The 72,089-nt window shown below is 42.3% G+C and overlaps 1 protein-coding gene across 1 annotated transcript; it reads left to right on the top strand.

Annotated features, from left to right (window-relative positions):
- Positions 1 to 13,426: 13,426 nt before the first annotated feature.
- LOC127578577 (keratocan-like) lies at positions 13,427 to 44,287 on the top strand. Its single transcript, XM_052030726.1, has 3 exons — positions 13,427 to 13,569; positions 34,810 to 35,678; positions 44,029 to 44,287. The coding sequence occupies exons 1-3, from the start codon at positions 13,427 to 13,429 to the stop codon at positions 44,199 to 44,201; spliced, it is 1,185 nt and encodes a 394-aa protein (XP_051886686.1). The 3' UTR covers positions 44,202 to 44,287.
- Positions 44,288 to 72,089: the final 27,802 nt, after the last annotated feature.

The raw sequence follows: 72,089 nt of genomic DNA, 5'->3' as shown, positions 1-72,089 counted from the left end.
GTACAGATAAAAACAATAACAGTACAGAGTGAAGTGTCACAGCTACAGAGAAAGTGCAGTGCAGGTAGACAATAAGGTGCAAGGTCACAACAAGGTAGATCGTGAGGTCAGAGTCCATCTCATCGTATAAGGGAACCCTTCAATAGTCTTATCACAGTGGGATAGAAGCTGTCCTTGAGCCTGGTAGTTTGTGCCCTCAGGGTCCTGTATCTTCTGCCTGATGGGAGGGGAGAGAAGAGAGAATGACCTGGGTGGGTGAAGTCTTTGATCATGTTGGCTGCTTCACCAAGGCAGCGAGAGGTAAAGACAAAGTCCAAGGAGGGGAGGCTGATGTCCGTGACACGCTGGGCTATGTCCACGACTGTCTGCAGTTTCTTGCGGTCCTGGGCAGAGCAGTTGCTGTACCAAGCCATGATGCATCCAGATAGGATGCTTTCCATGGTGCATCGATAAAAGTTGGTGAGTGTCAGAGGGGACATACCGAATTTCTATAGCCTCCTGAGGAAGTAGAGGTGCTGGTGAGCTTTCTTGGCTGTGGGATCCACGTGATTTGACTGCAAGTAAACAAAATTGCACTTTGATCCATTTGCCCACCTCTCAATAAGAAAAACAATAAAAGTCAGTGGTTATCAGTGTATCTTCCAACAACCCATTACGCCTTCTGTGAAGCTGCTGCTTCCTGAAGCTGCTGTTTATCCACTTACAGTGATACATGAGCTGGAACTCTTAACACAGCGCTGAGGGAGGGCTACACTGTGAGAGGAGCCACCTTTTGAGTGAGTGGTTAAACTGTCCACTCCGATGAACATAAAGGAACTCAGGAAGAGCAGGGCAGGTCTGCCCGGTGTCCTTAGCAACCTTAGTGAAACAGTCTGTCTAGTCTTTCTCATTCTGCAGTATATTGAGGGCAAATTGACTGCCACCTTTCTGACACTCTGACAGTGAATACATGATATGCTATATACTATAGAAAGTAGAGACACGAGAGACTGTAGATGCTGGAATCTGGAGCAACACAAAAGGTGCTGGAGGAACTCAATGGGTCAGGCTGCATCTATGGACAGTCAATGTTTCGGGAAAGTACTATAGAAAGTATCCTGATGGGTTGTATTTAAACCTAGTATGTCAATGGCTCTACTTTGGACCATCAGAACCTGTAGAGAGTGGTAAACACTACCCAGTCCGTCACAGGCTCATCACTTCCTTCCATCCTGTCCATCTTCACCGTGTGTTGCTTCAGGAAGGCCAACGGTATCGGCAAGGATGCCCTGCCACCCTGGCTGTTCCCCCTTCTCTCTTCTACATTCTCTCTGGGAGCAGATACAGGAGCTTGAAGAGAACCAGACTCAAGAACAGCTTCTTTCCCACTGCTGTCAGACTTCTGAATCAGTCACCTCTTTCACATTCCCTTCCCGGTGGTACTGCCGTGTTCTCAGACTCTTAATTCTACCTCTTCTGTTGTTGTGATTTTAATCATGTCTTTTTGCACTACCTCAGTTTGCACCACGATACTTTGCACCATTCCTTTGTTTTGCACTTGTCACTGTATTGATTGCTGTATTTATTATTACCATGTATACTGTTTACTCTGTGAGCTTCATGCGAGCAAGGAATGTCATTGCACCCTGGTGTATGTGACAATAAACTAATCTGAATCTGGATTTCAAAAATCTTCACTGGCTGTAAAACACTTTGGGACATTCAGAAAGTATGAAAGGCACTTTATTAAAGCAAACTATTTCTGATTCCATGTCCTGCATTCCTAGTTTAACTTGAAACAGGACTCACATTAATTGTTCTTAATTCATGTTGGTTTCATAACACTTCAGTTTTGAACAAGAAAGTTTATAAAAAGTAATAGGCACCACAATTCTTGAAGAAGAACATGGTTTTAATTGCCTTTATTACAATATATAAACATATACTTAGGCCATACACTAGTTCTCCCAAAATAAACTGTGGCCAAAATCATAACTTAGTTTTTCCCAAGAAATAATCTAAAGATTAGAACATAGAACACTACAGCACAGTACAGGCCCTTCAGCCCTCAATGTTGTGCCGACATTTTATCCTGCTCTAAGATCTATCTAACCCTTCCCTCCCACATAGCCCTCCATTTCTCTAACATTCATGTGTCTATCTAAGTCTCTTAAATGTCCCTAATGTATCTGCCCCCACAACCTCTGCAGGCAGTGCGTTCCATGCACCCACCACTCTCTGTGTAAAAGACTTATCCCTGATATCCCCCTTATATCTTCCTCCAATCACCTTAAAATTATGCCTCCTCATGTGAACCATTGTCGCCCTGGGAAAAAGTCTCTGACTATCCACTCGATCTATGCCTCTTATCATCTTGTACATTAGGAATAGCAAGAACTTGAACCAAAGTTGGAATTATACTACTGTAAAGATACGCTCATCTCAATGCCTCCCATTCTGTTTTTCTCTGTATTTTTCATTTGGTTAGTTGAGCATCTTCCAACCAAGCCTTGTCAATGTAGCACTACAGCAATAAAAGACTGAATATTGCACAAAGTAACCATTGTCTACCATGCCATCTGCCAGAAATTACAATATTATACTTATGAATATATGCATATATGCATAGTTCGACTAAACCTGAACCACATGTGGAGAAATCCCGAGCAAAAATGCTCAAGGCAAGAATCTGAAGTGACGTGGGGAAAACTTCACCAAGCACTGCTAAAAAGTAAGGGCCAAACACATCTGTCAAATTAACCAGGAATGCCTTGGACTAAATACAAACTCCATTCCTTTGTTAGCCAGTCCCAACTGTCTGAATCTGACTCACACCTTTTACTTCCTTGGTGTTCTGTTTGACCTGAGATGAGACTCCAGCAACATAGTTATTCCATCATCAAAAGTGCTCATTTCTATCTCCAGAAGCTGCAGAGAGTAGTGGACCCTGCCCAATACGTCACGGGCACATCCCTCCCCACCATCGGTAGTATCTACAGAAGGCGCTGCCTCAAGAAGGCAACTTCCATCATCAAAGATCCCCACCATCCGGGCCATGCCATCTTCTCACAGCTGCCATTGGGCAGGAGGTACAGAAGCCTTGAAGTCCCACACCACCAGGTTCAAGAACAGCTACTTCCCTTCGACCATTCGGTTCTTGAGCCAACCAGAAAAACCCTAATCACTACAGTTCAGCAACACTATGACCATTTTAATCACTTTGCACTAAAATGGACTTTGTTTTTTTGAGGTCTAATTGTGTTCTTTCTTGTAAAAACTGTGTTTAATTTATATTTATGTTTTTCTTGTGAATGCTGCTTATCTGATGCTCCGTGCCTGTGATGCTGCTGCAAGTAAGTTTTTCATTGCACCTGTGCACACATGTACTTGTGCATCTGACAATAAATTCGACTTGAAAACATCAGCCAGCTCAGTTCTGACTTTGGCTCATCTGTTGATGAAATCTTCATCATGCCTTTGTTTCTCCTGGACAGGAGAAATGTGATACTCCCAAGGCATCCATACCCTCCATAAACTTGCTCATCCAGAACACTATTATCACTTATTTGTAAATGAAAATCAAAAAAAAATCTGCCTGAGCTGAAAATCTGAAATAAAAACAGAAAATGTTTGAAAACTCGGCAGCTAGATATCATCAGTGGGAAGAGAAACGATCAACGTTTTGGGTCTGAGTTCTGACGAAGGGTGTCAGATGTTGACGTCGGAAGCGTGGCGACACTTGCGGGCTGCCCCCAGAACACTCTACGCAAAAAGATGCATTTCACTGTGTGTTTCGATGTTCATTTGACTAATAAAGATATACAGTATCATCATTATCATCAACAGTTTCTCTTTCCACAGATGCTGCCTGACCTGCCGAGTTTTTCCAGTATCTTGATACTTACTATCATCTATTAACTTGCACCAATTCTCATTCCCCTAGCACCCCAAAGTTACTTGACTTACACTGGCTCCCGATCTAAAAAAATGTTGGTTTAATGCCCTTTGTTCTCTAATCCCTCCACTCTCCCACCCCTTCCTAACACTACATCTTCCAGATGCCTCCAAGTCGTCATGATCTCTGAGCTCCACCAGTCTTGGCGTTATGCAAGCCAGAAAGTGCATCAAAAAATGATCCAAAATAAGTCCTCTGATTTAAAATTTGCTTTGCTCTCAAGCCACCTGAATATAATTCAAACCTAAAATGAAACTGAACTTATTGATTTTGTATGGATATCACTATCCTATTTTCCCCAGGGTAGAAATATCAAACACCACAGGACGTGATTTTAAGGTTGGGGGGGTAGTTTAAAAGTGATGTTAGGGGCAAGTTTTTTACGCAGAGAATGGTGGGTGCCTGGAATGGGTTCCCAGGGGCAGTAGTGGAGGCAGGCAGTTTGGTGAAGTTTAAGAGGCTTTTAGATAGACACGTGAATATGAAGGGAGACGGATGATACACAGGAGGAGGACATTTAGTATAAATTGGCATCAAGATCGGCACAACATCGTAGGCCGAATGGCCTGTCCAGTGTTGTACTGTTCTATGTTCTATCTCAGTTTGCATGGGCATCCATTACTATCCTTTACAACAGCAGTGTTATTTTAATTCAGATCAAACAATATAATATCCTAAAGCAGCCTCTTGATGTCTGTGGTGCACCTTGGTATAACATTGTAAATATGCTGCTGGTTATGTTTAAAGTTCTGGTTCCAGTGAACCACATTAAACCCCTGGACAAACTACACTGTTTACAAATGCTGTGCAATCATAAATGATAGAACGCCAATCAACTTGCACATTGAGTGATGACCGTAATAATATCAATAATGTGCATTTATATAGCACCATTAATGTCGTAAAATGTCTGAATTTGACCATCCCACCATTAGTGGGCCATATCTGCAGCTGCCTTGGTCTTTCCAGCTCATTTGATTCCCCTCCCTCTTGGTTGGTAAGCCTAAGGCTCCACAGCCAATAAAGAAAAGAATGTTGGAAACCTTTGAGATCAACCAGATCTAATACAGTATCAGCAAAACACAACATATTGACTGCACCAAGTGAGAATTGAATGTTATGTACCAGAATCATTGTATCAGCTGCGAAGCTCTGAAACTTCTCCACCTCCACCATCTAATTGCTCTCTTTCTATCCCGTCTTCCACCAAAGACAGCTATGCCTTCATCTTCCTAGAGTGTAGGGCAGGCACAGTAGTGTAAGGGCAGACACGGTAGTGTAGTGGTTAGCGTAACGCTATTACAGCGCCAGGGACCAGGGTTCAATTCCGGCCACTGTCTGTAAGGAGTTTGTACGTTCTCCCCGTGTCTGCATGAGTTTCCTCCAGGTGCTCCGGTTTCCTCCCACATTCCAAAGACGTACGGGTTAGGAAGTTGTGGGCACACTATGTTGGCGCCGGAAGTGTGGCAACACTTGTGGGCTTCCCCCAGAACACTCTACGCAAAAGATGCATTTCACTGTGTGTTTCGATATACATGTGACTAATAAAATATATCTTACCTTATATATCTTATCTTACGCTCTGGAACTCCCAACCCAAACCTTTCAATCTTTCAAGGTCACCTTTCTCTTATTTTTAATCAAACTTCTAGGTACCTGTCTCAATATGTATCAGTTTTGAAGTTCGTTTGATATTGTTGTTGAAAAAAGCCTGTGACAATTTTAATACGTTAAAGCTGCTGAAAGGTCTTGGACCTGAAACGTTAACTCTGTTTCTCCTTCCACAGATGCTGCCTGACCTGCTGGGCATTTCCAGCATATTCTGTTTCTGTTCTACTTCAATTCAGACTGCTACTGTTTATAACATCACCAATTGGCACTCCAACATTTAAGGACTTGCAAAAAACGTCGGCTGTTCAGAATGTAATTTATTGGATGCAGACCTTTAAGTACAGTAAGCATTATATTTATAGCATTTTCCAAAGTGCGCTATAGACATCAAGTGGTTGCTATAGGATATTATGTGGTGCAAATCAAAATCATACTGCCATTGAAACAATGACAATGGATGTCTAGAGGGACTAAGAGGGGTTTCTGATGTTTAATTATGATCAATAGGCTTTATTATTTTATATCCATTTTCACAATGGATTGTGTTGTGTTTGAGTGGCTTGTAAGGAGAATAAATTTCAGGGCGGATATGACATTTTTGGATCAATTTTGACATGCTTTCCAAAAGTATGCATAAGTATGATGTTAAAAGCCTATACACAGTTGGAAAGCAACTGAACTCTCTAGTTATTGTACCACTGGAACTCTGCTGGCATTTTGCAATAATATTTTTCTTTAAATAAAAGAAACTCTGTTTCAAGGGCAAACATTTCAATATTTGCCTATATCTTCATTAAACCACAGGAGGTAGAAAAGTAACACTGCTGCACCACATGGTCACAGCTTAATTGCATTTGGAAATCAATGTGCAAATCTACATTAAACAGAACACAGCAGAATCAGCTGTGGCTGTGTTTTAGGTACCTCTGCATCTGAGTCAGAGCGTCTGGCTGCTGGCCAGAGACTTGAGCACGTAATCCGCCCCTGTCCCATACCGGGAGAGTGATGCACTGTCAGTGGTGTCATCCTTTGGATTCAACATTAAAAGTCAAAGTCGAGTTTATTGTCATCTGCACAAGTACATGTATGCACAGGTGCAATGAAAAACTTACTCGCAGCAGCATCACAGGCACACAGCGTCACATAAGCAGCATTCACAAGAAAAACATAAATTAAATATAAATTAAACACAATTTTTACAAGAAAGAACACAATTAAAACAAGAAAAAAACAAAGTCCATTTTAGTGCAAAGTGATCAAATTAGTCATAGTGCTGTTAAACTGTAGTGATTAGGGTTGTGTCGGTTGGTTCAAGAACCGAATGGTTGGAGGGAAGTCGCTGTTCCTGAACCTGGTGGTGTGGGACTTCAGGCTTCTGTACCTCTCCCTCTTCAGCCCCCTTTCCCTCTCAAGTGGATATAAACATTTGACAGCATTATTTCAATGGGCCAAATGGCCTTTCTGTGGTTATATGCAAGTCTGGATACTACAAATGTACAAACAGGGCAAACTGTGCGTAAGGACATTGATTTTAAGCACTTAAGTCCTGTACCACAGGGCTCGGGTCGTCAATTCTCTTGCAACGTTTCATCTCTTGAATATTGCTCTGTCTACTCACAGAAAAAATATCAGGAGGGTAATTTTTGTTTCAAATCTCCTTTCAACATTTTCATAGATTAGACTTTAAAAAGTTTCAGGGAAAAGGTCTTTTAAATTATGGTGATGGGTGGTGGTGTTTGTGGGCAGGGAGTGGGGATAGCTGGGAGCTGGGATTATGTGATGACACATCAAGAACTCTGGAATCACAGAGTAGTTTCAGCACAAATGAAGCCATTCTGTCTGTAGTGTCCAAAGCCTCCCCAATGCTCTGCAGATTCTTTCCTTTCAAATACTTATTCTCATCTCTTTAGAAAGCAACAAATGATTCTGCCTTCTTCCCTCTACCAGTGAATTCCACACCAAACTACTCAAATTCTTTTCCTATGTTGCTTTAGGTTCTTTTGCCAATTACCTCATTCTAAGTACAAGAAACAAAATGCTGGGGGAACTCAACGGGTCGGGCAGCATCTGTGGAGGGAAAAGCAAGGTTGATGTTTCGGGTCGAGTCCCTGCATCTGGACTGATGACTGTTGACTGTCCATTTCCCTCCAAAGATGCTGCCTGACCTGCTGAGTTCCTGCAGATTCCAACGCCTGCAGTCTCTGGTGTCTCCACCTTCATTCTAAGTTCCTGGTTCTTGAATTATTCACCAACGGGAATATTTTTCTCCATTTATTCTGTCTGTAACCTTTATCATTTTAAATACCTCTGTCAGATCCCTTTGCAACTTCCCTTGTTCCAAATAGAATAACCCCGGCTTCAACATAACTGAGGTCTTTCATATCTGGAAGCCTTTACATTTTTCCAAATGTGTGGCATCCAGAACTCCAGTTGCAGGCAAAGCAGTGATCTATAAACGTCCATCATGACTTTCTTGGTCTTGCAGTTCATGCCTCCATTTATAAAACTCAGAATCCTATACGTTTTTCTAACCTCTTTCTCAAGCCCTACCACTTTCCATGAACCATACACATGTTCTCCCAGGTCTTTCTGTTCTTGTACCACTTTTAGAATTGTGCCCTCTAGTTCATATTGTCTCTTCTCATTCTTCCAACATTTGCCCTTTAAACTTCATCTGCCACCTACCTGCCCATCCCACCAGACTATCAATACTTCCCTGAAGACTTTTACTATTCTCATCACAGTGACAGGGATAAAATTAAAACATCTTTACCTTGCAGGTGACAACACAGGTTAATAAGCTGGTGAAGAAGGCATATAGCATGCCTGCCTTCATAGAATATAAAGATTAGGTCAATTTGTTGCAACTTTACAAAACATTGGTCACAAAACACTTGGAGTACTGTGTGCAGTTCTGGTCGCCACACTATAAGAAGGATGTGCTTGCACTGGAGGGAGTGCAGAGGAGGTTCACGAGGATGTTGCCTGGATTGGAGGGCTCAAGTTATGTGGAGAGATTGGACAGGCTGGGCTTGTCTTACCTGGAGTGAAGGAGACTGAGTAGTGAGTGGTCACTACAGTTTAGCAGCACGATGACCACTTGAGACTTTTTTTTTGCTCTGTGTTCTTTCTTGTAAAAATTGTGCACAAATTGTGTTCATTTTAGGTTTTTCTTGTGAATGCTGCTTATCTGATGCTATGTGCCTGTGATGCTGCTGCAAGTTTTTCATTGCAACTGTGCATACATGTACTTGTGCATATAACAATAAACTCGGCTTTGACTTTGACCCAATACTACCATATAAGAAAATCATCAAAATCGTTTTTCCTATGATAGGGGTTTCAAAAACAAGCAGGCATAGGTTTAAAGTGAGAGGAAGAAGTTTTAAAGGGGATTTGAGGAGTAAGTTCTATGGTGCAACTTTTATCGATTCACCATAGACAGCATCCTATCTGGATGCATCACGGCTTGGTATGGCAACTGCTGTGCCCAGGACTGCAAGAAACTGCAGACAGTTGTAGACACAGCCCAGTGCGTCATGGAAACCAGCCTCCTCTCCTTGCACTCTGTCTATACCTCTTGCTGCCTTGGTGAAGCAGCCAGCATAATCAAAGACCTCACCCACCCGGGTCATTCTCTCTTCTCTCCTCTTCCATCAGATAGAAGATACAGGAGCCTGAGGGCACGTACCACCAGGCTCAAGGACAGCTTCTACCCCACTGTGATAAGACTATTGAATGGTTCCCTTATACAATGAGATGGACTATGACCTCACGATCTACCTTGTTGTGACCTTGCACCTTATTGTACTGCACTTTCTCTGTAGCTGTGACACTTTACTCTGTACTGTTATTGTTTTTACCTGTATTACCTCAATGCACTCCGGACTAACTCAATGTAACTGCACTGTGTAATGAGTTGACCTGTACAATCGGTTTGCAAGACAAGTTTTTCACTGTACCTCAGTACAAGTGACAATAATAAACCAATACCGATACCAAGTTTTTACACAGATAGTGGTTGATATCTGGAACGTGCTGCTGGAGGAGGTGATGAAATCACATACAATTACTACATTAAAGAAACATTTAGACAGGCTGTTAAATAGACAAGCTTTACAAGGGCACCATCCTAATGCAGGCAATTGGGATTGGTGTAGATGGGCAAAAAGGTCAGCATTGACGTGATGGGCTGAAGGGCCTGTTTCTGTGCTGTACAATGAGTCTATGAATCGAACTTAAGCAGATTGGAAAAAGAAATGAAGATGAGAGGGGCAAATGCAGTTAGTGAGTGAATGAGATCCGGAATACCCTGGCAGAAATGATGGTAAAAACACACTCAACTGCGGTTTCTATTAAAAAAACTAGAAAAGTCCTTGAGGGGGAAAGAGTTTGCAGGGATACAGGAAAAGAGTCAGAGATTATTTTTATTAAAAAAAGCAGCATTGGGTTGACGGACTGAGTAACCTCCTTCTGTGTGGTGAGTACTTTATGATCCCACAGCTTAGAAATCCATCCCAGCTTAAAACCATGTGTTGAAATGACAGTGGATGGGGCATCCGTGCCTGTTTGTTATGGTGGGTGCCAGGGAATAATTTCTGTACGCACGTGATGTTTGGGCAAGATTTGCAAACTTTTCCATGACATTGCACAAGAACTGCACATGACTTCAGGAGTGTGGTGTACTGTGGCTTGTCAGAGCACAAGCTCTCGAAGCCATGCTTCACAACTGGAAGCTTCTGTTGGAAATAGTGGTGTGGCTTGGGGTGAACTGTGTGAGGAGTGATGGACATGGAACTAGCCACTCTGCTTTCCTGTGTTCCCATGGTGCATTAATGATAGTGTCAGTCTGCATTATGCACTATAAGGTTCTGTGATTGACTTTGCACCTCAATGTGCTGTCATGACACAGAATAAACGCACTATGGGATTGAATTTTTTCAGTCTACAAGTCTAAACCTGTGAATACATAGATAAGCCTCTGTGCAGTGAACAGACAGGTTTGGTATTTCAAGCTATGGTCAGGAGTTGAACCTGACACAACTAACTGGTCTTCCTGTGGGTTTCTCTCTCTTTCTGCTGCTGCTTTTGTTTGCCAGCTTTTTGCCTTTTAACATGAAAACGAAGGTCTGTTTAGTTATTCAACACACAAAACGCTGGAAGAACTCAGTGGGCCAGGCAGCATCTATGGAGGGAAATGGACAGTCAATGAACCCACACCACCGGGTTCAAGAGCAGCTACTTCCCTTCAACCATTTGGTTCTTGACTAACCAATACAACCCTAATCACTACAGTTTAGCAATACCATGACCACTTTGATCTCATTGCACTAAAATTGACTTTTTTTTGTTCTGTGTTCTTTCTTGTAAAGATTGGTTATAACTTATGTTTTTCTTGCAAATGCTGCTTATTTTAGCGGTTAGCATAATGCTATTACAGCGCCAGCGACCCAAGTTCAATTCCCGCCGTTGTCCATAAGGAGTTTGTACATTCTCCCCGTGTCTGCGTGGGTTTCCTCCGGGTGCTCCGGTTTCCTCCAACATTCCAAAGACATACGGGTTAGGAAGTTGTGGGCATGCTATGTTGGCACCGAAAGCGTGGTGACACTTGCAGGCTGCCCCCAGAACACTCTACGCAAAAGATGCATTTCAATGTGTGTTTCGATGTGCATGTGACTAATAAAGATAGCTTATCTTCCTTTTTTTATGTTGCAATGTGCCTGTGATACTGTTGCAAGCAAGTTTTTCATTGCACCTGTGCGCACATGTACTTGTGTATGTGACAATAAACTCGATTTTGACATTTCGGGTCGAGGCCTTTCACCAGTCCAGATGAAGGGTCTCGACCCGAAACGTCAACTGTCCACTTCCCTCCACAGATGCTGCCTGACCCGCTGAGTTCCTCCAGCATTTTGTGTGTTGTTCCAGATTCCAGCATCTGCAGTCTCGTGTGCTTCTGCTTAGTTATTGTACAGGTCACTTACTTTCACAGACTTTGTTTTGAACCTTAGACCTTGAGCTCTGGAACATTCATCCTTAATTCTCAACATTTCTACCTCTTTTCTTTCAAGACTTTCCTTAAAACCTACTTCTTTGATTGAGCCCTCCCACATAGGATCAGAGTCAAATCTGCTTGATCACACATGTGAAGCATATTGGGACGTTTTCCTATATTAAAGGTGCTATATAAATGACAGCTGTTGTTGAAAATGTACGTTAGACAACAGTGGAAAAAAACAGTCACATGGAAATCTTGATGATGTGCAACAATTAACCTCTGGTATGGACTTCCAGTGTTTTTCCAGCTGGAAGTCGGACAACAATATGAGAAATAAGGGAATAGATTGGGATTAGTGAAAGCAGGAGGTGGTTTAAATGGAGCATAAATGCCGGTGTGGTATCCTTGGGTCAAATAGCTAGTTTCTGTGCTGTATAATCCTATAAACTATTTTCAAGGACAGCAAGGAAGTTTAACATTTTCATGTTAATATGTTCTTGCATTTGTTTTTAATATCTGGATGCAAATATCAAAATTGATGGAGGTAAACTCACTCTGATGGATGATTTCATTCACACTCTGGTATTGTACCTGGAGACAGAAGAGCCTGCAGATGCTTTATTCTGGCGCTAAAAGCAATCTCATGGAGGAACTCAGTGGGGTCAAGCAGCATCTTGACTGAGTCTTGACCTGAAATATCGACTGTCCATTTCTCTCCACAGATGCTGCCTGCCCTGCCGAGTTCCTCCAGTAGCTCGTTTTTTGTTGGTATTGTACTTCTTTCCTTTTAGTCTTATTTCCTTTTGTGAGTGTGGCATCTGTTAATCTATCCTTGCGTCAATGCACTTGCATCGTTAAGGCTCAGAACATTTTAATTGGTAAATTACTGGTAAATTGGTTTATTATTGTACAGAGGTACAGTGAAGAATTTTGTTTTGTGTGCCATCCATACAGATCATTTCATCACAACAGTGCATTGAGGTAGTACAAGGGAAAACAATAACAGAATACAGAATAAAGTGTTACAGTTACAGAGAAAGTGCAGTGCAGGCAGACAATAAGGCTCATGGCCATAACGAGGTAGATTGTGAGGTCAAGATTCCGTCTTGACATACAAGGGGACCATTCAATAGTCTTATAACAGTGGGATAGAAGTTGTCCTTGAGCCTGGTGGTACGTGCTTTCAGGTGTTTGTATCTTCTGCCTGATGGGAAAGGGGAGAAGAGAGAATGTCCACAGTGGGTGGGGTCTTTGACTATGGTGGTTGCTTTACTGAGGCAGCGAGATGTATAGACAGAGTCCTCGGAGGGGAGGCTGGTTTCCATGATGTGCTGAGCTGTGTCCACAACTATCTGCAGTTTCTTGCAGTCTCAGGCAGAGCAGTTGCCATACCAAGCCGTGATGCATCTGGATAGGATGCTTTCTATGGTGCATTGATAAAAATTGGTGAGGGTCAAAGGGCCAAGTTTATTTTAAATGAAGAAGAAAGACAAGAATTACATTTACAAAGAACATTTCATAACCTTGGAACATCCCAGTAAAATGCTTTTGAAGTACAGTCACTATTATAATAGAGGGAATTTGAGCACAGCAAGATCCCACAAATATTGGTGCAATCTGGTCATTGTTTCCTGTTGATTGGTGAAGAATAAATGCTGGGCAGGCCACATCACTCACAAGCCCAACACCAGACTCCTGAAGCGTTCTATTCCTAGTTCTACTGTGGAAGGAGATTATGGGGACTCAGTGGAAAAGACTCAAGGATGTGCTCAAAGCCAGAAATGAAGAAGTGCAGCATCCCCACTGAATCCTGAGAACCTGTAACGCATGACCCCTCAAAGTGGAGAAGGAGCATTTGGGATGGTATTGAGAAGCTCAAGACCATGCATCAGGAGCACACCGAAGCTCTGCGTAAGCAGTGGAAGGAGCGCACCACCCCACAGACCACAACCCGCCAATCAACCCCTGCGGAAGAGATGGTTCTCATGGTGGCCTCATCAGCCACCGCAGAGCCCACAAAACCAGAGTGGAGCCAAGTCATCCTTGATGCTGAGGGACCAATATGAAGAGGAGAGGAAATGTTGGCCATGTTGGCCCTCTTTATCCAATTTAGATAGAGCTTTGATTTAGCATCTGATCCAACGATCCTGTGCCATAAGTAGGGGTTACAAGATGAATACACTGGGGTTGTGTTAGGAGCCTTATGGATTGAAGGACTGAGGCTCTAAGACTCATTTGGGCTAGGGTATGGGACCTAAGGAGTGTGGCCCTGCTTCCAAAACTGGTTGGGTTTCTTCTCTTTTCCTGGCTATGGAAGATTCAGGTGTGGAAAGGGATTGACATTGACTGGACTTCCAAGGCTCTGGGCAGCAGTTAACTTTCTGGATGTGCATAGATCAACTACCACATGTTTCAGGAACACATATGTGATCTGAATTAATTTGAATGATTTATCATCTATATTTAATATGTAATAGTTACCACAGCAAGGCAGGTTTCAGACACTAACACGAGGCTCAAATGAATCAGCAATGCCACAAGCTTAACATAAATATTCTTGCATCTGGTTTATATCCTGATCCCATGAGAAAATAATCGCAAAACAGCTGGGATCCCTTACCCTGTTGTTCAGCAATGTGACTGAAATAATAAACATTATTACTGAATTAAATTAGCTGACCTGAAATATTTTTGACCACCATTCCAAATGCTTCTATTTTAATTTGCATCCTTTTCAAGCAGTGACATTTTGTATTGTTTATCCTGCCACATTACGTTAAATTATTTAATTGGTGGCTCTTAGTGAAAGATTACATGCATCACAAGCAAGTGCTTAGGATTTCTGTGTGAATTTTAAAAAATACTGATCCATATCCTTCCTGCTCCAGTCCATCAGCTTCACTTGTGAAGGCAGCTGCCATTTTAGGGTTAAAAAAAAACTTTATCAGTGGATATATATTAGGCTGCCTTAATAAAACCCAGCATGCAGACTCAGCCAATCTGATACAGCCTAACAATGGTGTAAGAGAGCCTGCAGAAAGTGTGCCTCCAGTTCTACTGTAGATGTAAGAACAAGAACCTAAGGATAGATCCTGGAAAGCTTCGAGTTGCTGCTTAGTTTCAGGAACACAAGATTGGATGAAAGGTATCTGAAATATTCCAGCGTTCCCTTTAGCAGAGCATCTCGCACAGAGTTAAAAAATAATCAAAGGAGTTAGAGCTGAATTCCTGGAAGCCAAGGTAAAACTGTTTTACAATTTTTGAAAGCAAAGATCAGATATTTCAGGTTATCTGTGAGTTAGCTTGGGGTTCTCAATGTGAAGTTTTCACATTCTGGCACCTTACACTACAGTGTGTGGAAAAAATTAGGAAAGATCCCAGTCCTGGCTTGATAAAGAAATATCTATCTTTGTGAATGAACTATTCTTTTTAAAAAAGCTACTGTGAGGTAATGTAATAATAATTGTAAATATATACAAATGAGTTTGGGTAATCTTAATGAAAATAATAAAACAGTAACAGATTTTCAGGTGTTCCTTTGCTTTATAACTTTCTATTTTTTTAATGACTATCCTTTGTCATCCAATTTTCCCCATGATTTTTTTACAATTCTGGAACACATGGGATGATGAATAACCTCTAACTTTGATTGACAATGATGGAAATATATTTTAAACGCAAGATGATGTAAAAATATATCTCAGCCTACACTCTAAACTCAAACTCTACAAACTTGTGATAACAAACCGTAAACTCCTCTGCAGTGAATTCTTCACACACTTTCCAAAAAAACTTGGCTCAGTTCTTACTGCGTGCATTATTTCTTATTCAGCAAGTCTACATATCTAGGGATAACCCGAGACAGAAATATTTACACTTTGCAACTTGCAACTTATTGACACTTTGCAACTTATTGACATTTTGCAACTTGATGCTGCACGTGTGGTCTGAGAAGCAATGGCTTGGCTCCCTGTTACGTTTACTCTCACTGACTTACAAGCCTCAGGTTGAAGGACAGCAAGTAAGCTGTTATTACAGTACAACCATCCAGCACCTTAGCCACTCGGTCTATGTTTCCATGTATGTATGTTGATGTTCACCGTTGTTTCATCCAGTGCCCGACAGTGAGCTCTGCACTGTGTATCCATGGAGCAGCATCCGACCCCATTTTACATTCATACCTTCAACCCCCACATCACAATTAAAATAAGGGCGAATATGTTTAATGTGCTTTCCTTTTGATTTTAGCTTGTTAACCCAAAAATAAAACCATATGGTATAAATCAAGTAACATTAGTGCTAGTTAATGGGCTTCATGATGTACCATAAAGCTGACAAACTCATTTGTTTCTTGGAGCTTACTACTTTCTGCCTTTTATTCTTTCAATGCTTTTTCTTTAATGTGGTCTACTGATTAGACCAATGGTTACAGTACATCTTGTATTAATTGCACTGAGCCCCATCTGCAGAACTAGAATAATGCTTTAAACCTTTTACTTTGTACTCAATAATAATAACAACCGTAATTTCTATCCTGTGACGTAACAAAACACCCAAAATGCCTCATAGGAAGATTGCCAAACCAAAAAGTAATGATGCTGAGCCACATACAGCGATATTAGGATATTAGGGTAGATTTAAAATTTGGCCAAAGAATTAGACTTTTAGAACAGGATGGAAGATGGGATTAGAGGTAGAGCACAGGAACCTTTGTAACTGAAGGCATAATATTTGAATTAAATTCAAGGATGGTCTAGAGCTATAATTTGAGGAGTGTAGACACCTCAGAAGGTTTTAGGTAAGGAGGAAATTTCAGGAATAGGGAGTGGGGAGAGTAGGTGGATTTACAAACAAGGACAGTTGTAACGTTGGTCGGGAAGCACTGGTGAAGGGTGAATGGATCTTGGTACATGGTTGTGGATGAGCTCTTCACAGAGTGGAACAAGGTAGATTGGTCAGGGGTGCATTGGAATCAGCAAATCTGAATGTAATGAAGACATGGATGATCAGTAAATGCAGAGTGAAATAAGATCTTGGAGATCTTGGCTTTCTGCCGGCTGTATTTATTCAGCCGTAACATGTAATTGATATTTGATCCCTAAGGGAACCAGTTGTGCACTGCTAGATCAATTATCATTGAGAAAGTATTCATCGAGAGTCATAATTTCTTGAGCCACCAAGTCAGAAACAATGATTGCAAATTACTGTATTTCCCTTTGATATTGAGATGCAATGGGGGAAATCAACTCTGTTGAAAATTTAAACCAGATGATGTAATTTTTCAAGATGATTAGGCAGATATAAACATATCCAGGTATTTATGTCTTTGTTACTGTTAAACACACAGAAATTCCATTGTTTTGCTGACAAGACTTCCACCTTCTGTGTAAATTTAGATCTTACTCACATTGTAATTTGCACCAAGGCTCATTCATCCATCATCCTGTGCCTGACTCCCAGTGAAGCAACTTTTAGACATAAAAATTCTCAGCTTTGTTTTCAAATCTTTCCATGAACTCATCCACACTTTCTCTGTAATCTCCACTAGTCCTATAACCTCCTCCAAGTCGGCCTGTGAACTATCCCCAATTTAATCATTCCACAGGTAACAAAGCCTTCAGCTTACAAGGACTTAAATCCTGGAATCCCCTTTCTAAACTGTTTTCTCTCTCTCTCTCTCTCTCTCTCTCTCTCTCTTTCTCTCTTTCTCTCTCTCTCTCTCTCCTCCTCCTCTAGGATTTATCGTAAAACTTATTTCAATGTTGCGAGGACTATATAAATGCAAGTTGCTTTTTAAACCTTTTTACAGGCTACATTGTGGATCAGGAGGCTCCTCCTCCAGGCCCTCAAGGTAGCCTTGGTCCTCTCTTATATCATGGTTTCCACACCCATCTCACTCCTCTGTTATTTAATGCTTTCGGAAGAGCTGCTGCTTTCCTTTTAATGCCCACTTGGACAAGGACTTAGTTTGAAGCCTCATCTGAAAGGCAAATGGAGTACTGTGGTAATATACAGAATGGCGGCAGAAAGTCCTTTGTTGCTGCTATTTGAGCAGCCTAGTTTATCCTTCGGAAGAATTTCATCCTGAATCAATTCAGTGGTCTTTATTTATTCATCTAAGGAATGAGTATGTCACTGCATTTATTGTGCACCCCCAACTGCTAGAGGACAATTAAGAGTCAACCACATTGCTGGGCCTGGAGTCACGTATAGAATAAACTGGTTAGAGACAGCAGATTTCCTTCCTTTAGAGGATAACAGTCAACTAAGTAGGGGTTTTTACGACAACCCGCTATTTATATTGTTGCTATTATTGATATTAGCCATTTTTTAAATTCCAGATTTTCTATTTACTTATATTTAAATTCCCTAGATGCCATGGTGGGATTCAAACTCATGGATTAATGGCTTGGGTTTCTGGATATCAGTCCAGTAAGATAACTCTGCTTCTGCACTTATGTTAGTTCGCATTTCCAGCCTTCTCTATTTCATGTCACATTTTCCATTATGTTTATACAGAATATTTTTCACACGGATTTGGATTCTCTTTTGCCCTTTTCACAAGACCCAAAGAAAGAAATTGCATTTGTTATAATTTGTTTCGGCACTATCAGGACTTTGCAGCAAATGAAGAACTTTTGAAGTGTGTTCACTATTGTAGGATAGGAAACAAGGCAGCAATTTGTACACAGTAATGAACATCTGCTTTAGTGATGTTAGTTGAGAAACAAGTAAGTGTAGGATACCAGGGAGAATTCACATTCTCTTCTTTGGAACATCCACCTGTGGCTGTTTCTGTCCACTTGAGAGGGGAGAGAGAGTCTCAGTGTAACATTACATCTGAAAGACAGAGCGGTGTTTCTCCGGTTCTGTGCTGGAGTATCAGTCTAGGTTTTTGTACTTGAGTCCCTGAAGTGGGACTCAAACCTTCTGACACCTGTGTTCATTATGTTATTATTGAACAATAATTTGTTCAGCATGTTACGACCCACTGACTGAAATCCTCACCAGATGGATTCATTTTCAGGCTGTCAGGGGTGCAGTGGAGCCTTTATATTTCCCAGACTACTTCCTGTGATTCATCTAAATGTTTCCATCAGTGTACAGCAGACTGTGTGTTAGCATTTCAGTGATGGCTTGCTTTTGTTTAAGGATTTCTTGATGTGACTCCCTATGCAGCAGCCCTTCAGTTTTGAGGCACCATTTTCTCAGAAAACGTTCCATTTGTTTTGTTAATTATAACTGCTACTATACCCCTCCAGTTTTCTAGTCTCTCTTTGTTTCCCATTTCTGCTGAGCCGAGACCCCTGCAATTTCGCATTTTCCTGAGGGAGAGCTATTCAGGAAACCCTCTCAATGTGAGACTTTTAAAGGGCAATACTCAATGTTGATGGCAAAGTGACCCGCATTTCTATTACATCTTTTACAATGGTGTTATAGAATGCCCAGAATTTTTTTTACAGCCAATGCAATACTTTTTTGCTGCATTCACTGTTGTTAAGACAAAACAGTAGCCATTTTTTGCACAGCAAGATCCCAGAAACAACAATATGATTATGACCAGACCAACCTGCTTTAGTGATGTTGATTCAGCGATTAAAAATTGGTAGGGACACTGGGGAAAATCCCCCTGGCTTTCTTCAAAATTATGCAGGGGAGTTTTAATTTCCTGACAAAAGGCAAAGTGGGCCTGGGTTTAATGTCCATAAGACCATAAGACAAAGGAGCAGAAGTCGGCCATTCAGCCCATCGAGTCTGCTCCACCATTCTATCATGAGCTGATCCATTCTCCCATTTAGCCCCACTCCCCTGCCTTCTCACCATAACCTTTGATGCCCTGGCTACTCAGATACCTATCAATCTCTGCCTTAAATACACCCAATGACTAGGCCTCCACAGCCACCCGTGGCAACACATTCCACAGATTCACCACTCTCTGGCTAAAGAAATTTCTCCACATCTCTGTTCCGAATGGGAGCCCTTCAATCCTGAAGTCGTGCCCTCTTGTACTAGACTCCCCTACCATATGAAACAACTTTGCCACATCTACTCTGTCCAGGCCTCGAGAGAAAAATGGCACATCAGACAGTGCATTGCTCATTATATGATGGACAGTCAGCCCAGATATTTGGGCTCAAGTGCAACTTGAATGCACAACCTGCTGAACTGGAGTTGGAATTCGACATGCAGGCATTTAGGGGGTGGGATTGAAAACTATCTAAGCAACGGAAAGCAGGCATAATGAAAGATGGTGGCTCTCTGTGGGAAAGCCAGAGTTTGCTGAAATTGCACAAAGCCCCCATTCCAGCTCTCAGCTCTTTGCACTATGCATCAATGATACAGACATGAAGAGCAAGAATAAAGAAGCTGCACTAATATAGAGTACTCAAATACACCTCAAAGCACTGCAAAATATTTTACAAGTAGTGAGAAATATGAGAAAAAAAAGACTCCATCTAGCCCGGAGTTTGTACGTTCTCACCGTGCCTGTGTGGGTTTCCTCCGGGTGCTCCGGTTTCCTCCCACATTCCAAAGACGTACGGGTTAGGAAGTTGTGGGCATGCTATATTGGCGCCGGAAGCATGGCGACATTTGCGGGCTGCCCCCAAAAATCACTGCACAAAAGATGTATTTCACTGTGTGTTTCGATGTACATGTGACTAATAAAGATCTTATCTTGTCTTATCTTATATTCAATTGTACCAAAGGTGACACTAGCTTCAGTCACACACCTTGGTCCCACCACATCTAATAATCTGGTTAGCCAAACTTCAGTGATTTCAGGATTGAAATCATGAAGGCAACCCCAACAGCTTTTTATATGTGAATCTGTTTCCCCACCATCCATTCCTGAATTCTCCCCTGTATGAGCCTGTCATGATTTTGTTAGGCTTCTTTCACCTGGAATCCCTGCATTCTATGGATACCTCTCAAAATGCTAAAGCCTTCAATCAAATCCCAATATAACTTCTTATTTTCAAAGGAAGACAAACCTAGTTTTTGTAATTTCCCCTCATAATTTAATATGGAGCCCTGGTAACATCTTGATGAATAAAACGTGCACTGATTCCAAGTCAAGTGATGATTCAGGAGGTAGTTTAATTGCCATAACGATCTCTCCATCTATTGCACTGGTGTATGAATCATTACTCCATTTTAGTCATAGAGTCATAGAGTTATACAGCACAGCCCAACTCGTCCATGCCAACCAAGTTCCCCACCTGAGCTAATTCCATTTGCCTGCATTTGGCCCATATCTCTCTAAACCTTTCCTATCCATGTACCTGTCCAAATGTCTTGTAAACTTTGTAATTGTACCCACATCCACCACTTCCTCTGGCAGCTCATTCCACAAACACACCACGCTCTGTGTGAAAACATTCAAGAGGCATCTGCACAGGTACTTGTATGAGCAGGGCAAAGAGGGATATGGAATTAATGCAGGCAGGTGGGATTAGTATAGATAGGCATGATGGTCAGCATAGACGTGATGGGCTGAAGGGCCTGTCTCTCTGCTGTAAAACTCTAAGACTCTAAGTAAAGTTCAGTAAAATATGAACAAGGACGAAAATGTAGAAATATGAAAACGTAGGCATCGACATGCATAATTTCATTAAAGAAATGCTCCAACGTACATGTGACACTGGTGCAAATGTTGTCCATATTTGTCCTTTGTTATCCCTTCCAAAAATACAGAGGGAGAAGGCCTTTATATCAGTTTTGACAGTAAGTTGCTTCATGACCTCAGGATAGGCCCAAGTCCCCATCGGCAATGAAATACTTGTGAAATGAAATCATTGTTATACAGGGAAATTTGCACACAGCAAGATTTCATAAACAACTTTGTCAACTCAGTAGTTAATGGGGATTGAACTATTCTCTGCCAGTTGTCTTAAAAGGGTTTCTTGAGAATTGGTAGCGCATTTCCCCCACGCCTGATTGACTTCAGTCTAAAAGAAAACCAGCTGTGGTGTAAAACAGACTGCTGATTTGCAGTGACTCCATTTTATGCAAGAATCAATTTTACCAATCTATTAGCTGAGAGGAAAACACTGGCCAGGACAACGGGAGAATTCTTCTCCTCTTCTTTGGGTAGAACCATGAAATCAGATGGAGCTTCTACACTACACTAAATTCTAGCCCAAAATGGGAGTATGGCTTGAACCAATGTCCTCCTGTTTCTGAGGCAAGAATACTATCACTTAGCCAACTTTCAGAATTTTAGCAATATTAAATACTACCATATCATATTCAGGGCAGGCACGGTAGTGTAGCGGTTAGCATAATGCTTTACAGCGCCAGTGACTCGGGTTCAATTCTGGCCACTGTCTGTAAGGGGTTTGTACATTCTCCCCCTGTCTGCGTGGGTTTCCTCCAGGTGCTCCGGTTTCCTCCCACATTCCAAAGACGTATGGGTTAGGAAGTAGTGGGCATGCTATGTTGGTGCCAGAAGTGTGGCGACACTTGCGGGCTGCCCCCAGAAATACTCTACGCAAAAAGATGCATTTCACTGTGTGTTTCAATGTACATGTGACGAATAAAGATATCTTATCTTTCTACTGTGAGTAAAAGGAAGATCTTTTCCTGTTTGTTATTGTGAGGTAAGTATTTATTTGCCATAACCCAGATGCCATGAGCAGATCTTCTTGTTAGAGCAGTTCCATTACCTCTGCATGGCTTGCTTGAACACTTTAGAGGCCATTCACATAGAGTCATAGGGTTATAGAGTTATACAGCAAGGAAACAGGCCCTTAGGCCCAACTCATCCATGCTGACCAAGTACCTACCTGAGCTAGTCCCATTTGCCTGCATTTAGCCCATATCCCTCAAAGCCTTTCCTATCCATGTCTAAATGCCTTTTAAACATTGTAATTGTATCCACCTCTACAGGTTCCTCCTGGCTGCTCGTTCCACATACCCACCACCCTCTGTGTGAAAAATTTGCCCCTGAGGTCCTTTTAAATCTTCCTCATCTCACCTTAAACTACCCTGGTGAAAAGACTATGACCATTCACCTTATCTGTGCCCCTCGTGATTTTATTGACCTCTATAAGGTCACCCTTCAGTCTCCTACACTCCAGGGAAATAAGTCACAGCCTTTCCAGCCTCTCTTCATAACCTAAGCCCTCCAGTCCCAGCAACATCCCCGTGAACCTTTCCTGCACCCTCTCCAGTTTAATGACACCCTTCCTATAGCTGGGCGACCAGAACTGCACATAATATTCCAAGTGTGGTCTCACCAATGACTTGTACAGATGTAACATGACATCCCAACTCCTGTACTCAACATCGTGACCAATGAAGGCAAGTGTGCCAAATGCCTTCTTCACCACCCTGTCTACCTGAGTCTCCATTCTCAGGGAATTATGTACTTGTACCCCTTATCCTCTCTGTTCTACAACCATTTACTGTGCCAAGTCCTGTCTTGGTATAACTTATGCATCACCTGGCACTTCTCTGAGTTAAGTTCCATCTGCCATTCTTTGGTCCACTTTACCAGTTGATCTGGAACCCATTGAAATCCTAGATAACCCTCTTCACTGTCTGCTACACCACCAATTCTGGTGTCAACTGCAAACTTAATCACCATGGCCACTACATTCACATCCAAATGGTTAATATAGATGACAAACAACAGAGGACCGACCCAGTACCTTTTCCTGCAGCACACCACTGGTCACGGACCTCCAATCTGAAAAACAACGCTCCACTACCACCTTCTGACTCCTTCCACCACACCCATTTTGTATCTAATCAGTTAGCTCACCTTGGTTCCCATGTGATGTAATCATCCGGACGAGCCTACCATGCAGGACCTTGTCAAAGGCCTTGTTAAAGTCCATGTAGACAACATCCACTGCCCTGCCCTCATCAGTGCTCTTGGTCACCTCCTCAAAAAACTCAAGTTCATCAGACACGGTTTCCCATACACTGAGCCATGCTGACTATTCCTAATCAGTCCTTGCATTTCCAAACGCTGGTAGGTCCTGTCCCTCAGAATCCCCTCCATTAACTTTCCCACCACTGATGTTAGACTCACCGGTCTGTAGTTCCCTGGCTTGTCCTTGCAACCCCCTTTAAAAAGAGACACAAGATTAGCCACCCTCCAGTCTTCCTCCACCTCACCCGGCTAAAGATGATGCAAATATTTCTCCCAGAGTCCCTGCAGTTTCTTTCCTTGCTTCCTACAATGTCCTACAATACACTTGGTCAGGCCCTGGGGATTTATCTAGTTTTACGTGCTTTAAGACTGCCTGAACCTCCTCTTTTGTAATGTGGGTGTGTTCCGAGATATCTCTATTCATTTCCCTTGATTCCTTATCTTCTATGACCTTCTCTGCAGTCCATAGGATACGATTAATCAGAGGTAGGCAGACAAATTGGCGATATTAGATCTACTTCCCTGGAGAACATAACTGAATAAACTGTGCTTTTGTAACAGACCATTATCATCCAAGATCCTTACTCTGGAACCCAAAGTGTGGAGATCAGGCGCTGTGGATGACTCGCCTGGCAAGACAGCAGTTGCGCTATTGCATTCATCCAGATTCAAAGGGTCCAGAACAGTTAATCATGAAGGCAAAGGAATGGCAAATCAATGATAGTATACATAGTACACAAGGATATATGGTGAAAGATCTGAGTGTGATCACTGGCCACCTAGAGACAGCAGTCAATTAATATGGTAGCACTCACAACATGTGGCCAGGGCTGAAGTGGTGGCCACAAGACACAGGTTTAAGGTGCTGGGGAGTAGGTACAGAGGAGATGCCAGGGGTAAGTTTTTTACTCAGAGAGTGGTGAGGGCGTGGAATGGGCTGCCGGCAACGGTGGTGGAGGCGGATACGATAGGGTCTTTTAAGAGACTTTTGGATAGATACATGGAGCTTAGTAAAATAGAGGGCTATGGTAAGCCTAGTAATTTCTAAGGTAGGGACATGTTCGGCACAACGTTGTGGGCCGAAGGGTCTGTATGTGCTGTAAGTTTTCTATGTTCTATGTTCTATGTCTAAACAATAATTGAATATATTTTGAGCATATTTGTTAGATTATTAAAGCAGGTAATCTTAAAACGTTGCTACTGAACCACTGGAATTGTCTAATGATTATCGCCCCTGAGTTGAAAGTCATGGGTTCATTACCTCACCAGGTATTTGAACCCAAGATGAAGGCTAAGGGAGTGCTGCACTGTTGAAAGTACCATCTCTTGAGGAAGAAATAAAAACAAGGCACTGCTGACCTCTTAAGTGGATGTAAGCAATCCGGTGGCACCATTTGAAGTGCAGAGAAGTTCTTCCTATGATCCTAGACAATATTTATTCCTTAATCAGCATCATTAATGCAGAATAAATAGTGATGATCGCCTTGTTGTGGGAGCTCACTGTTGTCAACTTGGCTGCTGCCTTTCTTATATTGTGACAGTGATTTTACTTCAAAAATAATTCACCAGCTGTAAAGAGCTTTCCGCCGTCCTGAGATTAGGAAAGGTGCTACATAAATCTAGGATTATATCCTTAATGCTTTCCAAAGCATCAGTGGGGCCACAGTTTGGTTATTGCATACAATTCTTCAAAAAGACATTGATGAGAATCAGGTAATTGAATTGGGAACATGGAATAAAGCCAAGAGTCACAAACCAGACTCACAGCACCTAATTTATCTTTAGTGGTAAAATAATTAAGTTGGACGGGTTCCAACAAGTAATTCAATATGAACGTAGACTTGAAATAGCAGAGCAAAACCAAAAGGCACAAACCACAACCTAAAGCAAACCCAGGCCCAGGGAGGGATGACGTTCAACATTTCTGTACGATTAATGGCTGTATTATTATGATTAGGAGGTTCAGCTAGCAGGAATACATAAAGAATCTCTGGTGCGTATTGTTATATCTGATTACAGGTCCTTGCCAGCTTACAAACACCCAACTTATGTACAGCCCATACGTATGAGCGAGTGTTTGGGAGACCAACGGGGTGGATTTCCCAGCTGCTGCAGGGCTGCAGGCAACTGTTCTTGACACTAACTGGAATTTTGCCGTATTGAACCCACAAAGAATACATTTTAGTTAACACGTTGATGTCCATTTTGTGAATCCTATCCAGAGACACGTATCCTTTGTAAAATCATCAAGGGCATTTAAAACCTCTTCTGCAGTAAAATCTTTTAAAAGAATATCATTACTAGCTCGAAATAGGCTCCAACTAAATTTGTTAATATCAGCTTTATTATTAAGAGTGGCAAAAGATGATTTAAGATGCTTCTCCACACTATCGATTCCTATGGGACAACCCGGCTCTGCAGGCATCGGTTCGTGGCCTCATTTCTGACTTACCAGCTGTCCGGGTTACAAGCGGTTCACAGGAACGGAAACCTGCTGTAACCTGGGAGGACCTGTAAGTGACTTTTGTCACGAACCAGCAACAAAAGAAACACACTGAGCATGATTTAGTGTTAAAAACTATTTTATTAATCACTACTTATGATAATACGTAAAATAAAAGTAAAAATGTTAGTATGTTAGAATTCAAAAATGTTAAACCTTGAACGTTAACCCCAAAACTAAACTCGTCGTGTGTGTGTGTGACAAAGTCCAAAACTCCAAGTTCCTGAATGGTTCTTAAAGTTCAGTTCCGCAAGCCATAAGGTGAAACATGAGCAAAGGCTTCTTCAACAACCACCGTTGTCTGAAGATAAGATGTAGATGTAGAAAAACATAGAGAGAGTACATACGAAATCCAAATGTTCCACGATGGAACCCAAACGACACTTCAGTGTTTACTCGGTAGTGACTTCCTCACCCCGAAAAGCATCCGAACCGTGGTCGTCCACACACAAATACCTGTTTCCTTCTACAGGTCAGCAACAAAGTGAACTCCACCGGATTACTTCCAACTTCCATACATGGATTTCAGTGGCAAACACAGTTATTGTTTCTCATCCATCGATAGAGAAAAACAAGCAGGCTGGTGTCTCTCTCCCTTCTCTCTCTCTCTTTCTTCTTCTAACTTCTTCAACAACGTCATTACGTCCTTTATCTTCTATTGACGTAAGCACGCCCCACACACACATACACACACACTCTCTATCTTAAAGGGACTTTCACTGAGTCCGTAACACCTCCCACCTAAAAAAAAAATTTTCCCAAGAAAATTTTAACCGCGCATACAGTTAGTAATGTTAATAATTATCATGCTACACAACTACAGACTATCAGATTAGTACAGATACATGTTTCCCATTTAACATCGGGAAAGACAATCAGCAATCACATTATCTTTGCCTTTAATGTGAGTTATCATGAGATCAAACTCTTGCAAAATTAAACTCCAGTTTAACAGCCTTCTGTTCTTGTTTTTGACTCGGCTCAGAAACACCAATGGGTTATGATCTGTATACACAGTCAATGGTTTCTGAGTGGTGCAAACATATACACTGAAATGTTGCAAGGCTAAAACAAGCGACAGTAATTCTTTCTCTATGGTGGAATAATTCTTTTGATGCTCATTAAATTTCTTTGAAAAGTAAGCTACAGGATGGTCAATATCATCAAGGTCACCCTTCTGCAACAACACAGCTCCTGCAGCTTCATCACTGGCATCTACTGCTAATGAAAATGGCTTTTCAAAGTCAGGTGTTCTGAGCACAGGATGGTAGCATAAAATGGCTTTCAGCTTCTCAAATGCTTCTTGACAAGAATCTGTCCAAACAAACTTTACTCCCTTCTTCTGAAGATTAGTTAGGGGAAGAGCAATATCAGCAAAACTTTTACAAAATTTTCGATAATATCCAACCATTCCCAAAAATCTTCTAACAGTCCTCGTACCTGTGGGAATAGGGAACTCAGATATTGCTTGAACTTTTGCCTGAACAGGAGCTTGCTTGCCTTGACCTACAACATAACCAAGATACGTCACAGTGGCATGGCCAAATTCACTTTTAGCCAAGTTAACTGTAAGGTTAGCCTTGGAAAGTCTTTCAAACAACCTTTCTAACGCAGAGATGTGATCCTCCCATGTATCATTCCCAGTCACTAAGTCGTCAATGTAGGCATCTGTATGTTTTAACCCATGAATCACTGAATTAATCATTCTTTGAAATGTTGCCGGAGCATTTTTCATTCCAAATGGCAAAACATTGTATTCATACATTCCAGAAGGGGTTACAAAGGCTGAAATTTCCCTTCCTCTATCTGTTAATGGAACACACCAGTACCCTTTTAGTAGGTCAATCTTTGTAAGAAATTTTGCCTTTCCCACTCTATCTATGCAATCATCCACCCTAGGAATAGGGTAAGCATCTGACTTTGTTACAGCATTCACTTTCCTGTAATCTGTGCAAAATCTAACAGTTCCATCAGGTTTAGGTACAATAACACAGGGCGAACTCCAATTTGAAGTAGAATGTCTAATAATATCATTTTCCAACATGTATTTTATTTCCTGATCAACAAGTTTACTTTTTTCCACATTCATTCGATATGGGTGTTGTTTGATTGGTTTTGCATCCCCAACATCAACATCATGGGTAATTATCGATGTTCTGTTTGGAACATCTGGGAACAGATTTTTAAATTTTAAAATTAATTCTCTCATCTGTTGTTTTTGTGAAACTTGTAAATGGTCCAACTTCGTTTCAAGGTTCTCCATGATATTTTGGTTTTTCAGTTTCGATGGAACAATATTTGGTCTAAATTGGCCTTCCTCAACATCAACATCAGGCATTCTAGAAACAACCTTTTCACCATCCACCAAGGCCACAACTGAATCCCTCTCATAATAAGGTTTTAGCATGTTTACATGACAGAGTTGTGTTTTCTTGCGTCTATCTGGTGTTTTGATTATATATGTTAGATCAGTCACTCGAGATTCAATAACATAGGGTCCAGAAAAACGAGCTTGCAAGGGATTATTTTGGCTAGGGAAAAATACCAACACCTTTTGCCCCACTGCGAATGTCCTAGGCCGAGCATGTCTATCAAAATATGTCTTCATTCTTATCTGGCTTGTTTTCAGATTCTCTCTCGCTAGCTGGCAGACTCTCTCCAACCGAGTTTTAAATTTTTGGACATAGTCCAACAGACTCAAGTGAACTTCCTCATTAACCCATTGCTCTCTTAACAACTCCAAAGGTCCTCTCACCCTATGTCCAAACACAAGCTCAAACGGACTAAATCCGATTGACTCCTGGATCGATTCTCTAACGGCAAACAAAAGTAAATGGATACCTTCGTCCCAATCCTTGGTGTTTTCAAAGCAATAAGTCTTCAGCATATTTTTGAGAGTAGAATGAAATCTCTCCAGAGCTCCTTGAGATTCTGGGTGATATGCAGATGATACAATCTGCTTTGCTCCCAGCTCATAGACTATTTGTTGAAAAATTTTTGACATAAAATTACTACCTTGATCAGATTGGATTTCTTTTGGCAAACCAAACAAGGTAAAAAATTTTACAAGAGCCTTTGACACTGTCTTGGCCTTAATATTTCTAAGGGGTATTGCCTCTGGAAATCTAGAAGTGGCACACATGATGGTTAACAAATACTGATTTCCAGTCTTAGACTTTGGTAAGGGGCCAACACAGTCCACAATCACCTTCGAAAAGGGTTCATCAAAAGCAGGAATTGGTTTCAAAGGAGCCACAGGGGGTTTTTGATTTGGTTTACCTACCATCTGACATGTGTGGCAGGTTCGACAAAACATCACCACATCTTTTCTCAAACCAGGCCAATAGAATTGTTTCAAGATCTTCCCTACAGTTTTATTCACACCAAAATGACCACCCAAAGGCATACTATGGGCCAGGTTTAAAATCTCATCCCTATAAACTTTTGGCACAACAACCTGATGAATAACTTCCCAATCCTCATTAACAGGAACATGAGGAGGTCTCCATTTCCTCATTAACACTCCATTTTTGACATAGTATCCAGTTGGCACTTTTTCAATCTCCTCACATGAGAGAGCTTTTTCTTTCAATTCTGTCAACTCAGGGTCCTTTGTCTGTTCCACCATAAAATCCTTCCTCGACAAAGACAAATCTTTAAATTCAGGCTCACTGTAAGGATGTTGATCCTCCAGTGAAGACAGAAAAGTCTCAGATAAGGCATCAAAATTTTCTTCCTGTTTAGGACTGTCACAAGGAACTACATCAGACTGCACCGGACTGTCTGTCTTGGCTAATTCTTTAGCTCTAGCTCGAGTCACCGCACATGATGGGTAAACATCTGAATCATCCTCAGACTCATCAATCCTTGGTTTGGTTGTTAACCGTACCACAGGATCACTTTCTCCATTTGCAAGGTCATTTCCCAATAACAAAGAAACTCCTTCCACTGGCAAACTAGGTCTTATCCCTATCTCGACTGGTCCTTCTACGAACTTTGACTTTAAAATCACCCTGTGAAAAGGGACAGACATGGTCTCACCTGTAACGCCTCGTACTAGATTTACTTCACCAGTGTCACTTTCTTCACCAAAATTTAAAACACTGTCCAGCAAGAGAGATTGACTAGCCCCAGTATCTCTAAGAATTTTCACTGGCACCTGGGGTGACTCATCATTCAGTGAAACAAAACCCTCTGATACATAAGAACGGAATTCCTTTCTCACCTCCTCCAACTTTTCCGCTTTTCCCTCTTGCAAGGACTGATCTTTAACAGCATGTCCTAAACCTTCTTGATTTTTAATTGCCTGAAAGCAAACATTGGGCCCAGCTTCCTTCTTTTTCTTCAAAAGGGCACAATTAGATATCACGTGGCCAGGTTTCCTACAGTAATAACAAGTACGCTCAACAGGTTTCTCCAGCCCTGGCTTTTTTTCATCTTTTCCTTTTTGATTACCTCCCAATTTAATCTCTGGTTTACCTGGATTGTCTTTGTAACTCTTTTGAAAGGTTTTAGGTTGTCCCCATTTGGATTTATGGGTTAAAGCATAATCATCTGCCAACCTAGCAGTTTCTTGTAAAGTTTCCACTGCCTTTTCATTTAAATATGTTGTTAATTCAGCTGGAACACATCTTTTAAAGTCTTCCACTAGTATCAATTCTTTCAATTTATCAAATCCCCATCTACATTTTTAGCCATGTACCATCGTTCAAAACATATTCTCTTTCCATTGGCAAATTCCATATAAGTCTGATCTGCAGATTTCCTCAAGTCTCTGAATTTTTGTCTATAAGCCTCAGGGACCAATTCATAGGCCTTCAATATAGCTTGTTTTACCTTGGTATAATCAGCTGCATCCTCAACAGACAAAGCAGAATAAGCTTTTTGAGCTTTACCTTTAATCACACTCTGTACCATAAGAGCCCATCCTTTCCTTGGCCAGTTTGAACTCACAGCAACCTTTTCAAAATGTTGGAAATACTGATCAACCTGATCTTCTTCAAACGGAGGGACTAATCGAACCTCCCTGCTGGCTGAAAAACCATCATCAGAATCAGATTCCGAACTCCTACGCTTCATTTGTAACTCATGCTGCCTCTTTTTCTCCTCGTTATCCAGCTCCATCTGCTTCATTGCTAGATCAGCTTCTATCTTCATCTGAGTTATCTTTTGTTCGGCCTCTAATTTCTTTTGTTCTCGTTCAGCCTCTATCTTTAACTGGGTTTGTTCTCGTTCAGCCTCTATCTTTAACTGGGTTTGCTCTCGTTCAGCCTCTAATCTCTTTTGTTCTCGTTCAGCTTCTAATTTATTTTGCTCTCGTTCAGCCTCTATCTTTGCCAGCTGCACCTGTGCCTCAGAAATTGCTATTTCACTGCCAGGAAACTGTTTTAACACTTCCTTCTCAAACACTTTCTTTTCCACATAATGGCCAGCTATCAATCTCTGAATATCTGCCTTTCTCATAGACTGCTTTACTTCTGTAAGGTTTAGCCTTGTAGCAATCTTTATCAAATCATCCTTTTTCGCCACCTCCAATCCCTTCTGGGTTGGTGACTCCAAAAATGCCTTAATATCCATTGCTGCTGGTTTCCACACACACAAGCCAATTAAAAAGAATTTATCAGACCTCCCTCAAAAATCTTTGGATTGAATCTCGAACAAATTTCGTCAATCTGGGGTACAATCCCAGACGACACTCGTTAACCTTGGGAACTATCCCGGACGAGCCCCCAATTTTGTCACGAACCAGCAACAAAAGAAACACACTGAGCATGATTTAGTGTTAAAAACTATTTTATTAATCACTACTTATGATAATACGTAAAATAAAAGTAAAAATGTTAGTATGTTAGAATTCAAAAATGTTAAACCTTGAACGTTAACCCCAAAACTAAACTCGTCGTGTGTGTGTGTGACAAAGTCCAAAACTCCAAGTTCCTGAATGGTTCTTAAAGTTCAGTTCCGCAAGCCATAAGGTGAAACATGAGCAAAGGCTTCTTCAACAACCACCGTTGTCTGAAGATAAGATGTAGATGTAGAAAAACATAGAGAGAGTACATACGAAATCCAAATGTTCCACGATGGAACCCAAACGACACTTCAGTGTTTACTCGGTAGTGACTTCCTCACCCCGAAAAGCATCCGAACCGTGGTCGTCCACACACAAATACCTGTTTCCTTCTACAGGTCAGCAACAAAGTGAACTCCACCGGATTACTTCCAACTTCCATACATGGATTTCAGTGGCAAACACAGTTATTGTTTCTCATCCATCGATAGAGAAAAACAAGCAGGCTGGTGTCTCTCTCCCTTCTCTCTCTCTCTTTCTTCTTCTAACTTCTTCAACAACGTCATTACGTCCTTTATCTTCTATTGACGTAAGCACGCCCCACACACACATACACACACACTCTCTATCTTAAAGGGACTTTCACTGAGTCCGTAACACTTGAGACACACCAATGTGGTTGACTCTTGAATACCACATTAGGGGTAGTTCGTCATGGACAATAAATGTTGCCAATGAGTGGATAAATAAAGTGTCCAGTCATATTACGTTGATTACCACGGGTCAAATTTGATCAACCAGTTGATCATTTGCCCAACAAGTTTCTCAATTGATGTGATTCTTCATTTAACATGCATTTGATTTAAGCTAAAAAGAAGTCCCAAAACACAGTTGAATTTTCCCCTCCAAAATAGAAAAAGACTAGAAATATTCAGCTGGTCAGGCAGAGTCAATGGAGAGAGAAACATTTCAGGTCAATAAGCTTTGATCAGAATCAGGAAAAGAAATCAAAGATGCCTTAAATTGCGGAGAAGGGAGAGGGATGGAAAGATTGAGGGGAATGTCTGCGATGGGGTGGAGACCAAGAGAGTCTGAATGACAAGGGCAGTGTTGGTGCTGCTGAGAGAGGATGGTGAATGCTCAACAATCGCAGTTGATCTGATGGGAGGAAATGTATATAAATGGGAGATAAATGAGAATAGGGAGAGGAATAAAAAAAATGCTGGAACTATAAGATCCTGCATTTGTTGGGAATCGCAATTAAAAGAGGTTACTGGGAAGACCCAGCAGGTCAGGCAGCATGTGTGGAGAGAGAGAAAATAACATTACAGATTGATGATTCTGGCCAGTTCTGATACCAACAGAAAGGTCTGGCTGTCTGAAATTGTCAAGTTCAACGAGGGCTGTAATGTGGCTGGCTGGAAGATGAAATGCCGTCCTCGAGCTTACATTAGGCTCCATTGGAACAATATAGGAGGACAAAGATAGAGAGGTCAGGACGAAAGTTAGAGTGACTGGAAGCTCAGGACCAGCCTTGCAGATTGAACAGGAGGAGTTCTGTAAAGTGGTCAACCAACCTGTTTTGGATTCCCCAGTATAGAGGGGACCACATAGAGTCATACAGTCATAGAGTCACGCAGGAGCGAAACAGGCCCTTCGGCCCAACTGGTCCATGCCAGTCCATCTAAGCGTCCTACCTGCTCGCATTTGGCCCATATCCCTCTAAACCTTTCTTGTCCGTGTACCTATCTAAGTGTTTTGTAAATGTTGTTAATATTCCTGCCTCAACCACTTCCTGGCAGCTAAGTCCATATATGGACCACCCTCTGGGTGAAAAAGTTGCCCCTCAGGTTCCTATGAAATGCCTCCCCTCTCACCTTAAACCTGTGTTCTCCAGTTCTTAATTCCCCAATCCTGCAAAAGGGACTGTGAGCATTCACCCTATGCCCCTCGTAATTTTATACACCTCTTCTCTTATATCACCTCTCAGTCTCCTAATGTCTAAGGAATAAAGTTTGAGCCTGCCCAACCTCTCCCTATAACTCAATCCCTCGAGTTCCGGCAACATCCTTGTAAATCTCCTCTACACTCTTTCCAGCTTAAAGACATCTTTTCTATAGTAGAGTGACCAAAACTGAACACAATATCCCAAATGCGGCTTCACCAACGTCTTGTAAAACTACAGCCATAACATCCCAACTTTTATACTCAGTGCCCTGAGTGATGAAGGCCAGCTTGCCAAAAGCCTTCTTTACCACCCTGTCTACCTGTGACGACACTTTCAGGGAACCATTGTGAGCACTGAATGCAGTAATTTAAATTGTAAAAATACAATTGAATCTCTGCTTCACCTAGGAGGACTGTTTAGGTTCTTGGATGGTGGGAAGGGAAGATGTAAAGCAGCAGATGTTGCATCTCCTTGCACTGTTCCAACAAAGCCAAATACAAGCTTGACGACCAGCATCTTGCTTTCCAACAAGATATTTAACAGCTCTTAGGACTCAACACTGAATTCAACAATTTCAGACAACCAGACTTTCCAATTTGTAAGTGATGACAGATCATCCACCTGTAATGCTAACTCTATTCCTTCTCTCTCTGCAGAAGCTGCCTCACCTCTTGGCTATTTCCAGCATTGTTGTTAGTTTTAGGATTCTAGCAACTGGAATTTTTTGTGTCTTGCAGCTCCAGCATTGTATATTTACTCTCCCTGATTTACCTCCATTTATTTATATATGTTCCAGACAGATCAGCAATAATTAACAAGCCTTCACTCTCTCAGTTGGCACCTCAGTCTCTCTCGATCTCCACCCTATCACACACTTTCCTTTGCAACAAACAATCTTCCAGAGTGTTGCACAAACTTTCCTTAGTTCTCTCCATTCGTCCCCATCTCTGTGACTTAAAGTACCTTTGTTTTCCTGGTTTTTCTAGCTCTGTTCAGAAGTCATCAACTGGAAATATTAATCCCGTTTCTCTCTCCCCAGATGATGCCTGACTTGCTAAGTATTTGTCCAACATGTTTTGACTTCTTTCAGTTTTCTAGCAGTTGCTTTGCTCTTTGATTAATTTTTCTCATTTTCTTTTCTTCCAGTGCAAACATGAAGGTTGCCCAGCCTATTCTAGTTGTTCTATTCATAAGCAGTGGCATATGGTGTCAAGACCAAGAATATTTAGCACGGTTAGAATACTTTTATGAATGCCCGAAAGAGTGCCAATGCCCTGGTAGATTTTCTAACGCCCTGTACTGTGACAGCAAAAACCTCAGAGAGATGCCCTTGGTACCATCAAGGGTCTTGTATGCGTACCTTCAAAACAATCTCATTGATGCGATTTCAGAGAAGTCCTTCAAAAACGGAACTCAATTGAAGTGGCTAAACTTGAATAAAAATATGATCACAAGCAACAACATAGCTAAAGGTCTATTTAAGAAAATGGAAAACCTGCTCTACCTGTATCTTGAAGATAATAACCTGGAAGAAGTGCCTTCCCCCCTGCCAAGCAGCCTAGAACAACTTCGGCTAGCCAGGAACAAGATCTCCAGCATACCTGAGCGAGCTTTCTCAAACCTGGAGAAGCTGACGATGCTTGACCTGCAGAGCAACAGATTGAAAAACTTTGTCATTCAGCCAAATACATTTAAAGGACTGAAGACGTTACTACAGCTCAATCTGGCCCAAAATGACCTCACGGCAATGCCTGAGCAGGTGCCCGTTTCGACCCTGCAACTCTATTTGGACAATAACTCCATCAAAGAGATACCATTGGACTACTTCAGAAGCCTGCCGAAACTGTCCTTTGTCAGGCTAAATCACAATGAGATTTCTGATACCGGAATTCCTGAAACTGTTTTTAATGTGTCGTCCATAATAGACTTGCAGCTGTCGTACAATCAACTCACGTCAGTCCCTCTCATTCATTTCAGACTGCAACACTTACACCTGGACCACAACCAAATCAAACGTAAGTGACAGGTCATTAAGGAGCCTCTTTGAGAACTTACAGTGCTTTTCAAATAACTAATAGTCGAGAGGAATACTGTCCAGGGATGAATAGAAAAGGCACATACAAAACTTATTGTTCACTGTCCTCTAGACATATGTGCAGTACTGGTGGTGAAAGTTCACAGACAATTCACTTTCTTAATGAGATTATAGGGGAGATATTATGAAGGGGAAGAATTTTGCCTTCCAGGTCAGGAGCTCGAGGGGCACTACTTTTCTGTTCATTATCATTAAGCTACACCTTTTGAGCCAGTAGTCTTTGCTGTAAAAGATGTCTACCTAACTTCCATTCTCACTCCAAACTTTTAAGTATCTTAGGTTTACTACATTCAGCCAGCTTCAGTCCAATATCATATGTTATTTTTGAGAACTGCTGTGAAACCTTATTGGGAGCTGACTAGATTTCCCATTGCATGATTCCATTTGCCATATCCACAATGTCAATAGTGTCCTTGAAGTGCTTTGGTATTTTGTGAAATAAGTTTCCTTTCTGTCATCTGTTCATAAACTTTTCAAATAGTCATCTATCAGATCTCCCCAGAAACATTTAGAGTTATAGAGTAACACAGCACGGAAACAGGCCCTTCGGTCCAACTCGTCCATGCCAACCAAGATGCCCATCTAAGCTAGTCCCATTTGCCTATGTTTGGCCCATCTCCCTCTAAGCCTTTCCTATCCATGTACCTGTCCAAGTACTTTTAAATGCTGTCATTATACCCACTCCTACCACTTCCTCTGCAGCTTTTCCATATACGTATGACCCTCTGCATGAGGAAGTTGCCCCTCAGGCTCCTTCCAAATCTTTCCCCTCTCACCTTAAACTTATACCGTCTAATTTTTAATTCCCTTTTCCTGGGAATGTAACTTGTCAACGTAATGTCAGTTAACGTCTCTGCCCCTACAACTTTGAGTTATGTTGGTCTCTGATCTGGACCTGTTACCTGATCCATTTTAAGAGCATTAATAAATCCTATGTCCATGTTCCTTGGAGAACAAGGTTTGGTTGAAGATCTGAGTTCCAGATAAAAATAAAATGAAAAGACAAGTCACACTTATTCTGTGAACACAGAATTTCCCAAAACACATTTCAACAAATGAAGAAATTATCAAGTTTAATTGCTCCTGAACGTTTCACACACAGCAATGAGACAATCAACAATTAATCTGATCAGTTTGATGGGGATGGTTGAAGGATAAACATTAGGCTGAACATGTTCTTCTTCAAGTAATGTCAAGTGATCTGTTATGTCCACCTGAGAGGGGCCTCAGTGAGTATTTCATCCGCATTCATCACCTCTGACTCCATCAGTACTGCAGTGGAATATCTGCCCATATTGAAGGGGGAGATGGCAAGGACAATGTACACATAATTTTATAAAAGCACAAGAATAGGACCCCAAAAAATTGAGAGCTTAGAAGAACTTCAAATGGAAATGCTGCATTCCTAACTGTTGCTGCTCCAATTTAAACTGCTGAGACAGATAGAGAGAGGAGTCACGGCAATCCCATTACAGGATGGAAACTTGAATCACAACTGCTTATTGTTGCCAGAGGGAGTCACCAGTATCAATGCTGATTTAGACATAGGTAAAAATCAAAAAGAACCGGAATTCCTGCTTTTGGGAAAGGGAGCAAATGGTTTCACAAGACTTTGTCAATTCAATATAGATTTAACCAATTCAGTGCGACACCCTTTGATGTTCACTTATTATCCAACTTCTTCCTTGTCATTTCTAACAATATGATGTTAAGATATAGGTAAATTAGCCTTCTTTGCTGAATAGATTACAAGGGACAATCTTCTGAGTGTGATCCATGCTAACTGGTTATTCAAAACAGGAGATTACAGGAACTCCTGTAAGACTATTAGAATAGTCCGGTAACCATTGTTAAAGGCATGTCACAGGCAGGAAGCTTATAATAGCCCTGATTGGAACAGTTTCAGGCTTGATCTCTTCTTTATGGAAGTCTGATCCTGCAGATTACAACTCTGTTACCTTCATTCCAGCTCTCACCCTTTTTTCATTGTAGAAGCACAAGGTGAAAGAAATTTGTGATCTTGAGATATTCCAGAAATGTTGTGCTTAATAAGCATTTTTACCGACCCTTATTAAACATTTCATCCAAAAGCCCCCTGAATAAAATCTCAAGTGCTATCCACTTTGAGCTCCCTTGACCCAAATAGTAATCCTTGATGCCTAGAGATAAATGAATATACCTACAATTGTAACTCTATATTATGTTACATATTTCAATGAGATTGTTAGTTAAACTGTCTGTAAAGTTGTTTTCTCTTGATTGTACTCTTTGGAAAAATAGACATGTGCCAGGTTTTTAATGAAGAAAACCTCTTAACAAGAACACTTCATCTTCTGCAATAACAGGTTGTAAAAAGTAATGCATTTAGGTTGTGTAGTTCCGGAGCAACATCATTTGAGTCCATTTTGTTTGCCATTTGTTTGATTCCCTTTAATCCCATGTTCTGTGGTGTGTCACTGCAGTCCCAATTTTAACAGTGTGGGATCCAAAAGCAAGGGGCAGGGGCTGACAACTTTTCATCCGCCTCAATAAACTTTTATAAGTCCAGGACATGAGGAGCCTATAAGCACAGATACTTTGAACATTTCCACCCCATGTCCAACGTTCAATATTCCTCCATCGTGATCCCTAGGTTTACCTAGAACAGACCAACAAATGAGGCATTACACTGGTAGACAATTGTGAGGGAATGGCTCTGGGTGATCCAGAGCATCCTGGACACTATGATATTTTATAACATCACATCAAACACTTGCAAAAGCAGCCTCCTCCTGATTATTACCAAGTGTCCTCCTTTAGCTGATGAAGCAGTACTTCCCCATGTTTAACGCCACATGGAAGAAGAACTAAGAGTAAGAAGTGCACAAAATGTACCCTGTATGGGAGCTTTAATGGTCATCACCAAGGCAAACTCAGGAAGCTGGTCAAGTTGTGAAGGTCTTAACTGCCACACTGGGTCTGTTGTAGACAGTATGTAAAGTGAGACCAGGGATAAACTGAGTTGACCTTATCTTCACCAATCTACCACTGCAGACGTGCAGTTCTGGTGGATACAACATCTCTTTTTCACTGTGCTTTACGTAGCACTATTGTTATGCAAAATGGGACACATTCTAGGAGCACAAGGCTGGACATCAGTGAAACCCTGGTGGCCGACAGCAACACCACAATTGTATTCCACCACAAAATGTGGCCATGCAGCTGGGCATTTCTGTTACTTTATCGTGAAGTCAAGATATGGAGGTTGATTTAACGTGAGGCATTACCAAACTTATCTAAAAAAATGAGAAGCCAAGCCAGTGAAGATACAATGCAGTACCACATGCATTCTAAACAGTGAAAGCATTCTGCAATATACAGAGCTGAGTGATCCCAGAACCAATGGATCACCTCAATATTGCCACAACCAGTTGGGTATGGTGGTGGGTAATTAATAACAAATGGGCAGAGGAAGGTCCAAAAAGATTCTCATCCTCAGTGATGATGGGACCTTAGATGTGTGCCAATGACAAGGCTAAAGCATTTGGAACCATCTTCAACAAGAAGGGCCGAGTGGATGATCTACCTTGGGTTCCACCCGAGATCGCCACCATTGCAGCTTACTCGATTCACTCCAGGTGAAGTGGCTGAAAGCATGAGATACAGCAAAGGATATGGAAACAGATTATATCCCAGCTGTAATGTTGAAGACTTGTTTACCAATGACACAGGTAGAAAAAGAGAAGAGGTCCTGAAGGAGGAATACAAGGAGTTAGGAAGAAAGTTGAGAAGTAGGACCTCTAAGGTGGTAATTTCAGGATTACTAACTGTGCCACGTGCTAACAGTAGTAAGAATAGAAAGATCTGGCAGATGAATGCGTGGCTGAGTGGCTGGTGCTGGGGGCAGGGCTTCAGATTTCTGGGTCATTGGGACCTTTATTGGGGGAGGCATAACCTATTCACTAAGGATGGGTTACACCTAAACACCAAAGGGTCCAATATCCTGGCAGAAATGTTTAATTTAGCTGTTGGGGAGGGTTTAAACTAATTTGGCAAGGGGATGGAAACCAGGATGTTAGGATACAAGATGTTAGGGTAAGGGAGGAGGTTTATAGAAACAAGTCCAAGACAGTGTGCAGTGAGGATGGCAAGAAGGACAGGAAGGTGAAAAGTCAGGATAATTTGCTGAACAATAGAAATACAACAAAATCAATAGCAGATACTGGACTAAATGTCCTATATTTAAATGCACGTAGCATTAGGAATAAAGTAGATGACCTAGTGGCACAACTACAGATTAATAAATACGACATTATGGCAATCACCGAGTCATGGCTTTATGACGGATGTGATTGGGAACTAAATGTCCAGGGGCACACAATGTATTAGAAACATAGGCGGGTAGGCAGAGGGGGTGGTGTGGCCATGATGGTTAGTAATGATATAAAATCAATAGAAAGGAAGGACATTGGGTCAGAAGAGGTGGAATCCTTATGGGTGGAGCTAAGAAATAGCAAGGGTAAAAGGACAATAGCAGCAGTTATACATAGGCCCCCTAATAGCAGTCAGGAAGTGGACTATAAGTTGCAGTTAGAAATAGAAAAAGCCTGCCAGAGTGACAACGTTAAGATAATTATGAGGGATTTTAACACGAAGGTGGACTGGGAAATCCAGCAAGGCAGTAGATCTCAGGAGAGTGAGTTTGTGGAATGTCTACGGGATGGCTTTTTGGAGCAACTTGTTGATGAGCCCACCAAGGAATCGGCTGTTTTGGATTCGGTGCTGTGTAATGAACCGGAGGTGAGTAGGGAACTAAAGGTAAAGGAACCATTAGGAACTAGTGATCACAACAGGATTCAGTTCAGTTTCAAATTTGAGAAGGAGAAGCTGATAACTGGTGTATCGATATTTCAGTGGAACAAAGGAAATTACAGTGGCATGAGAGAGGAGCTGGCTCAAATTGATTGGAAGAGTAAGCTAGCTGGAGAGATGGCGGAGCAGAAATGGATGGAATTTTTACAAGAAATAAGGAAAATGCAGGATAGATATATTCCAAGAAAAAAGGTTTAAAATGGAAAAAAGGCACAAATGTGGATAACGGGAGAGGTGACAGCTAAGATAAAAGCAAAAGGGAGGGCATACAAGTAAGCAAAAATTAATGGGAAAACAGAAGACTGGGAAACTTTTAAAAACCTGCAGAAAGAAACTAAGAAGGTCATTAGGAAAGAAAGGATGAATTATGAAAGGAAGTTGGCGGATAACATTCGAAAGGATACTTTTTTAAATATGTAAGGAGTAAAAGAGAGACACAGGTTGATATAGGACCAATCGATAACGGTGCAGGAGAGATTATAATGGATGATAAGGAGATGGCAGAGGAACTAAATGAGTATTTTGCATCAGTCTTCACTGTGGAGGACGTCAGCGATATAGCGGATAGTCAGGGGTCTCAAGGAATGGAACTGAGTTCAATTAAGATTACTAGAGAGAAGGTGCTAGGAAAGCTAAATAGACTAAAGACTGATAAGTCTCCCGGACCGGATGAGGTACATCCCTGGGTTCTGAAGGAGGTGGCTTTAGAGATAGCGGAGGCATTGGTGATAATTTTCCAGGAATCGATAGACTCCGGCATGGTTCTGGAGGACTGGACGGTTGCAAATGTAGTTCCGCTGTATAAGAAAGGTGGGAGGCAGCATAAAGGAAATTACAGACCTATTAGTCTGATGTCGGTGATGGAAAAGTTATTAGAATCGATCCTCAAGGATGGGGTTATGGAATACCTAGAGGTGAAAGGCAAGATAGGTCCAAGCCAACATGGTTTCCTGAAGGGACGATCCTGCCTGACCAACCTATTGGAGTTTTTTGGAGAAATCTCAGGTAGGGTGGATAAGGGAGAGGCAGTAGATGTTGTGTATTTAGACTTTCAAAAGGCCTTCGACAAGGTGCCGCACAAGAGACTAATTAATAAGATGAGAGGTCATGGAATTACAGATAGGCTAACAGAATGGGTGGAGCATTGGCTGGTTGGCAGAAAGCAAAGGGTGGGAATAAAAGGATCCTGTTCTGGTTGGCTACCGGTTACTAGTGGTGTTCCGCAGGGGTCGGTGTTGGGGCCGCTTCTTTTTACCCTGTACATTAACGATTTGGAAGGTGGAGTAAATGGTTTTGTGGCTAAGTTTGTGGATGACACCAAGATAGGTGGAGGAGTAGAGAGTATTGAGGAGACAGGAAGGTTGCAGAGAGACTTAGATAGTTTAGGAGAATGAGCAAGGAAATGACAGATGAAATTCAATGTTGAGAAATGTGCAGTTGTACACTTTGGAAACAGAAATAAATGGGCAGATTATTATCTAGAAGGGGAGAAAATTCAAAGTACAGAAGTACAAAGGGACTTGGGGGTACTCGTGCAGGATACCCTAAAGGTGAACCACCAGGTCGGATCAATGGTAAGGAAAGCGAACGCTATGTTGGCATTCATTTCAAGAGGTATAGTGTATAAAAGTAAGGAAGTGTTGATGAGGCTCTACGGGGCACTAGTGAGGTCTCATTTGGAATACTGTGTACAGTTTTGGGCCTCATATCTTAGGAAGGATGTGCTGATGTTGGAGAGGGTTCAGAGGAGATTTACGAGGATAATTCCCGGAATGAAAGGGCTTACATATGATGAGTGTTTGTCGGCTCTTGGACTGTACTCACTGGAGTACAGAAGAATGAGAGGGGACCTCATAGAAACATTTAAAATGTTGAAAGGACTGGACAGAGTAGATGTGGCCAAGCTGTCTCCCTTGGTGGGTGAGTCCAGGACCAGAGGGCACAATCTTAGAATTAGAGGGTACAGCTTTAAAACAGAGATGAGGAGAAATTTCTTTAGCCAGAGGATGGTGAATTTATGGAATTCCTTGTCATGTACAGCAGTGGAGACCAGATCATTGGAGGCATTTAAGGAGGAGATAGATAGATATCTAATTAGTCAAGGTATCAAGGGATATGGGGATAAGGCCGGAAACTGAGGTTAGAATAGTTTTTTGTTGCTCATGGAGCAGACATCCCCCTCCACCCACTTTTCATTTATTTTTTTCTTTTTCCCCTTTTCTTTGGAGCAGACTCAATAGGCCGAATGGCCTACTTCTGCTCCCTTGTCTTGCGATCTTGTGAGAATTAGTCATATCTCTGGCCAACCATTCCAGTATAACTACAACATTGATGTCTATCTGTCAATGTTAGGAATAGTCCAGATATGCCCCGTTTGGGAAAATAAGACAAATTCAACCCAGTTAATTATCATCCCATCAGTTTGCTATCAATCATCAGCAAAGTGGTGGAAGGTGTTGTTGATAGTGCTATCGAGCAACACCTATTCACAATAATATGCTCACCAGTGTTCAGTCAGATTCACCAGGACTGCTCAGAATCAGACATCATTTTAGCCCTGGTTCAAACCTGTATCAAAGAGTTGAATTCCAGAGGTAGGAGCAGATTGACTGCCCTTGACATCATAGCAACTCTTGACCAAGTTTAGCGTCAAGCCTTAGCAAAACTTCAAACTGATGTAAATCAAGGGACAAATTCCCCACTGGTTTGTGTCATTAGTTGCAAAAGAAAGATGGTTGTGGTTGATGGGGGTCTAAGCCCAACCTTTTCAGCTGCTTCCTCAGTGACAACCTCCCCAACAGCTCTGCCCACAAATGAGACAAGGACAACAAGGGACATTTGCTGATGATGACACAATGCACAATTCCATTCATGTTGATAATAAAGATAATGAAGCAGCATTTAGCAAGACTTACACATTTTTGGCATGGATTGTTAAATGGCAAGGAACACTTGACATACTGTAGTGCAAAATGGTCAAAGTGGTCATACTGAGGTAGTGATTAGGGTTGTGCAGGTTGGTTCAAAAACCGAATGGTTGAAGGGAAGTAGCTGTTCCTGAACCTGGTGGTGTGGGACTTCAGGCTTCTGTACCTCCTGCCCGATGGTAGCTGCGAGAAGAGAGCATGGCCCGGATGGTGGGGGTCTTTGATGATAGATGCTGTTTTCTTGAGATAGCGTCTCATGTAGATACTACCGATGGTGGGGAGGGACGTGTCCGTGATGTATTGGGCTGAGTCCACTACTCTCTGCAGCTTCTTACGTTCCAAAGCATTGGAATGAATCAGCAATGGAATGACAATGTAATAATCAATAGGGGCAATCCAATGCTGCCTGCTCTAGGCAAACCATTGAGGTGAATTTAGAGTCCTTATTTTTGTCAGAATATTAATGCACAGATCTTTTTCTTCAATTTACAGAGATTAACGGAGCTCAAATCTGCCCTGTACCTGTCAACACAATTTATCAGAGGCCCGTGGGAGAACATCACCCCCAACTTCGTTATCTCCGTCTTGACGGCAATGGAATTAAACCACCCATTCCACTTGAGCTCATGATGTGCTTTAGGCTCCTTTCTGCAATTGTGATATAAAAGAGAGTAAACCTGCTCTCCAATTCAATTCTGTGAGAGTGGAAGAGAAAACGCAAGTCTTGCTGGTCTAGGACTTGTAGATTGAGATGATTCCTATCTTCTAAACTGGAAAATAGGTGATGAAAAATAGTCTAGTATTGGCAGAAAATGTGGCCAGTTATTAACAGTAGCATTGGTGGAAATTCAAGTACATTAGTATTGAATAATTAGTGAGAGGTCTTACATTCTAATAAAACGTCTGATCAGTAAAAGAACAGTTGAGTCCCAGCATCATGGTTCAGATAGTTTCTCTGCAGCTTTACTTTCATTAGATACTTGGCCCATCGCAAATGTGGATTGGAAAATCATGCCCAATGTTTCTCATTTCTTGGTGAGACTCAAGTGTTATTTGCCATCCAAGGTGGCAAAATCTATAAGATGATGACATCTTACATTGAATTCACCTCTGTTGATAGAAAGTTCACAGAGCATGCAGTTAAAACAAAATGTTGTGTCATTTCTAACACATCTGTAACGATGATAATCAAATTTGCAATATTAAGCAATACTGTATGCATTTCCTCATGAAAAGCTAAGGCAAGTTTACTCGCTTGTTACTCCATCCTCTACCTCCTCTGGTCTAAAATGTTCTTACTCCTTTTTAGAACTTTAAAAGGTGCCATCAGTATTTCTCACAGAAGGAAAGCTGGAAATCTAGAGCCCGAGCAGAAAATGCTGACAATACACATCAGTCGGTATCCAGTATTAAAAGTCTTGAATACATCCTGATTCTGCGAGGAGATTCATTGGATCTTTCAAGACTGAGATCAGAAGATTTTGGTTGGGTAAGGATATTGAAGGAAACAAAACAATGCTAGGTAGACGGGAATAAATCAGCCTTGGCAGGAGGTTTACGGGGCATGCATTTAAAACAAATTGAAGCTGTGTCACTTCTAACACATCTCAGTAATGATCAAATTGAATGGCAGAGCAGGTTTGAGATACTTATATTTCTTCTTTTATTCATCCAGGGGATGTTTTATTACTGCCAAGCCCATCATTCACTGCCCATCTCTAAAACCCTTTTTCCTAAAGTTTCTATCCTTGGAGGGAAAGGACTGATTAATATTTTGGTTAGAATTCATACACAAGAACTTGGGCGTGTGTTTGAAGAGCCATGCTCTAGAGAGCCACGGGCTTAGAGCTTGAAGGTGGGATCAGGCTGAGTAACCACCAGCACAGTCATGATGGGTCAACTATCCTACTTCTGTGTCACCAATTTTCTATAATTCTGTGAGGAAGATTTTTCCCAAAAGCCTACCCTGGCTTTTCCCTCAAATGTGTTCAAACCATTTGCCGCAACATTTCAATGTATTTTTGCACATTACCAAGTTACACCAAGTCTTTGGATTTCATCCTCCACTTGACTGTTCAATTGACTGGGGAATGACTCAGAGTTCAACCTCATTTGTGATTTTGTAAGTAAATCATGATGGAAAGTTGGTACCAAAGAAGAAATAATAGAAATTGCAGTTGTAACTAGTTCAGTTGACCAATAAGTTATAGCTTATAAAACAGCAATACAACACTGAAACAATAAATTGCTAAAAGAACCAGCAAGTTAACATGGCATCAGTGCATGAAACAGAAGGAGGCCATTTGCCCCATCGAGCTCATGTTGTCTCTTTAAAAGAACAATCCAATTTGTCCCACTCTCTTACTCTTATCAAATATTTGCTTAATTTTGAATGTTCCTATTGATTTTTAGACACTGTATTCCAGATCAAAGCAACTCGTGAAAAAAAACCTCCCTAGTTTCCTTGGCAATAGTTTTAAATCTGTATCCTCATGTTACTGGCTCGCTGCTTGTACAGTTCCTCACAAGTATGTGTCTGTCTAATGCAGTGCCAATGGCCCCAGTGAAGTAACTTGTGCAATAGTACACATTTAGATTAAGTGGATGGCAATGATGGGACTTCACACCACTGATTGGAACCCTCACCAGCCAGGTCACATAATGCACACCATCAACACATGATGCAAGGAATTATGGGCCTGGCTTCCCACTAGAAACTTGGAAGATGATCCCTTGACGTGTTCACTGAGTCAACCACAAAACCATGAGGAAATTGACAAGATCCAAGAACTCATCCACATCTGATAAATCGCAAAGAAACTGTATTTGGAAATGCAATTGTTTTATGTTCCCAGGTACAACAGAGAAACTATACAGCATGTTAGGCAGCGTATCTATGTTTAACTAGACCCTTATACATAAAATATGGTTTATGATAATTTAGAGTTAAGAAGCTTGTAATAATGGAATAGAATTGTGGAATATGCATGTTATACAGTATTTCAACATTATCATACAGTAAGCATGTATGGAGAAGTTTAATTTATTTCCATTCCAGATAAATATGCTACAGGAATAATTTTATATAATTGCAAACCTAATAAAATTCCAAAAAAAATCTGTTGAGCCTATTACAACTTGTGCATGGGTGGGAATCTGTGGATGGGTTTACTACAGTGATGGATTAACCTGTGAAATTGTACAAATAACTGAAATTCCACCCTGTGGTGTTTAGTTAAAGAATTTAACCTATGGCTTAATGCTGCTGGCTAAACAAAGCACAGAAACATTTTAGCAAGCTTTGCGTGCTGGTAACCCAAAATGATAATTCAGATGACACTTCCACTGGCATTTTCTCAACGCAATAACATTTAGAATAATACAGCCAAATTACCTAAAATTATGGTTCTCTCCTTTCATGCATCTACATTACTGCAACAAGTTATAAGATGAGTCTGTACTGAATTGTTCAATCACAACTTACATTTCTATCTCACTTTTGAATTAGCAAGACATTCCAAGACCGTTCAAATGAATGCCACTAATTTGACACTAATACACATAACAACATATTAAGACAGATGCTTTATCAAAGAGATAGGTTTATAAAAAACACCTTAAAAGGAGGAAGGAGAGAGAAAGGGAATTCCAAAACTTAGGAATCCAGAGCTTTGGCAGCTCAAGGCACAGACGCCAATTATAGTTTCAGGGGTAATGTTTACTGTGGCTGGGTTGCTTAGAACCAGGGGTCGTCGTTTCAAAATAACAGGTCAACCATTCAGGACTAGGATGAGATTTCTTCACCCAGATGGTAATAGACCGTTGGAATTCTCAATTCAAGAGGACACATTCCAGAAACTTGCTGGTGCCGTTAACTGGTTACTGTAAATTGGGCATCAGTGTAGATAACTGACAAAGGGGAGTTGATTAGCACATGAGACACACTATGTTGCAAGGCTACAGAGAAACAAGAAGACGGAGAATGAGAATGAAGACACTGCTCTGTTGGGAGCCTCCAAGAACTCAATGGGCCGAATTGCCTACTTCTGTGTTGTAGTAAGTAATTTTTTCGGCTATTCTTTACACTTCTTTGAGTTTTCTCTCTAGTTTCTTCTGTATTGTAAATCCACACTTGCTCCTGTGCTTGGATTGCAACTTATTGAAACCTTCTGCTCAGAGTGCGGTAAATTCCTGACCTTCTCCAAACTTTTCTCTCATCTGAATGTTTCTATAAGTAATGAGCTTTGAAACCTAGTTAATGCTTCAACATTCCTCAAGCAGAAGCTTCTATTCTAAGGAAGAAATCATTCTCTCTTGCAGCATTGCCACAAGAGAATAATAAATTATAGTGGAGAGCATGGAGAAGATGAAAACCAGTGGAAGTGAACAGACCTTCAGAAAACTGGATCCAACTTGCCAACAGCACTTCAATCACAATAGGCCAACAGTGATGCAGATTGCTAATTGATAGTTAATTGCACAATCAGATTGAGTATTTATGCATGATTTTCATTTTAAAATTGGGTTTCCAGGGCTCCTGAATTGTCAGGTGAGTGCACGGCCAGACTTAAGGAGATTTGGAATTGGAATTGGTTTATTATTGTTACATGCACTAACGTACAGTGCAGAGCTCTGGCTTGCAAGCTATCCATACAGATCATTCCATACGTAAGTACATCGAGGTAGTAAAAAGGAAAACAGCATATTGAATATAGTGTTACAGTTACAGAGAAGGTGCAGTGTCGGTAGACATATAAACCGCAAGGGCCACGATGAGGTAGATTGGGAGATCAAGAGTTCATCTTTTAGTGTGTAAGAGGTCCGTTCAAGAGTCTGATAACAGCAGGATAGAAACTGTGCTTGAGTCTGGTGGTATGTGCTCTCAAGATTCTGTATCTTCTGCCTGATGGGAGGGGGGAGAAGAGAGAATGACCGGGGTGGGAGGATTGAGAGATTGGCCAATAGATCTTCAGTCAGTACGAGCTTCTGATGGAAGAGGTCATGTTAGAACTGTATAACCAGGAGTTAGGCCAAAGATAGAACAAAATATACTATTCTGGTCACCACATTAACAAAAAAATATGATAGCAGTGGAGAGAGAGATTTAGAAGGATCATGAGAGGCAAAGGCAGGATGAACATGAAGGACATAATTTCCTTGGCAGAGAGATTGATAACAAAGGGACACAGATTTGAAATAATTAATTGGTCGAAGTGTTAGAGGGCCGTCGAGGAAAAGATTTTTTCACCCAACGAATGGGGTCCAGAAATCACTGCCTGAAAGACTAGAGGAAGTATTGGAGCTGGAATGGTGCCGGACTAGACACACCCCAACTGCTGCCACTAACTGGACAGAAACCCAGGAGTAAAATGATACTGAGGGAGGTGATTTAAAAGGCACCAATAGGCAAACTGTTTCCCAGTGCGAATGGACCTCAACTTTGCTCACAGGAAATTTGCAAATTCTGTGGCAACAACACATGGCAGAGGTTTGGGATGGATTTTAATGGAGAAAATGTTTTGGGAAGGTGGGGTTATTGGAACAAGCATCAATCCTGCCCAATGTCATTGCCTTTGAAGCTCAGGCTATTTTAACTTCTATGCATCTTGCTGGCCCATTACTGAGACAGTACTCAGAATGTACTCAGAATGAGACAGCTGGTTGGTTTTGGGAGAACCAACTGTGTTGGGAATAGTGCGTTAAATCTTTGCTTGCAGCCCCACCACAGCGACGTGTGTTGATTTGGTTTAGATTCATGCTTTGATAAATAACGGTGAGCAGAGAACATAAGAAACAGGAGCAGGAGGAAGCCATTTTGCCTTTCGTCTACTTTATCAATCAATAAGACCATGGCAGATCTTCTATTTCAACACCATTTCCCTGCCTTATTTCCATATCCTTTGAGTTTCCTAATGGTCAGAAATCTATCAATCTCAGCTTTGAATGAAATCACTAATTGAGCCTCCAGAGCCCTTTGAGGTAAAGAATTCCAAGGATTTACCACATTTTGAGTGCAGAAATTTCTCTTCATGTTGAGACCATATTCTAGATTCCTCAGCCAGGAGAAACATCTTCCCCTTACCTACCCTACTGAGACTTGTAAAAATTGTATATGTTTCAATGAAGTCACCTCTCACCATTCTAAAGAATAGAGGCCCAACCAACTCAATCCCTCCTCATGTGACAGGTCTGCCATCCCACAGCCCTATCTGATGAATCTTCACTGCACTCCCACTATAGCTAGTGTATGTTTTTCCCTGCCACAAGACAGGAGGAAAGTGTCACTGGAGAGACATGACTGGACTATTTCACTGCCTTTTTATGGTTGGCAGAAGGGGGCATTGGCAAAGCATCAGGGCATAATGCCAGTCAGCCACTTCACCACAGTTGGCAGCAGAAGGAGACAGGGGAATAGAGAGGAGACAGGAATTGCTGATCTTGAATTAAGAAAGACACTGCTTTGCCAATGTGGTTTGTAGATTTATTTTACACAACAGCTCCTTTTGCATAACAAGTTAGCATCCAGCAGGCAGATCCGCAAAAAAACTTCTAGGGAAGCAGAATGCAATTAAAAAGTCACCATTTACTACCAAACACCTAAGTTCTGAAATTATTGCTCTTCAGAAATGGGTGAGCTTGCTGACTGGAAGTCACCGTGCATAACCATCTATGAGGATTGATGAGATATCTTTATTAGTCACATGTACATCGAAACACACAGCGAAATGCATCTTTTGCATAAAGTGTTCTGGGGGCAGCCCGCAAGTGTCGCCACGCTTCCGGCGCCAACATAGCGTGCCCACGACTTCCTAACCCGTATGTCTTTGGAATGTGGGAGGAAACTGGAGCACCCGGAGGAAACCCACGCAGACACGGGGAGAACGTACAAGCTCCTTACAGACAGTGGCCGGAATTGAACCCAGGTCACTGGTGCTGTAATAGCGTTACGCTAACCGCTACACTACCGTGCCTGCCCTTGACCACATACAAATGAGGGCAACCCTCTTCATAAGGTTAATCTAAAAGTGTACTTCTTGGTGACCAACTTCAAATGCAAGAAGTATTAACTAGATATATAAGATGTTTATTTATTTATCAGTCACATGTACGTGGAAACGCACAGTGAAATGCGTTTTTTTGCGTTACTGAGAATGCACTGGGGGGCAGCCCGCAAGTGTCACCACTCTTCTGGCGCCAACATAGCACGCCTACAACTCCTAACCCGTACGTTTTTGGAATGTGGGAAGAAACCGGAGCACCCGGAGAAAACCTACACAGACACAGGGAAAACGTACAAACTCCTTACAGACACCGGTGGGAATTGAACCCGGGTCACTGGTACTGTAATAGCGTTATGCTAACCACTACACTACCGTGCCTGTCCTTGACAACATATAAATTAGGGCAACCCTCTTCATAAGGATGCATCTTTTTGCTTTACTGAGAATGCACTGGGGGGAGCAACCCGCAAGTGTCGCCACTCTTCCGGCGCCAACATAGCATGCCCACAACTTCCTAACCCGTACGTCTTTGGAATGTGGGAGGAAACTGGAGCACCCGGAGAAAACCCATGCAGACATGGGGAAAACGTACAAACTCCTTACAGACAGCGGTGGGAATTGAATCCGGGTCGCTGGCGCTGTAATAGCGTTACGCTAACTGCTACACTACCCTAATAACAGAACTTACAGCACACCAACATGCTATTTGTCCCAACAGGCCTACTTTAGTATTCATACTATGAACAAGCCTTTTCTCATTCATCTTCATTTAATCCCATTAATAGATCTTTCTATTTCTCCAATATATGTCTAATCAGCTTTCCCTATGCAATTCACCTCAACTACTTTTTTGTGTGATTGAGTTCTGTACTCTACTCTCTGGATAAACACAATTTTCCTGATTTCCCTATTGGATTTATTAGCATCTGATATTTATGGCTATTTGCAAGTGCTAATGCTTACTCTGTCAAACCCTTTTATAACCTTAAAGATCATTAGCTTTAGTGATCTCTTTATTTGCAATGAGATCCCCAGGCTGATCAATCTTTCCTGATAAGATAATGTCCCAGTACTGATATTATTCCAGTAAATCATTTCTGTATCTGCTGTAGTTTCTTTTATAGTACAAAGACCAGTATTCTATATATATTATTTTGCTCTCCCTTTGTGGGATGTAGCATCACTGATGTGGCCAATATTTATTGCACATCCCTACTTGTTCTTGAACTGAGAACTTGCTAAGCCTCTTTGGAGAGCAGACAGGGGTCAAGCACATTGCTGTGAGGTTGAAGTCACATATGGACCAGGATATGTAAAAATATTGAACGACAATGATCACCGAACCAGATGGGTTTTAACAACAATCTAGTAGTTTCTAACAATCTAAAGTTGAAGGACAGGATCTCCAAGGTTGCAATCTCAGGATTGCTACCGGTGCCACGAGCTAATGAGGCTAGAAATAGGATTATGCAGCGAAACACGTGGCTAAGGAAATGGTGCAGGAGGGAGGGCTTCATGTTTCTAGACAATTGGGCTTTGTTCCAGGGAAGGTGGGACCGGTTCCGATGGGACGGTTTTGCACCTGAACTGGAGGGGGTCAAACATTCTTGCGGGTAGGTTTGCTAGTGCTGCTCCGGGGGGTTTAAACTAGATTTGCAGGGGGAGGGGAACCAGAGTGTTAGAACAGATAGAGGTGGAGGAGGAAAAAGGTCGTGTGAGGACTGCAGGTATAAACAGAAATCAAAGGTTTGTATGTGATAGAAATGTTCTCAGGTGCATCTATTTCAATGCAAGGAGTATTGTAGGTAAGGCAGATGAGTTTAGGGTGTGGATTGACACATGGGATTATGACATTATTGCTATAAGTGAGACTTGGATGCAGGAAGGGCAGGACTGGCAGCTTAATGTCCCGGGGTTCCGTTGTTTCAGACGTGATAGAAGGGGAGGGATGAAAGGGGGGAGGAGTGGTATTACTAGTCAGGGAAAGTATCACAGCTGTGCGGAGACAGGACAGACCGGAGGGCTCGTCTACTGAGGCCATATGGGTGGAGCTGAGGAACAGGAAAGGTGTGGCCACACTAATAGGGTTGTATTATAGACCGCCCAATAGTCAGAGAGAATTGGAGGAACAAATCTGTAGTGAGATAGCAGACAGATGTAAGAAACAGAAAGTTGTGATAGTAAGGGATTTTAACTTTCCACATATTGACTGGGAGTCCCACACTGTGGAAGGGCTGGATGGCTTGGAATTTGTCAAATGTGTTCAGGAAAGTTTTCTAAATCAATATATAGAGGTACCAACGAGAGAGAATGCAATACTTGATCTCCTATTAGGGAGCCAGACAGGTCAGGTGACAGAAGTATGTGTAGGGGAGCATTTTGGGTCCAGTGACCATAATGTCATTAGTTTCAACGGATAAGGACAGGTCTAGTCCTCAAGTTGAAGTTCTAAATTGGAGAAAGGCCAATTTGTGGAAATGAGAAAGGATCTAGGAGAGTGGATTGGGATGAGTTGTTTTCTGGCAAGGATGTGCTCAGTAAGTGGAAGGCCTTCAAAGAGAGTACAGAGTTTGCATGTTCCTGCCAGGATTAAAGGCAAAGTTAACAAGCATAGGGAACCTTGGTTTTCAAGGGATATTGGCGATCTGCTTAAGAAAAAGAGAGAGGTGTATAGCAGGTATAGGCAACTAGGAACAAATGAGGTACCTGAAGAGTATAGAAAAAGTAAGAAAATACTAAAAAAGGAAATCAGGAAGGCAAAAAGAAGACATGAGGTAGCTTTGGCAGATAATGTGAAGGTAAATCCAAAGGGTTTCTGCAAGTATATGAAGAATAAACGGATAGTAAGGGACAAAATTGGTCCCCTAGAAGATCAGGGTGGTCATCTATGTGTGGAGCCTCAGGAGATGGGGGAGATCTTAATTTTTTTGCATCAGTATATACGCAGGAAACGGGCATAGTGGATACGGAAGGAAAGGAAACAAGCAATAGAGTCATGGAACATAGAGATTAAAGAGGAGGAGGAGTTGTTGCCTTACAACGAATAAAGATAGATAAATCCCCTGGGCAGACAAGATATTTCCTTGGACATTGAGGGAGACTAGTGTAGAAATTGCAGGGGCCCTGGCAGATATATTTAAAATGTCCTTAGCCACAGGTGTGGTGCCAGAGGACTGGAGGGTAGCTCATGTTGTTCCGTTGTTTAAAAAAGGATCTAAAAGTAAGCCAGGTAATTAAGCCGGTGAGCCTGACATCAGTAGTGGGTAAATTATTGGAAGGTGTTCTGAGAGATCGGATATACAAGTATTTGGACGACCAAGGGCTGATTAAGGATAGTCAGCATGGCTTTGTGCATGGTAGATCATGTTTAACAGATCTTGTAGAGTTTTTTCGAGAGGTTACCAAGAAAGTAGATGAAGGAAAGGCTGTGGATGTTGTATACATGGACTTTAGTAAGGCCTTTGACAGGTCCCACATGGGAGGTTAGTTCAGAAGGTTCAGACACTAGGTATCCATGGAGAGGTTGTAAACTGGATTCGAAATTGGCTGTGTGGGAGAAGACAGAGAGTGGTAGTGGACGATTGTTTCTCAGACTGGAGGCCTGTGACTAGTGGTGTGCCTCAGGGATCTGTGCTGGGGCCATTGTTGTTTGTTGTCTATATCAATGATCTAGATGTTAATGTAGTAAATTGGATCAGCAAGTTTGCTGATGACACTAAGATCGGAGGTGTTGTGGACAGCGAGGAAGGCTTTCAAAGCTTGCAGAGGGATCTGAACCAAGTGGAAGAATGGGCCAGAAAATGGCAGATGGAATTTAATGCAGACAAGTGTGAGGTGTTGCATATTGGAAGGACAATTCAAGGGAGGACATACACAGTAAATGGTAGGGCACTGAGGAGTGCAGAGGAACAGGGATCTGGGAGTTCAGATACATAATTCCCTGAAAGTGGTGTCGCAGGTAGACAGGGTTGTAAAAAAGGCTTTTGGCATCCTGGCATTCATAAATCAAAGTACTGAGTACAGGAGTTGGGATGTTATGGAGAGGTTGTATAAGACATTGGTGAGGCCAAATTTGGAATATCGCGTGCAGTTCTGGTCACCTAACTATAGGAAGGATATCAGTAAGATTGAAAGAGTGCAGAGGAGATTTACTAGAATGTTGCCGTGTCTTCAGGAGTTGAGTTACAGGGAAAGATTGAACAGGTTAGGACTTGATTCTTTGGAGCGCAGAAGAATGAGGGGAGATTTGATAGAGGTTTACAAAATTATGAGGGGTATAGACAGAGTTAATGTGAATAGGCTCTTTCCACCTAGATTAGGAGAGATAAGCACAAGAGGACATGGCTTTAGGGTGAAAGGGGAAAGGTTTAGGGGGAACATTAGGGGGAACTTCTTCACTCAAAGAGTGGTGGAGTATGGAACGGGCTGCCATCTGATGTAGTAAATGCGGGCTCACTCTTGGTTTTTAAGAATAAATTGGATAGATACATAGACGGGAGAGGTCTGGAGGGTTATGGACTGGGTGCAGGTAAATGGGACCAGCGGAATAACATTTTGGCACAGACTAGAAGGGCCAAATGGCCTGTTTTTCTGTGCTGTAGTGTTCTATGGTTCTATGGTTCCTGATCACCATTACTAATACCAGCATTTTTAATAGTAGGTTTGATTTAGTAATTTGAATTGAAATTTTCCAGCTGCCATGGTCAGATTTGAACTCGTGTTCAGTACACCTATGTACTAAAAATCAATTGAAATCATTAAAACTAAATTAAATAAATAATAAAATAGCGCTTTGTGCATTTCTCCTGGGATCTGGCAGAACAAGCCTTTGGTCATCATACTGTCAAGGTAGACAAACCAAGGTTCAAAACAAGTTTAAATTCTCTGCTGTTCAATTCTGTCACTCCAGAAAAGGATATGAGGGCTTTGTTTTTTTTTGTGATGTTACTAACCTGCATTATTAATTTTCACGATCTGTATAAGTTCAGCTGTCTGATCCGTCTGTTCCTCTGGTATATATCGGCGCAATTTCCCAGGAGCACGTGGCTTCATTAATCTTCCAAGAATAGCTTCAACCTCTCTCCAGATAAGTACAGGAATCTCAGCTTGTACCTCAGTGCAGTACTTTGGGAGTGCTTCACAGTGAGAAGTCTTATCTTTCATATGAGACATCAAAATGAAGTCTCATCTACTTTAGCAGATGGACATTAAAGATCTTACTGCATTACTTTGAAGAGAAATCAGGAGATTATTCCTGGTACCCTGCCCAATATGTACCCTCCCTTGTGTTGTCACATTGCACAAACTGATTGGGACAAAGACACAAGAGATTTTCCAGATGCTGGAATCTGGAGCAACACACACAAAATGCTGGAGGAACTCAGCAGGTCAGGCAGTATCTGTGGAGGGAAATAAACAGTCGACATTTCGGGACTAGACCCTTCATCAGGACTGGAAAGGCAGAGGGCAGAAGCCAGAATAAGAAGGTCAGGGGAGGAGGAGTAGCACACGCAGGCAGGTGATAGGTGATTCCAGGTGAGAGGGGGAAGGTAGGTGGGTGGGGGAGGGGTGATGAAAGGGAGTGATGTGAGAAGCTGAGAGGTGATAGGTAGAAGAGGCAAAGGGCTGAAGAAGAAGGAATCCGGTAGGAGAGGAGAGTGGACCATGGAAGAAAGGGAAGGAGGTGGGGAATAGATGGGCAGGTCATGAGGGCGGGGAGGGGAAAGAGAAGGGGTGAAGGGGGCACAGGGATGACGGAAAACAAAGGAAAGATCGGGACAAATCTTCTTTTAGTACAACATACTGAACTTCGTATTTCTCTTCGTCCAACTTGGTTTTGCACTAACTCTGCACTAAGTTTGTATTTTGTATATACTGTTTTTTTTGCACTATTTGTATTTGCACAATTTTTTTTTGGTTTTTGTTTGTGTTTATTGTACGTCTTCTGTTCTATGTATGTCCTCTGTTGTGTGAGTCTGGGGGAAACGACATTTCGTTCCGCCATGTGTTTTTATAGCATATGGATGAATGACAATAAAGTAACTTGAATCTTGAATCTTGAATCTTTTACCCCAAAGTCACTGCCCACCTGCTCCTGTGCCTCATTGTTTGATTTTTCTTCTGATACAGCGCCCATTGGAGCCCAACTCCCACCAGTTCCAGTGGCTCAGGACAGCAGAAGGGCTGTCTCTGTAATTGTACCGACTTCTACAATTTTCTCTGGCAGCTTGTTCCATGTACCCACCTGCCCCTATGTGAAAAAGTTACCCCCCGGGTCCCCTTTAAAACCTTTCCCCTCTCACCTTAAACCCATACCCTCCGGTTTTAGACTCCCCTGCCCTGGGGAAAAGACTGTGACCATCCATCTTACCTACGCCCCTCATGATTTTATAAACCTCACCCCTCAGCCTCCCTCACTCCAGGGAAAACAGTCCCAGCCAATCCAGTCTCTCCTTAAAACTCAAGCCTTCCTGTTCCCAGCACCATCCTCGTGAAAATTTTCTGCACCCTACCTAGCTTAATGATCTCCTTCATACAGTACAGCGACCAGAACTGCACACAATACTCTAAGTGTGGTCTCACCAACATCTTGCATGGCTGTAACATGATGTCCCAACTCTTGTATTCAATGCCCCGTCCGATGAAAGCAAACATGCCTTATGACTTCTTCACCACCTTGCCTACCTGTGCATCACTTTCAGGGATCTATTTACTTGTAACCCTTGGTCTCTCTGTTCTACAATGGTCTGCCAGTGCCCTGTCATTTACTGTACAAGTCCTGCCCTGGTTTATCTTACCAAAATACATCACTTCTCACTTGTCTGAGGTTAAATTCCATCTGCCATTCCTTTGCCCACTTTCCCAGTCGATCGAAATCCTGTTATTATAATTTAGACAACCCTTCTTCACTGTCTACACAACCACCAATTTTGGTTTCGCCCACAAAATTTCTAATCATGCCACTTACATGTGCATCTCATCCAACATTAGACCCACATCAGCGCTGGAAATCGGATTTTCTGCAATGAAAACTAGTGCTAGCATTAGGGCAGAATAACTGCCCCCTCCATCTGGTCACAACCTTTTCTGTGGAAGATTGCTTTGCACAAAGTGGCTTTGGCATCATAACAGTGACTACGCTTCAGAGAAAGTTTATTGGCTGTAAAGCACTTTGGAACAATCTGAGACAGTGAAAAGCACCATAGGAATGCAAGTCCTTCAATCTCTCAACATCTACCATACCACAATTATCTACATTAACATTAATCTCCCAAGAACACATCCATTATGCATGTTCCTGCTCTAGCTAATTACATGTCCTGCTTTGGATCAACATCCTTTTTTACTACAACACTTAAAGGCCTTGGGATATTTGGCATTTATATAAATGCTAGCTGTAATTATTGAAGCCAACATGATAGAAAGAGTAATGAGAAGCCATGTAAACTTCAAAAAGACTTTTAATGTTGCTGCAGGAGTAGGGAAACCTCCTGGCCAAACACTACAACCTTTGTGCTGACTAAGAAAACGAAAAGACAATTAAACTTAAAATCGTTTAAAACACACTTAGCATTATCAAGTAAGAAGCCCCACTTACCTTTCTTCCTCAAGTCAGACACTGGCCAGGAATCGGTGTCTTCCCTTCAAAGTAATGGAGATCTGAAAGTGCTGCACTCCCTCAGAACTGCACTGGGATCAGCCTGGAGTCTATGTTTGTGTCTGGAAGGGCAACCTGAGCCCACAGCCTTCTGACAAGGGTGCAAACAACCATGACACAGTTGATACATCTAAGAGAGAAGATCAACACCAGATTAAGCAAGAAGACTGCTAAGTAATCTTCTGTTATATATAAAAGGGGGAATTTGTTGCAATGGGCACCCCTGTTGTATATCTGAAATTTCTGTATCCCCAACTGTGAATTTACATCTGATTCATTTGGAAAGGTGTGAATGATTAATGTGCAAAATAAAATAAAACAGGAACATCACAAAAAATGTTTAAAAAATGAAAGAAATGTAGTTCCAAGTCTTGAGTGAAATTCTACTGTGATACATTAATGGATCTCCATACAAACAGATCCAAAATGCGTGCATTTATATTAATATTGTTAATTTGACCTCATTAATGTTGATTTCAATTATTCAACTATGCCCTAAATACTCAAACATACAATTAGCTGTCAATTACAAGTAGACTGTTGAATTATTCATTGATTATTATTTCATCCCAATTATTTTTAAGCACATTCCTTAGTGTTTCCTTGGCATTTTTAATTTTCTCTGGCATTTCTCTGTGCAATTTATGCTGCTATACTCATAAAAATAAAGGCCTGCTGTTTCCCTTCTCTGCACCTTGGACTGCATTCAGCGTTCTCCTGACGCCCCAGGAATCACAAGCCAAATAAGTCTGGCTGTTGTCAAGAACAGCTGGCGGCAGTCCATGTCAAACTAAACTGTGACTAAATAGTCAGCAATGAGCATTGAAAAGAGCAAACTCGTTACTTATCCTCAGAACCCAGGTTAAAATGGGGCATGACAGATGAGATTAAGATTTCTTCTGGTTGATGGACATGTTGTCTTTTTCAGTTTTTATGCTAGATTTCATCCTTCAAGTCACGGCCTTCAAACACATCAGTGATGGGAACCTGAATGTACTTTTTGCTGCCAATATCTCGTGAGTTCCTGAGGCTGAAAAGTTGAAGGTAACCCAAGAACAACTTCCAATTAGAGAGCACCATTAACAAAGCAAGAACGTCCTGAAGGACTTGGGAGGAGAGGAATCCAATAAAAAACATTGCGCCAAATTGCAAATGGGGATGCTTGATATACATTTGCTTTTAAGGAACATATTAAAGAAGGCAATCATTCTTAGAGAGCAACTTCCAGAACATAGGGCCTTGACAGCCGAGGGTGCAACAACCTGAGGTGGAATGATTACATTCAGGGAGCAGTAAGAGACCAGAAATGGTGGAGCACAGATTTCTCAAGGTTTGCAGGGGTACAGATTTCAGAGACAGGGAGGAAGAGACAATGTAGCGATTTAAAAGCAAGAACTGTAAAATCGAGTAAACCAATGCAGTACAGCTCACAATGGTAATTCTGCTGAAAGCTTGTGGTGTGGATGTCCCATTCTGAGCTAACCGTGCTAGCCTGTGCTCAATCTCTCACTGAGATCATCTGGCTGGAATGTCCCTGATTAGAACAATACGGCACAGGAGTAGGCCCTTCGGCCCACAATGTCTGTGCCGACCATGATGCCAAATTAAACTGAACCATACCTGCCTGCACAGTATCCATATCCTGCCTGTCTAAATGCCTCTTAACTGCCACTATCATGTCTGCTTCCACCACCACCCCTGGCAGTGCATTCCAGGCACCCACCACTCTCTGTGTAAAAAACTTACCCACACATCGCCTTTGAACTTAACCCTCTCACCTTAAAGCTACGTCCTCTAGTATTTTACATTTCTACCTTAGGAAAAAGACTCTGACAATCTACCCTATCTATGCCTCTCATAAATGGTGTAAGAACAATAGACTCAGTGACATATGCAGATAAGCAAGAGTGCAGCCAAACACAGGATACCTAAAGAACACTCCCATGGAAAGAACTGGTATCATAGAATCATAGAACCATACAGCATAAAACAGGCCCTTCGGCCCACCATGTTGTGCAGTCCATCAGACCACCCTCACACTACCTAACCCTTCCTCCCGCATATCCCTCTATCTCACATTCCTCCACATGCCTATCCAACAAGCTCTTGAACCTGTTCAATGTAATCTGCCTCCACCACCACCCCAGGCAGTGCATTCCATGCACCAACCACTCTCTGGGTGAAAAACCTCCCCCTGACATCTCCCCTGAACCTCCCACCATAACCTTAAAGCTATGACCTCTCGTCTTGAGCATTGGTGCCCTGGGAAGGAGGCGCTGACTGTCTACTCTATCTATTCCTCTCAATATTTTAAATACCTCTATCATGTCTCCTCTCATCCTCCTCCTTTCCAGTGAATAAAGCCCTAGCACCTTAAGCCTCTCCTCATATTCAATACTCTCCAATCCAGGCAGCATCCTGGTAAATCTCCTCTGCAACCCTCTCCAATGCCTCCACATCCTTCCTATAATGAGGCGACCAGAACTGAACACAGTACTCTAAGTGTGGCCTAACTAGAGTTTTGTAAAGCTGCATCATCACTTCGCAGCTCTTAAACTCAATCCCAGCGACTTATGAAAGCCAACATCCCATTGCCTTCTTAACTGCTCTTTCCACCTGTGAGGCAACTTTCAATGAACTGTGAATATGAACCCCCAGATCCCTCTGCTCCTCCACACTGCCAAGTACCTTGCCATCACCCAGTACTCTGCCCTGGAGTTTGTCCTTCCAAAGTGTACCACCTCACACTTCTCCGCATTGAACTCCATCTGCCACTTGTCAGCCCAGCTCTGCATCCTATCAATATCCCTCTGTAAGCTCCGACAGCCCTCCACACTATCCACAACACCGCCTATCTTAGTGTCGTCCGCAAACTTACTAACCCAGCCCTCCACCCCCTCATCTAAGTCATCTATAAATATCACAAAAAGTAGAGGTCCCAGAACCGATCCCTGCGGGACACCACTAGTCACTGCCCTCTAATCCGAGGGCACTCCTTCCACCACAACCCTCTGCTTTCTACATGCAAGCCAATTCCTAATCCACACAGCCAAGCTTCCTTGGATCCCTTGGCCTCTGACCTTCTGAAGAAGCCTACCATGAGGAACCTTATCAACGCCTTATTAAAATCCATGTAAACCACATCCACCACACTGCCCTCATCAATCTTCCTGGTCACCTCCTCAAAGAACCCTATCAGGCTTGTGAGGCAAGATTTTCCCTTCACAAAGCCATGCTGGCTGTCCCTAATCAGTCCATTATTCTCAGGGTGTTCATAAATCCTATCCCTTAGAATCCTTTCTAACAGCTTACCCACCACAGACGTGAGACTCACCGGTCTATAATTCTCTGGCCTATCCCTATTACCTTTATTGAACAAGGGGACAACATTCGCAACCCTCCAATCCTCCGGCACCACCCCCGTAGAAAACGAGGACTCAAAGATCCTTACCAGCGGTTCAGCAATCTCCTCCCTAGCCTCTCGAAGCAGCCTGGGGAAAATCCCATCAGGCCCCGGAGATTTATCTGTCTTAATATTATTTAACAACTTCAACACATCCTCTCTCTTGATATCAATAACCTCGAGAACATTACCCCTACCAGCACTCCCCTCCGGATCATCAAGACCCCTCTCCCTGGTGAATACCGAAGACAAGTACTCATTGAGAACTTCTCCCACTTCCGCCGCCTCCAGGAAAATTCTCCCACCTTTGTCCTTAATCGGACCTACCTTCACCCTAGCCATCCTCCTACCCTTCACGTACTTGAAAAAGGCCTTGGGATTTTCCTTAACCCTACTAGCCAAAGCCTTTTCATGTCCCCTTCTAGCTCTCCTCAGCCCTTTCTTAAGTTCCTTCCTTGCTACCTATATTCCTCACGGGCCTGTCTGAACCTTGCTGCTTATACCTCACGTATGTTACCTTCTTTTCCCTAACAAGTCTTTCCACCTCTCTCATCACCCACAGTTCCTTCACCCTGCCATTCCTTCTCTGCCTCACCGGGACATATTTATCCCTAACATCCTGCATAAGATCCCTGAACATCGACCACATCTCCATGGTACATTTTCCTTCAAAAAGGACATCCCAATTTACACTCCCAAATTCTCTCCTTATAGCCTCGTAGTTAGCCCTTCCCCAATTGAAAAACCTCTTGTCCTCTCTGCACCTGTCCCTGTCCATGACAATTTTAAAGGTTATGGAGCAATGGTCACTGTACCCCAAATGCTCACCCACCAATAGATCCTTCACCTGTCCCGGTTCATTCCTAAAACTAGATCTAACATGGCATTCCCTCTAGTCGGCCTGTCAACATACTGCGTCAGGAATCCCTCCTGGACACACTTAACAAATTCCGTCCCATCTAAACCTTTGGCACTAAGCAGGTTCCAGTCTATATTTGGGAAGTTGAAGTCTTTATTGACTTCAACTTCCCAAATATAGACTGTTATTTCTGCTTTTCTCCAAACACTGCCTACCAATCTGCTCCTCTATATCTCTACTGCTACCAGGGGGCCTATAGAATACTCCTAGTAGAGTAACTGCTCCTTTCTTGTTCCTTAATTCCACCATACAGACTCCAGAGATGATCCTTCTACAACATCCATCTTTTCCACAGCCGTAACAGTGTCCCTGACCAGTATCGCCGCCACCCCTCCTCCTCTTCTCCCCCCCCTTCCCTATCCCTCTTAAAACACCGAAAACCAGGAATATTCAATATCCACTCCTCTCCTGACATCAGCCACGTCTCAGTAATAGCCACGATATCATAGTCCCCCATACTTATCCAAGCCCTCAGTTCATCTCCCTTATTCCTGACACTTCTTGCATTTAAGTAAACACACTTCAGTCCATCTACCTTACTACTTTTATAGCCTGTATTCTGCTTCTCCTTCCCCAAAGCCTCTCTACCTGTTTGATCTGACTTTTCCCCATCCCCTTCTTCCTCTGACCTACTCCTCCGGTTCCCTTCCCCCTCACAAACTAGTTTAAACCCTCCCGAACCACCCTAGCAAATCTCGCCTCAAGGATATTGGCCCCTTTCTGGTTCGGGTGTAACCCGTCCTCTCTGTACAGGTCCCACCTTCCCGAGAAGAGATCCCAATGATCCAGAAATCTAAAACCCTCCCTCCTGAACCAGCTTCTCAGCCACGCATTTATCTGCCACCTCCTCCTATTCCTACCTTCACTATCACGTGGCACTGGCAGCAATCCCGAGATTGCTACCCTTGAGGTCCTGTTCCTCAATTTTCTGCCTAGCTCCCTGAACTCACTCTTCAGGACCTCATCCCCCTTCCTACCTATGTCATTGGTGCCAATATGGACCACAACTTCTGGCTGCTCTCCCTCCCACTCAAGATTCTGTGGACCCGATCAGTGACATCCCGGACCCTGGCACCTGGGAGGCAACATACCATCTGGGATTCATGCTCACTGCCACAGAACCTCCTGCCTGTTTCCCTGACTATCGAGTCCCCTATCACTACCGCATGTCTCTTTCCCACCCTTCCCTTCTGAGCAGCAGTACCAGTCCCAGTGCCAGAGACCTGGTAACTGCAGCTAGGCCCCTGCAGGTCATCCTCCTCAACAGCTTCCAAGGCAGAAAACTTGTTACTGAGGGGAACAGCCTCCGGGTTCTCTGTCCTGTCTGCCTGCCTGACTTCTTCTTCCTCTTCCCTCCCCTGACAGTCACCATTCTATCTGCCTCCTGAACCTCAGATGTACCTACCCTAAGGCGGGTGACTGTCACCTGATGCACCGTGTCTACATAACTCTCTCCCTCCCTTATGCTGCGCAGTGTTTGTAGCTGCGACTCCAGCTCATCAACTCTGAGCCGAAGTTCGTCCAGCCTCAAGCACTTACTGGCAGATGTGGCCATCTTGGACCGCAGCAAGGTCCACGAGTTCCCACATCAAACAGCTGCAGCACACCACCATGTCCTCCATCTGACTACCTTTCTTTTTTCCCTAGTTAGTCCCATCTACAAATCTATAATGAACAAAAGGTAAACCTTGCCTTTACCTACTTACCAGCTACTTACCCTCCTAGCCCCTTCACGCCGAAGCCCCTTGAGTCAAAGCCCAGAACACTCTGCTGCCACTCACTCTGCTGCCTGCTCAACACTGCCCACTCTATAGGCTGTTTCCTTTTTAAGCTGCCCGCGCCGCGCCTGCGCAGTCCAGCCCCCACTCGACTACTTAAAAAACTTATTAAAAAATCTAAACCTTACACTAAAAACCCTAACAAAAACCAACCCTTACACCCAAAAACCCTAATAAAAGTGATAAACAGAGAAAACACTTAGCTGCTCTGAAGTCCTCCGAACCGAAGCCCGAGTCCTTTTGCTTTTTTGGTACCCACACCCATGGTAAAATCACCACATACCAATTCTTGGCCAATTAATTTAGCCAGTGAATGAGATTGGTATAGTTGCCTAGTAATGTCAGCTTGAGGCATGACTCACAGTGGTGTAGAGAAGACAGAAAAACCACAGCACAGGTCAACAGACCACAAGGAGTCCACAGCACTGTAACTCAGGATCGGCAGGGTCACTACACTGAGTGAGTCATAGTTATTCTTGCCTGAGCACAGTCTGAGAGAACGTACATTATTCCACCTCCCAAGGCTGCCATCACAATTGACGTGTGGTATATTCCAGCAAACCCAAACACACTGACATGAATTTGCCTTGACTCAACTCATCTACTGCTAAAACATATATCAGTACTTTGCTACACTAGATTTGACTGCTCAGATGCAGCTGTGGCTAGGTGCTAGTCTCCCTTGTGTTAAGCTTCAGATCACCAAAAACTCTGCTGCACCCCAAATCCTACTTACACATCTGACCTGTATTACTACAATTCCCATCAGTACAACTGCAATCACTATTACTTGCTACTGGTATTGGTTTATTAATGTCACTTGTACCGAGGTACAGTGAAAAAGCTTGTTTTATAAACCGATCGTACAGGTCAATTCATTACACAGTGCAGTTACATTGACTTAGTACAGAGCGCATTCATGTAGTACAGGTAAAAACAATAACAGTACAGAGTAAAGTGTCACAGCTACAGAGAAAGTGCAGTGCAATAAGGTGCAAAGTCACAACAAGGTAGATCGTGAGGTCATTACTTGCTATGGTCATTAATGCCAATACTACCACCCCTGATATTTCTTCCATTAACACCACCAGTGTGGCTACCACTGTCACCCCAGCTACCATGTCACCACCCCAGCTATCAGTTCCGCTACTCCTATTGCCATGGCCACAGCCACTTCTAGTACTTACATAATACCTTTAAATGAAGAAAACATGTTTCAAAGTCTTTCACTGGGACATAAACATAAAAGGACTATGCATGTTAACTGAATTTTAAACAGGCGTACAACAGTCAACTTTAGCCTGAAGCTGAAGTTGGGGAGAGTAGAGTAACTGTTGGAAGCGGCATGCTGCTGTTTTCTCCAAGACTCAAGTCCTTCCCTTTGTTAAAAGGTCACAATAAAGGTAAAGAAAATCAGCACTGCCTTGTTTGGAGGAAGGTGGCTGTAATTCCAAAGTCCGGGCTCAGGTGTCCCAGGGATTATTTTTATTTTTAATAACTGGGACAATGGCTTGAAAATGGCATTGGGTCACTAGAAGCTCCATTATCTCTGGTGTCCCTGCCACTGTTACTGTTTGATAGGGGCGGGTCAGATGAGTGGCACAGTTACTTTGAGTAGGCACCACTTTATATATTGCAAAGTAGAGATGCATGTGGGAGCCTTATTGAAATTTTAAGGCACAAAGATCCAAGGTGGCTACTACACAAGCTCTGCCAATGGGCTGGCGTTGACCAGCCCAAAATAATTATTACTATTTATTTCAGGTACAGGTGACAGAGGGAAGCTTCTACTGATGCCACTAAAATTTTCTGAACTATTGCTGGCTTACGAGTGGTCCCAACATGTGCCACTCTTAATGTCCAGCTAAGATATTAGCCTCCCTGCACCTCTCTATACTCTCAGTCCAGATGAAGGGTCTCATCCTGAAATGTCAACTGTCTTTTCCCTCTCCAGATGCTGCCTGACCCGCTGAGTTTCCTGCATCTTTTTGTGTGTTGCTCCAGATTCCAGCATCTGCAGTCTCTGTGTCTCCACTCTGCACCTCCCCACCACTCCCAGTTATCACTACCTTCAGAACTTGGAGTCACAGGATTTTCCAGAACCCAGTCCCATCCACCTCACCACGTGAGGTAAACTGCCATTCCCACTCCATCGACGTTACACTAATGATCCCTGAGCATGTGAGTAGACCTGTCTGCCCACCAATGGCTTTGGGCCGTCCCCTCTCATTGGTTGGTCCTATTGGATTCATGGTTTAGGTTAACTAAACTTCACCCTCATTCTCCAGGCAGATGCTGTGGATGTTAGCAATTGGAGCCTTCATCCAAGGCCATCAGAAATAAATATGCTGCCAAACTGATTCAAAAGAAGCCAATTCTTTTTTTAAAAACATCCAACGCTATTTTTGTTTAACCTACAGTAATACAGAGAGGGTAAAGAGAGTAAAACAGGAGATTTTAGGAATGTTCATACCTCCTGAGTGTTAGACCCTTTGAGGGAAGGCTTCAGTGTCTCTGATTCACTGTCCTCATTTATTCATTCACAGGATGCGTATGTACATTTATTGTTCATCCTGAAGTGCCCCCTAAAGGAAGACACAGTTAAGAGTGAACCACGTGGATAGACCCCGGAGTCACAATAGACCAGACAAGATAAGGGAGACAGATATCCTTTCCTGAAGAACATTAGTGAACAAGAAGGATTTTTTGGAATAATCCTATAGCTTCATGGTTGCTGTTATCGAGTTTGGCTTTTTAATAAATTCCAGATTTATTTAACTACTTGAATTGAAAACTCCCCCAACTGCTATAGTGGGATTCATGTTGCTCAATCAATGCCCAGAATTCTGACTACCAGATCAGTTCCTTAACCATTATGATACAAACTGTGACCAGTGCCTTAAACACCGATGAAGTTGGATAATCATGCACAAATTGTTTGAGCATCTCAAGGGCATTGTTACAGAATGTCTCTGATCCAGGAAAAGCTGTATCCTGCCTATCCATCTAATGTCAGTCTACACTTGCTTTTCTTATGTTTCCAACAAGAATGACTAGAAAAGAAATACTCCCTTGACCGTAAGGCACTTTGGGACATCCTGATAGAGATATGAAAGCTGCAGTGTAAATTTAAGCCTTTCTTTCTTTCCAGAACCACAACTTCCCCTCTGCTGTTTAATATATTATCTATAAAGGGACCCAACTTCAGATACGAATGACCGAGTTCATGGGAAATTCTGCTTGGCTAGTATCTTTTTTGCGATAGTTAAAACAAAAATAAATCAAGACCTGGAATACTCCCAATGGATGTTCAATCCCATCCAATTTATCTTCCCGCCATAAGGTTCAGCTGTCAGCAAAGATTTTAAAGCTTTTTTTTGGCTTTGTTTCTGAGAAGAGTCAGATTACAAAGTACACCCTTTGCTTTGTCCTGCTCTGTTTAACAAGTTTTGATTGTATGGCAACACAGAAGTAAGAAAGTTGGGGAGATGATGCAATCTGATGGACACAAATGGGCAGTGGTGATTACAGAGGATGCATGTTACAAAATCACAGGGTAGTTACTGATTGTGGAATTGTCTGACAGAGTCACTCTTCATATTCAATTCTGCAGACTTTAAAGTTTGCCAACTTCTTTTTATATCTGTTTGCTGTACTGACCTCTGCTGGTATTGCTCAAATATGTGGCTACAATCCCTTTCTGTAAGTTAAAATACCAGAACCAATGCTAAGAAAAAACCTTCTGAGCAATAAGTATACTTCCCTTAGAGTGAACGGAATTCTAGACAGAAATCCCGCAAAATATTAATATAAAATTAGTGGATGCTGAAAGATGTGCAAGGAGCCACATTACATTGAGACTTCCAAGTAAGTTAAATAGTTTAAGAATAACCACATTTTATTCTTATCTTGAAGTTTTTTTTGCTAAAATTGGGGAAGCAACCACAGCATTGGGGACCCAAGAGTGCCGGAATGCACATGAACTGCTAGAGCAACCTCACACAACTGGACCTGATGTCAACGGAAACTTTGTGTAGAGCTTTATACCCTGCAAATCCATCTGAAACTCAAACATACCTCTCTCCTCTCCTCCACTCGCACCTCCTATGTAATGTAACCTGTAATGTAACATCAGTCTCCTCAAGACTGAGTTTAAAAGCTGTACAATTGGTCCAGTATCCATTTTCCCACTTGGCACATTCTCTGCTCCAAGGCTGCCAATTTAACATTACTTGCGTCCAGACTACGGGCAGTCCAGTGTGAACCGTTTCAGTGTTGCCCAACTTATTCAGGCAGGACCCTCACAGTCAACAGAAAAGCCAGGGCTGGTGACATTAGAATGGTGTGGATTGAAAGGTTCTAGGATGAGAGGCTGTGTGCTGATCAGCTGGGAGTCCATTAAATGGAAATTTAACTCACACTCAACATCAGCAAGACCAAGGAATGGATTATGGACTTCAGGAAGGGGAAGTCGGGAGAACACACACAGGATCAGCGGTGGAAAGGATGAGCAGCTTCAAGTTGCTGGCGGTCAAGATCTCAGAGGATCTATCCTGGCCCAAGCCACTCCATCACAGACACAACCCTCCCCACAATCGAGGACATCTTCAAAAGGCGGTGCCTCAAGAAGGCGGCATCCATCATTAAGGACCCTCACCATCCGGGACATGCCCTCTTCTCATTACTACCATCGTGGAGGAGTTACAGGAGCCTGAAGACCCACACTCAGTGTTTTAGGGAACAGCTTCTTCCCTTCTGCCATCAGATTTCTGAACGGTCCATGAACCCATGAACACTACCTCATTATCCCTCTTTTGCACTATTTATTTATTTTTGTAACTTATAGTAATTTTATGTCTTGCACTGTACTGCTGCCGCAGAACATCTCTCAGTGATAATAAACCTGATTCTGATTCTGAATTTCAAGTAGATAATTATATACCGTGTAATAAAGTGAATGTAGTCCGTCATGGAGGATGGTGAAGGCAGGTGGGGAGGAGACACAATAATCTTTCAGGATGTATACATATGCATCTTAGAGTATAATATTTGTGTTTAATATTCCCCAGCAAAAGCAGTCAAATTTAAATCTCTGTGCTTATTCAAGTTCAAGTTCAAGTTGCTTATTGTCATTCACCCATATGCTATAAAAACACATGGAGGAACGAAATGTCGTTTCCCCAGACTCACACAACAGAGGACATACATAAAACAGAAGACATACAATAAATGCAGACAAAAAGAATTGTGCGAGTACAAATAGTGCAAAAAGCAGTATATACAGAATACAAATTTAGTGCAGGGTTAGTGCAAAAACTGAGTTGGATGAAAAAAATACAGTGCGTTGCACTAATTGTATAAACAGGTTCAGCAGCAGCCAAAGTTCTTATCCGCCGCTGTGCAAACCAGGGCTTTCCTGCTCTCTAACGATCAATACTAATTACTGAAAATAAATCATCAGTGAAATGGTTCTACATTCTCTGGGAAGTCTGTGTTAAAAGTTCCAGTGTTCAATTAATGATATTGGTACAGTGCAGCAGAAATACATCAAAACTTAACTGAAGCACACTAGTCTTGCACACCGTAAGAAAGGCCAGACCATGTTTATCAGGAATCAGACCAGATCACCAGAGGAATCCTGGTCACAGACCTCTGAACTAGATCAGTATCAATGGTACATTCATGATCAGTTCTCCAGTATGGTTTCTCTTCACCCACAATTCAACCACATAATGTACACACAGGTTCTCCCTGGGTTACGAACGCCCAACTTATAGACACTCTGTACGTATTTCCCTTGTACTACCTCAATGTGTTTATGTTTTTTGAAATGATCTGTATGGATAGCATGTAAAACTAAGTTTTTCACTGTATCTCAGTACATGTGACAATAATAAACCAATTCTAAATTCCAATTCCAAAGACAAGTGATTTGGTCTTCCCAGTGTTTATGTTGAGAAAATTGCAATCTGGACAATCACTCAGCCACTCAGAGGCATCAGAGGTGTCAAAAAAGGTAATGTAGAGTCTCTCAGTATAAGAGCCAAAAGTGATAGACAACCTGTTTCACTGACGTGTTGGTGGAATCCTACTCTGTGTTTTTGAAGTGCTGAGAGAACCAAGAAATAGAAGAGGCTAAGAGCAGATCCTTCTTTACAGATAAAAAGCCCGGGTGAGAGTCAGGGGACTGCATCAGCATCTGGGAAAGCAATGGGATGGATGGGGGTGGATTTGCCAGCTGCTGCGGGTCTGCAGGCATCTTCTGCCGGGTGGGAACAGGGCATCCCCAGATCAGAGGCTGGGTGGAACCGAGCGGAGCCGGGGGCACTGAGCAGACTCACGCGCTCACTCACTGAGTCGGTGAGGCCGGCTGGCGGCCGCTCTCCCCACGCCTGCTCGCCCTCTCATCACTGATGTTCCTGTGACCCTCTCCCACACACTGTTGTTGTCCCTTTCTAACTTACAAACAGTTCGGATGATGAACAGTTCTCGGGAACGGAACACTGTCTTAAGCTGTAGACTGTCTGTGGTGTTAGATCGACTGGTCATCTCTTGACCTGTTACCTGACTCCTTATCCTATCACATATCCAGTTTCAATATATCAGAAGAACCTCCATGCAAACATATGATTCGACTGTAACAATGTACACAAAATGTTTCTACTGTACATGTTCGAGATGAAACCGCCAACCAAACCCCACCTCAGCCCACCCCATCCAAAGACACATTAAAGTCCTGCAATCCTACATGTTATCAGGACACCCAGCTTCAATACTGAGGTGCAAGGATCACTTTGACTGCTATAAACAAACATTTTGTCATTGATTCTGTCAAGAGAAAACTGCACAAACTGACAGAAATCAGAACATCTTGTAGAGGAAGCAGCCAAATTCCCTCTAAGTGGAGAATCAGGCAAATGCTCCCACCATGCAATACAACATTCGTGGTTATTCGGCACCATTGATGAAGCACATCACCACTGAGTATCCTCTTTCTCTTTGACCAGTTGTGGAATGGACATCTCTCAGGTCACTGCTGATGCAGTCCGCTAAATCTCCCACCCGGGCTTTTTATCTGTAAAAAGGATCTGCTCTTAGCCTCTTCTATTTCTTGGTTCCCTCAGCACTTCAAAAACACAGAGTAGGATTCCACTAGAACATCAGTGAAACAGGTTGTCTATCACTATTGGCTCTTATACTGAGAGACTCTACATTACCTTTTTTGACACCTCTGATGCCTCTGAGTGGCTGAGTGATTGTCCCAGATTGCAATTTTCTCAACATAAACACTGGGAAGACCAAATCGATTGTCTTTGGAATTGGAATTAGAATTGGTTTATTATTATCACATGGACCAAGATACAGTGAAAAACTTAGTTTTTCATGCTATCCACTTCAATAAACATAAATACATTGAGGTAGTACAAGGGAAAAGCAATAACAGAATGCAGAACATTGTATTATAGTTACAGTTACAGAGAAAGTGCAGCGCAGGTAGACAATAAGGTGCAAGGTCCATGACAAGGTAGATTGTGAGGTCAAGAGTTCATCTTTAACATACAAAAGGTCTGTTCAAGAGTCTTATAAAAGGGGGATAGAAGCTGTCCTTGAGCCTGGTGGTGTGTGTTTTCAAGCTTTTGTATCTTCTGCCCGATGGGAGAGGGAGAAGAGAGAATGTCCAGGCTGGGTGGGATCTTTGATTATGCCGGCTGTTTTACCAAGGTAGCGAGAAGTGTCAACAGAGTCCATGGAGGGGATGCTGTTTTCCGTGATGGACTGAGCTGAGTCCACAACT

Source organism: Pristis pectinata, chromosome 15 (genome assembly GCF_009764475.1).
Source record: "Pristis pectinata isolate sPriPec2 chromosome 15, sPriPec2.1.pri, whole genome shotgun sequence".
Taxonomy (NCBI): Eukaryota; Metazoa; Chordata; class Chondrichthyes; order Rhinopristiformes; family Pristidae; genus Pristis; species Pristis pectinata.
The sequence above is the reverse complement of the archived record's forward strand: the minus strand, read 5'-3'. Positions and strand labels throughout refer to the sequence as shown.

Excerpts from the sequence above, each read along its gene's own strand:
- LOC127578577 (XM_052030726.1), top strand. The coding sequence starts at position 13,427 with ATGCATCAGGAGCACACCGAAGCTCTGCGTAAGCAGTGGAAGGAGCGC. Across the intron at positions 13,570-34,809 it reads GCAGAGCCCACAAAACCAGA|TGCAAACATGAAGGTTGCCC; the intron begins GTGGAGCCAAGT and ends CTTTTCTTCCAG. Across the intron at positions 35,679-44,028 it reads GGACCACAACCAAATCAAAC|AGATTAACGGAGCTCAAATC; the intron begins GTAAGTGACAGG and ends TTCAATTTACAG.